Here is a 62,435-nt window from a genome sequence, read left to right on the forward strand (position 1 = left end):
CTTTCCTTTTCTTTCTTTCTTTCGTTCATTTGTTCTTTTCTTTCTTTTCTTTCTTTCTTTGTTTCTTTGTTTCTTTCTTTCGTTCTTTTCTTTCTTCCATCTTTCCTTCCTTCCATCCTTTCTTTCTTTCTTTCTTTCTTCTATTTTTTCTTTCTTTCTTTTTTCTTTCTTTCTTTCTTTCTTTCTTTCTTTCTTTCTTTCTTTCTTTCTTTCTTTTTTTCTTTCTTTCTTTCTTTCTTTTCATCTTGCAATTTCACTCTAGGGTCATTTTATTTCTTCAGCACTACTTGTTTTAAAGAAATTGCTTTAGTGATGCCCTTGGTTATAAATTCTGTTCATTTTGCTGTACTTGAAAATAGACTCCTTTCACTTATTTTTGAAAAGTACAATTTCTGCTTTCAAGAATCCTAGGTTGATAATATTTCCCTTCAATTTTTTTTATTAATTAATTAATTTTTTATGTTATGTTAATCACCATATATTACATCATTAGTTTTTCATGTAGGGTTCCATGATTCATTGTTTGCATATAACACCCAGTGCTCCATTCAGTATGTGCCCTCTTTAATACCTATCACCAGGCTAACCCATCCCCCCACCCTCTCCCCTCTAGAACCCTCAGTTTGTTTCTCAGAGTCTATAGTCTCTCATGGTTCGTCTACTCCTCCAATTTCCCCCCCTTCACTTTTCCCTTCCTGCAATCTTCTTTTTTTTTTTTTTAACATGTAATGTATTATTTCTTTCAGAGGTACAGGTCTGTGATTCAACAGTTTTACACAATTCACAGAGCTCACCATAGCACATACCCTCCCCAATGTCTATACTCCATCAACCCTCGGTTTGTTTCCTGAGATTAAGAATTCCTCATATCAGTGAGATAATATGATACATGTCTTTTCTGATTGACTTATTTCGCTCAGCGTAATACCCACCAGTTCCATTCACGTCGTTACAAATGGCAAGACTTCGGTTTTTTTGAAACCTGCATAATATGCCATTGTATTATATACTACATCTTCTTTATCCATTCATCTATCGATGGACATCTTGGCTCTTTCCATTGTTTGGCTATTGTGGACATTGCTGCTATAAACATCGGGGTGCATGTACCCCTTCGGGTCCCTACATTTGTATCTTTGGGGTAAATATCCAGTAGTCCAATTGCTGGGTCATATGGTAGCTCTATCTTCAACTTTTTGAGGAACCTTCATACTGTTTTCCAGAGTGGCTACATCACCTTGCATTCCCACCAACAGTGTAGGAGGGTTCCCCTTTCTCCGCATCCTCGCCAACAACTGTCGTTTCCTGACTTGTTCATTTTAGCCATTCTGACTGGTGTGAGGTGGTATCTCATTGTGGTTTTTATTTGGATTTCCCTGATGCTGAGCGATGTTGAGCACTTTTTCATGTGTCTGTTGGCCATTTGGATGTCGTCTTTGGAAAATGTCTGTTCATGTCTTCTGACCATTTCTTGATTGAATCATTTGTTCTTTGGGTGTTGAGTTTGATAAGTTCTTTATAGATTTTGGATACCAGCCCTTTATCTGATATGTCATTTGCAAATATCTTCTCTCATTCTGTCGGTTGTCTTTTGGTTTTGTTGACTGTTTCTTTTGCTGTGCAAAAGCTTTTTATCCTGATGAAGCCCCAATAGTTAATTTTTGCCCTTGCTTCCTTTGCCTTTGGCAATATTTCTAGGAAGAAGTTGCTGTGGCTGAGGTCAAAGAGGTTGCTGTCTGTGTTCTCCTTTAGGATTCTGATGGATGTGTATCTCACACTTAGGTCTTTCAACCATTTGGAGTCTATTTTTGTGTGTGGTTAAGGAAATGGTCCAGTTTCATTCATCTGCATGTGGCTGTCCAATTTTCCCAACACCATTTGTGGAAAAGACTGCCTTTTTTCCACTGGACATTTTTTTCTGCTTTGTCGAAGACTAGTTGACCATAGAGTTGAGGGTCCATTTCTTGGCTCTCTATTCTGTTCCGTTGATCTATGTGTCTGTTTTTGTGCTGCTACCATACTCTCTTAATGATGACAGCTTTGTAATAGAGGTTGAAGTCTGGAATTGTGATGCCACCAGCTTTGCTTTTCTTTTTCAACATTCCTCTGGCTATTCGGGGTCTTTTCTGATTCCATACAAATTTTAGGATTATTTGTTCCATTTCTTTGAAAAAGTGGATGGTATTTTGATAGGGATTGCATTGAATGTGTAGATTGCTCTAGGTAGCATTGACATCTTCACAATATTTGTTCTTCCAATCCATGAGCATGGAACGTTTTTCCATTTCTTTCTGTCTTCCTCAATTTCTTTCATGAGTATTTTATAGTTTTCTGAGTACAGGTTCTTTGCCTCTTTGTTTAGATTTATTCCTAGGTATCTTATGGTTTTGGGTGCAATTGTAAATGGCATCAACTCCTTAATTTCTCTTTCTTCCATCTTGTTGTTGCTGTATAGGAATGCCACTGATTTCTGTGCATTGACTTTATATCCTGCCACTTTACTGAATTCCTGTATGAGTTCTAGCGGTTTTGGGGTAGAGTCTTTTGGGGTGTCCACATAAAGTATCATATCATCTGCAAAGAGTGAGCGTTTGACTTCTTCTTTGCTGATTTGGATGCCTTTTATTTCTTTTCATTGTCTGATTGCTGAGGCTAGGACTTCTGGTACATTGTTGAATAGCAGTGGTGATAGTGGATATCCCTGCCGTGTTCCTGACCTTAGGGGGAAAGCTCTCAGGTTTTCCCCATTGAGAATGATATTCACTGTGGGTTTTTCATTGATGGCTTTTATGATATTGAGGTATGTACCCTCTATCCCTATCCTCTGAAGTGTTTTGATCACAAAAGGATGCTGTATTTTGTCAATGTACATTTTCTGCATCTATTGAGAGGATCATATGGTTCTGGTTCTTTCTTTTATTAATGTATTTTAGCAAATTGGTTGATATGCGGATGTTGAACCAACCTTGTAGCCCAGGGATAAATCCCACTTGGTCGTGGTGAATAATCCTTTTAATGTACTGTTGGATCCTATTGACTAGTATTTTGGTGAGAATTTTTGCATCCATGTTCACCAAGTATATTGGTCTGTAGTTCTCCTTTTTGACGGGGTCTTCATCTGGTTTTGGGATCAAGGTAATGGAGGCCTCATAAAATGAGTTTGGAAGTTTTCCTTCCATTTCCATTTTTTGGAACAGTTTCAGAAGAATAGGTATTAATTCTTCTCAAAATGTTTGTTAGAATTCCATTGGGTAGCCATCTGGCCTTGGGCTCTTGTTTGTTGGGCAATTTTTTAGTATATGTGCTGCCGAAGCAAGCACTGTTGGGAGATTTTTGATGACTGCTTCAATTTCCTTAGTGGTTATAGGTCTGTTCAGGTTTTCTATTTCTTCCTGGTTCAGTTTTGGCAATTTATGCATCTCTAGGAATGCATCCATTTCTTCCAGATTATCTAATTTGCTTTTTTTTTATTTTCTAATTTGCTGGCATATAGTTGCTCATAATATGTTCTTATAATTGTTTGTATTTCTTTGGTGTTGGTTGTGCTCTCTCCTCTTTCATTCATGATTTTATTTATTTGAGTCATTTCTCTTTTCTTTTCGATAAGTCTGGCCAGGGGTTTTTCAATCTTATTAATTCTTTCTCAGAACCAGCTCCTAGTTTCATTGATATGTTCTACTGTTCTTTTGGTTTCTATTTCATTGATTTCTGCTCTGGATCTTTATTATTTCTCTTCTCCTGCTGGGTTTAGACTTTATTTGCTGTTCTTTCTCCAGTTCCTTTAGGTGTAGGGTTTGGTTGTGTATTTGAGACCTTTCTTGTTTCTTGAGAAAGGCTTGTTTGCTATATACTTTCCTCTTAGGAATGCCTTTGCTGCATCCCAAAGATTTTGAACAGTTGTGTTGTCATATTCATTTGTTTCCATTAATTTTTTTTAATTCATCTTTAATTTCCTGGTTGACCCATTCATTCTTTAGTAGGATGCTCTTTAGCCTCCATGTATTTGAGTTCTTTCTGACTTTCCTCTTGTCATTGAGTTCTAGTTTCAAAGCATTGTGGTCCAAAATACACAGGGAATAATCCCAATCTTTTGGTACTGGTTGAGACCTGATTTGTGGCCTAGGATGTGATCTATTCTGGAGAATGTTCCATGGGCACTAGAAAAGAATGTGTATTCTTTTGCTTTGGGATAGAATGTTCTGAATATATCTGTGAAGTCCATTTAGTCCCCTCTGTCATTTAAAGTCTTTACTTCCTTGTTCATCTTTTGCTTAGATGATCTGTCCATTTCAGTCAGGGGGGTGTTAAAGTCCCCCACTATTATTGTATTGTTGTCAATGTGTTTCTTTGCTTTTGTTATTAATTGGCTTATATAATTGGCTGCTCCCATGTTAGGGGCATAGATAACTATAATTGTTAGATCCTCTTGTTGGACAGACCCTTTAAGTATGATATAGTGTCCTTCCTCATCTCTTATTATAGTTTTTGGTTTAAAATCTAATTTGTCTGACATAAGGATTGCCACCCCAGCTTTCTTTTGGTGTCCATTATCATGGTAAATGGTTTTCCACTCCTTCACTTTCAGTCTGGAGGTGTCTTTGGGTCTAAGATGAGTCTCTTGCAGACAGCGTATTGATGGGTCTTGTTTTTTTTATCCAATCTGATACCTTGTGTCTTTTGATTGGGGTATTTAGCCCATTTGCATTCAGGGTAAGTATTGAAAGATATGAATTAATGCCACTGAATTGCCTGTAAAGGGACTGTTACTGTATATTGTCTGTGTTCCTTTCTGGTCTATGTAACTTTTAGGCTCTCTGTTTGCTTAGAGGACCCCTCTCAATATTTCTTGTAGGGCTGGTTTTGTGTGTGCAAATTCCTTTAGTTTTTGTTTGTCCTGGAAGCTTTTTATCTCTCCTTCTATTTTCAGTGACAGCCTAGCTGGATATAGTATTCTTGGCTGCATATTTTTCTCATTTAGCGCTGTGAATAATCATGCTAGTCCTTTCTGGCCTGCCAGGTCTCTGTGAATAGGTCTTTTGCCAATCTAATGTTTCTACTGTTGTAGGTTACAGACCTCTTGTCATGAGCTGCTTTCAGGATTTTCTTTTTGTCTCTGAAACTCATAAGTTTTAGTATTAGATGTTGGGGTGTTGACCTATTTTTATTGATTTTGAGGGGAGCTTCTCTCTGCCTCCTGAATTTTGATGCCTGTTTCTTTCCACAAATTAGGGAAGTTCTCTGTTATAATTTGCTCCAATATACCTTCTGCCCCTCTCTCTCTTCTTCTTCTGGGATCCCAATTATTCTAATATCTTTTCGTTTTATGGTATCACTTATCTCTCGAATTCTGCCCTTGTGATCCAGTAGTTGTTTATCTCTCTTTTTCTCAACTTCTTTATTTTCCATCATTTGGTCTTCTATATCACTAATTCTCTCTTCTGCCTCATTTATCCTAGCAGTTAGAGCCTCCGTTTTTTATTGTACCTCATTAATAGCCTTTTTTATTTCGACTTGGTTAGATTTTAGTTCTTTTATTTCTCCAGAAAGGGTTTCTCTAATATCTTGCATGCTTTTTGCAAGCCCTGCTAGTATCTTTAAAATTGTCATTCTGAACACTAGTTCTGACATCTTACTGATGTCCGTATTGATTAGGTCCCTGGCAGTTGGTACTGCCTCTTGTTCTTTTGGTTGAGGTGATTTTTTCTGTCTTGTCATTTTGTCTAAAGAATAGATGAATGAGAGAACAAAATGCTAACAATGTCCCCAGAAAATTATACCCTAAACAAATCAGAAGAGACCTGAAACTGGGGGAAAAGAAAGGGAAAGAAAAAAAAAAGAAAAAAAAAGAAAAAGTTAAAAAAAACAGAATATCATCAAATATGATCAGGCTGGTGCATAGATCAGTGCCACACACTAGATTTTGGGCATATTTTGTTTGTTAGAAGAAAGTGCCTCCCAAAATTCTAAAGAAAGAAAAACGTATATATGTACAAAAATAAGGTTAAATACGATGAAGAGATGGAATATGACTATAAAGATGAAAATTATAAAAGATTTTATAAAAGGAATTGATAAGAAGTTGGTTGAAAAAAAAAAGAAGATTTAAAAAAAAAAAGAGGGAGAGAATGTGATCAGGCTGGAGACTAGAACAAAGCCATACACTAGAGATTTAGAGTATATTTTGGTCAGTTAGAAGAAACTGTATCTCAAAATTTTAAAGAGAGTACAACTTATATATATATATACATATACCAAAAATAAGGGTAACTACTATGACGGGATAGAATATGACTGTAAAAATGAAAAATAAAAAAGATTTTTTAAAAAAAAGATTGATAAGATGTTGGTTGAAAATGTGAAAAAGAAAAATTCAAAAAAAAAGAAAATTAAAAAAATTAACTTTGAAAGACTAAAGAATCATGGGAAAAAAGCCATGGATTCTATGTGCAGTATTCCTCTAGCTCTGGAGTTCTGCCATTCTCATTGATCGGTAAACTTGGTCTTGGCTGGCTGTTCTTGCTGATCTTCTTGGGGAGGGGCCTGTTGCCGTGGTTCCCAGATGGCTTTGTAGGAGGTGGAATTGCCCCATCCTTGCCGGTCCGGGCTAAGTAATCTGCTCGGTTTTGCTCTCGGGAGCTTTTGTTCCCTGCAAGCTTTGGAGGACGAGAATGAAAATGGTGGCCTCCCAATCTCTGCCCCAGAGAACTCGAGGCCCCACTCCTCAGTGAGCCCCCAGAGAAAAGCAGTCAATCACTCCTGTCTTCCCATCTCCAGCTACACTCTGTGCTCACCTGGCCTGTGAATGAACATTTCTATATCTGGCACACGACCCCGTTTGGAGTCTCCAAACCCAGCAGATCCCTGTGGTGTGCTCCCATGCTGCTCCTCCCAGGGGAGGAAGGGGAGTCTCCCTGGATATGCTGCTTATTGGGTCCCTGCTGGAGAAGCAGTGGCCCGACTGTGAAGTGGATCATCGTTTATGGCAACCCCGAGCTGAGAGCCCACTCCTCGGCTCCTTCTCTGCAGCTGGCCTCCCCGCTCCTATACCTGGGAGCTCTGCTACACTCAGGCACTTCTGGTCTTTCCATGACCCTGAGGGTCCTGAGACCACACTGTCCCAGCGAGGGTCCCACACCCCCCTTAGCTACTGGAGTGACGTCCCTCAGCAGAGCCGACTTCTGAAATTTCCAATTTTGTGCTCTGCTCCTCCATCACTTGCCAGTAGCCGCTGATGGAGGTCTCCCCCCCCCCCCCCCGTCTATCTTCCTGAATATTGCCTCGGATTCACTTCTCCTCGTGTCCTACCTTCCAGAAAGTGGTTGCTTTTTTGTTCAGAGAGTTGCTGCTATTCTTTTGATGTCCTGTTGAGTTTGTAGTTCTTCAGAATGGTTTGATCCCTATCTAGGTGAATTCCTGGGACCAGACAAAATTTAGGTCTCCTACTCCTCTGCCATCTTGCTCCCCCCCCATTTCCCTTCAATTTTGTAAAAATGTAATTCCATTTTTTTTTTTTCAGTGTTCTCTGTTGGCATTTGCTCACAGGCAACACTAGCTTTGATATCCACTGCAGGTATTTGGTGAACATCCCTATGTTCTGGCCAGTGTTCTAGGCTTCACTCACTGCTCATTTTCGTCCAGGGTTCCCTTTGGTTGCCCATCACTGGGTCATTCCTCCAGCTTTTATATAACTTAAGCAATGCCATGAAAGATATATTGTAACTTATCTCAGAGGTAGTTGTATTCTAGTGAAAGAATTTTATAAAGAATTCTCTATACTAATAAAGGTAGAAATCCTATTAATTTAATTTGATAATATCCCAAGTATAATATTGTCACCTGCAAATAATCCACTTTAAAACAAAGCAAAATTAGTTATCAACATGAATACTTGACCCGTATTTGAAATAATTATATCAGAATGTTTCAGTGAGACATGATCTCTACACATATAATAATATCCATAGGAAGTCCTAGAATAATCCATTCCTGTCTAAAATTTTATAATGCATTAGCAGGATGCCTGGGCTCAATTGGTTAAGTGTCTGACTCTTGGTTTCTGTTCAGGTCATGATCTCATGGTCATGAGCTCAAGCTTCACGTTGGACTCTGTGCTGGGCCTGGAGCCTGCTTAAGATTCTCTCTCTTCTTCTGCCCACCACCCCTGCATGAATGCATTCTCTTTCTCTCTAAAATAAATAAATAAATATTTAAAAGTGTATTGGCACTTTGAAACAGCATAATGAGGAGTATCTTCATAGCTCAAAATAAAATATAAAACTGGTAATTGGAAACTATAAGCAGCTTGCTTGCCTTGTCTGAAAAAGGATTTTTCTCCCCTATTCAAATCTATCTCAGAATCAGGGTATGGAATCTATGAGGAAATGATAAAAGTGACAGTAAAATAAACTCCCAATAGATTTATTTTATCCTAGATAATTCAAAATTACTTAGCACCCCCTATATTTTAAAGCTTCATTACATCTGGGGTATTGAGGTTGACATTTGTATATGTGTGGGAGGAATGAAAAATGCAGGTAGGTTTGGAAAGAAACATGCTTCGATAACATAGTCCACATGATATTCAGAGCTTTTATTCTTAAAGTCAGATACATTGAGATATAATTCACATATAGAAAAATTCACCCTCAGTTCTATGAATTTGGCACATATATATATGTATATGCACACATATAAATATATATTTATATATACATATATAAATCAAATACAAGTATATGCAATCATGTAACCACCACCCAATAAGAGCAGTTCCATCTTCCCCCCAAAAACCTTGCGGTCCTTTGTTGTCAACCCCTATATCTGGCACATGACCCCGTTTGGAGTCTCCTTAAGACTGTCCTTAACCACAGTCTGTTGCAACCACTGATCTGTTTTCTGTCCCTATAGTTTTACCTTTGTACCTTTTAGCTATTTTAAACATTATTTTTCTATTAGAAATGTTTATTGAACACCTACCACACTAAAGTCATCATTATCTACAAAGTCTGTTAATATTCAACATTCATTTCTAATCAGGTTTGAATGTTGTTCTGAACAAAATAAACATCAATTTATGAAATAGCCACATGCCATATGTAAATTTCTCCCATAATTACTACATTTTTTTGGCTTTAAATGTCTAAAAATGGGGACGGTTATTGGTGGGAAATGAAGTCGAGCTTGGTCCACATTAAGATTTGTTAATCAGTGAGTGATCATAATCAGTTTCTGGAACTCACATTAACTTTCATAAACAATGCTTTTAGAGCTGCTTTGACCCCAGATTTCATCTGCAGTCTGTGCTGGAGGAGTTGAAGATTCTAGCAAATCCCTACTGATTATGCAACCATGCTTCTAGACCTCAGCTGACTGATTTAGGTGAAATTGACTGGAACCGATTCATACAATCCACAGAGGAAAAAAAAAAATAACTCCAGAGTGTTGATGCATATGATACTCCAAGTTAAACCTTTTCAAAATCAGAAGTGAAAATAGGCCAAATTGTTAGGTGTTTCTCTTGAGCTTTCCTTTAGAAAGATTCCAATTTTGCAAATGGCTGTTTATTTTTTGGCACAGAGTTTCTCATCTGAATTTGATGAACTTTTATTTTTGTCAATAAATTACAATAAGCTGGTAGTAGTCTTTCCCCTGCACTTAGGAAATATGAATATAGGCAATTCCTTTCAGTTTTCTCCTTGAATGACAGTTCTTTCTTATTTTAAACTAAGGTTATTCAGAATAAATCAAATAAGAAGAGTTGAAATATGATTAAATTATCCTTATAGTCAAGGAAGTACTCAATCAAATTATTCAAATTCCTTTTGTGTCATTGTACTACCAAATATATTTTCTCATCCACATAAATGTGAATTAATATTCAAACCACTTCTGACTTGAATGTATCTGACTTCACTCTATCCCAAGTAAAGGAAAACAAAGTTTTAAAGCTCTTTTGTCAAGTATCTACATTCTCCTATTGCCAAGCCAAACTATCTATTGTCAAATAGCAACCAATGAATCTAAATAACTCTCAAGCTTTTGAAGTGGATATATGCATAGTTTTCTCATCTCTCCACTTCCATAAAATAACAAATGCTTATCTTTATCTGCCACTGTCCTCAAAGTTATTCCAAGCACATAAGTATCTAATATTAGACAATATTTAATTAAAATTTGCACAGAGACAAGTAGATATCAGGTATTCTAGTTGAAGCCTGGGGGAGGGGAGAAGCTGCATGGAACTGTTGAACTAAGCAACTCATTGACAAATTTATTTTATATATGAAGGCAGCATCTCTTCTAAAAAGCCTTATCTCACTCCCATTCTAGGCTAGTCTCTTATACAAGGTGGTGTAATAATCTTTTAATTTAGCTACTTCATTCACTAAACTGAAAATTCCTTGAGATTATGAATATGTGGTTTAATCATTTTTTGGAGTCCTTCATGTAGAAGCATCTACTAAATGATAAATAATTAAATAAATATATGTTGAAAACATTTTCTTTATACTATAGTATACTGTAAAGAAAGAAGCTACTTAAATATGCAAGATAAGTAAAATATGTGATTCCAGGTATACAAATTAGAAATACTGACTTAAGCTGGGTTCAGGATGTTACTAAGAACTTTGGGCATCAAAAGTGGAGTGTACAGCAAATGTGCTTGGCTTGTCTATAGAGACTAGACTCTAGTGAACTTCTCCCAAATGTTTGGCTTTGTGTCAAACTGTGGAGGTGGCAATAGACAGGTAAGTTTTGTTGGTTGTGCTTTTAGTGTCATATCCATTGAACTGCCAAGTTCAATGCCATGAAGTTTTTCTCCTATGTTGTCTTCTAAAAATTTTATAGTTTTAGCTCTTAAACTTCAAGTTTTTTATCCTTTTTCTGTTAATTTTATTCTGTGAAGCAAAGTATGGGTTCAACTTCATTTTTTGACATGTGGATATCAAGTTTTTCCAACACCATTTGTGGATAAAAACCATGTCCTTTCCCCATTAAATGGTTTTGGCATCCTTGTTAAAAGGCATTTGACCATATATGTGAGGGTTTATTTGTGGGCTTTTTATTCTAGTCCATTCATCCGTATGTCTACTTTATATCAGTATCACACTGTTTTGATTACCATAACTCTGCAGCAAGCTTTGAAATCACAAAGTGAAATCTCCAGCTTTGTTCTTTTTCAAGATCATTTTGCCTCTTTGAAGTCCCTTGAGATTCCATATGAATTTTAGGTGTCTTTCTAAAAAGTCATTACCAAACCCAAGATCGTCTAGATTTTCTCCTGTGTTGTCTTCTAGGAATTTTATAGATTTTTGTTTGTTTGTTTGTTTTAGGAAATAGAAGTGTATAGTTTATTAAATACACCATAAGGGAGCATCGGGCAGGACAGCAGAGAGACTGTCTGCCAGAATTTTATAGTTTTTATTTTTACATTTGGGTCTGTAATCCTTTTGAGGTAATTTTTGTGAAGAATATAAGGTTTGCAACTAGATTCATTTTTTTATATGTTACTGTCCAGTTGTTTCAGTACCATGTGTAGAAAGACTATCTTTTCTTTTTTTTAATTTTATTATGTTTATGTTAATCACCATACATTATATCATTAGTTTTTGATGTAGTGTTCCATGATTCACTGTTTGCGTATAACACCCAGTCTATCTTTTCTTTATTGTAATGAATTGTTCCTTTGTCAATTAATAAGTAATTTTAAGGGGATATTTTTAGACCATAATCCTTGCCCCAACAACTTTTATCTAGTGGTTTTAATATACTTCGTTGATTGTCACCTCCATTAATTTGTTATATTGATGACTACAAAATTAACATGATTTTCATTGCTATTTTCATACATCAAAACTTAATGGAGTAAGTTAACTATAATATTTTTTAGGCTCATTATGTTAAAAATAAATGATGTATCTGTGAAAATTAATAAAAGGAAACCTCACTAAAAGACGTCGGGAGGCCAGAAGGGGGAGCTTTCATGCCATACCATCAATTACAGGAAGGACTGTCAATTATATGCCTCAACAGAATAATCCTCAAAAGGAAAGAATCATCAATTTCAGACCCCAACAGGAAAAGATGTACATTGCGTCTTCTACAAGAAATTGACTACCCCAGCAATTCAGCCTAGAGACCGTCATCACCCTGAGCTCTTCCTATTCTCCAGTGAAATTTCCTTCAAAACAACCCCTCCCAACTTTCTGTTTATTCTCCATAAAATAACATTCTTTTGCTTTATTTGTTGGACTAGCCTATGGTTCTTGCTGTAACTTTCTTGTCCTGAATTGCAATTCCCTGATATTCCTGAATGAACTGTTGTGTTGGTAATATAACTGACTTCTATTTTTAAGATCAGCATATTCAAGTTGGGATATTACAAGAATGTGCAAAGAAATTCTTAAGCCAAGGAATAACTTTAGTCAACATATAAAGATCCACCATAAATTCATTTGTTTTTCATTTTAAAGAAGCATTTAACTACTCATATATTGGTATAAAGGGTCTTATAAATATTTTTCTTTTAATGTCTTACCATGATACAAAATGTCACTTTAGGTTTGCTTGTTGAAAATCATTCATGTATTCAGTCATTAATTAAATAAGCATATTTATTATCTAACCATTTATTTGTTCAGAACCAGGTGAAATATTGGTGGTAGAGAGATAAAAGACATTGCACATGCTCTCAGGAAAATTAAAATTTGGTCTGAAACAGATGATTTTAATATAGCATAAAGGATGTTACCCAGTAATCAACAAGTGCTATAAGAAGCTATTCACTGAGCATGGGTTTTGAATTATTTTTTTCTAATGTAATCAACCTCAGGTAACACACAAATAATTTAATAAACTTCTTAGAAAACATTTGGTAAGAAAAACTTAACAGTGACCAAACTGTTCTTCTAAATACAATTTCTTTATTTAAAAGTGTAAAAATTCTCCAAGAGCATAGGTAGAAACCCAGAGGTCTAGTACCCTACCTAGAGTTATTAGTTTCCTCTCTTATAATTATATAAACATTCTTTTAACTTTTAAAAATTTTAAAAGTAAAATTGTTTTTCTCACTATTTTAAAGGGATATTACTGTGTTCAAAACTAGTAATCTAAACTAAAACTACTACTCAAAGACTTTGTCCTCCTCAAAGTATAATAATTGTGATTTTTAACTCTAAGCATTTCCCTCTACATTCATATATTTATTTACCACCCAGGACTCTAAATTTTTAGTCTGTTCTTTGGCCAACTACTCTGAAGGCTTTCATTTTTGGTGAGGAGGGAGTTGGTATCCTTGTTGACAGAAGCTGCAGCTTCTTTTGGCTTCTGGGAAACAATAATACTGCCTGGCAGTTTGTGATGACAGTTAGATGAGGTAATGCATGTCCAGTGTTTACCACAATACTTAGCATATATAAGGTGATCAATCAGTTCTAGTAATTTTTATAAAATCCAAAGTTTTATCAAAATATTCTAACTTCTAATAACTGGACTCTGCCTGGTCCTCCAACCTTCTCAGTGTTTCCTACCCTTCCTCTCAATACTTAGAGCTCCAACCATAATGAAATTCTTGCAGATAAATATGCTTACCAGTTTAAAAGATGAGCATGTGCAAAATCCCTGTCCTTCCTTCAAGGTTTAAATTTAACATCATTCCCTTGGGAAGCATTCCTAGACTGCTTCTAGGTAGAGTTGGTTGTTATCACCTGTGTGTCTCCAAAATTCACTATATATGCTTGTTACAGCACCTACGTCACTGTGTATGGAAAGCAACTTTTGTGAATCTGATTCCCACTCTCAAGAGCTAGCTCCTTCAGAGAGCAGGAACCATATCTATGGTACTCTGCACAGGATAGTGACTGGTAGATAGCTGGTATTCAAAGAATGTTTGATGAAGTATTTATAAGAGCTTCAAAACATTATATCATGTATACAGATGACCGGCCAAAAAATGGTTATAATGAAGAAGAGTCCTTAGGATACAGTAATTATGGGTGAGGAATAAGAAGCTTGGTGCAAGAAATATTATAAGAAGGAATTTCAGGTTCTACATAAACATTGCCTACTTCGGAAATGAGATTTAGCCTTACGCTTTTTTTGCTTAGGTAAGGGCTAGTGCAGATTTGAATGTTTGTCTCTCCAAAATTCATATGTTAAAATCTTTTTTTTTTATTTTTATTTTTTTTTAAAGATTTTTTTTATTTATTTGAGAGAGAGAGAGAGAGAAACAGTATGAGAGGGGAGAAGGTCAGAGGGAGAAGCAGGCTCCCCGCTGAGCCGGGAGCCTGAGGTGGGACTCGATCCCAGGACTCCGGGATCATGACCCGAGCCGAAGGCAGTTGCTTAACCAACTGAGCCACCCAGGCGCCCCCATATGTTAAAATCTTAATGCCTGATAAGATAGTATTAGAAGGTAGAGCTTTTGAGAGGTAGGTACTTAGCACATGAGGGTAGAGTCCTCATGAGTGAAGTTAGTGTTCTTGTAAAAGGACCTCATAGAGATCCCTTGCCCATTCCACAATGTGAGGACACAGCAAAAATATGCCAACTATCAACGAGGAAAAGGGCCCTCACCCAGCTATGCTGGCACCCCAACTTTGGACTTCCCAGTGTCCAGACTATGAGAAAATAAATTTCTATTGTTTTCTATTGTTTATAAGTTTCCCAACTGTGTCATTTTTGTTATAGCAGTTCAAATTTACGAAGACAGAAACCCCACTCTCAGTACCAAAATCTGTATTAGGGTTGTCCAGAGAAACAGAACCAGAAGGATATATGAGGAGATTTATTATAGGAATTGGCTGACATGGTTATGGAGGCTGAGAAATCCCACAGTCTATGATCTGTAAGCTAGAGAACCAAGAACGCTGGTGGTATAATTCAGTCTGAGCCTGTGGCCTGAGAACCAGGAGCTCCACTATCAGGGCAGAAAAAGGTGGACATCCAACTCAAGAAGAGAGAGAGAGAATTTACCCTTCCTTAGCCTTTTTGTTCTTTTCAGGTTCTCATTGGGTTAGATACTGCTGGCCCACATTGGTGAGAACAAATCTCGTCACTCAGTCTACTGAATCAAATGCTAATCTCTTTCAGACACTCTTTAAGAACACATCCAGAAATAATGTTTTAGCAGATATCTGGGTGTCTCCTAGCCCAGATAAATTAGCACATAAAATTAACCATCATAGCTAGGTTATAAAAATTCACTTTAGACACATTATACTTCTGGTCTCCTAATGGAAACCTTAGAATCAGGTGTGTCTTGTTATCTAAGCATTCTTAGGTCTCAAGGGTTTGAAGAGATTTTTAAATGTCAATTTATTTTTGGTTGAAAAAAATGCAGATTTGTTTATGTCAAGAGTTCACTTTATTATATCAAAAATAATGTGCATTGCCTGTTATACGCAAACAATGAATCATGGAACACTACATCAAAAACTAATGATGTAATATATGGTGATTAACATAAAATAATAAAAAAAATAATGTGCAAATGCAGACACCTTTTTGACTTCCTTTAGCAGACACCTTTTTGACTTCCTTTATAAAGTATAATGAAATAGCATAGTAGCATTTTACTTTAATGCCTGAGTGTAAAATGAATGATTTTGGTAACTTAGGGACAGTGCAAATCATTAGTAAACAACCCATTTCTTGAATAATCTAGCCTATTTGATGACACAGAAAACAGCTCCTCTGATGTTCAGATGTGCGATTACAGTGCAGCTTGAATCCCAAATCTGCTTGCAGCCCATGATACACTCCTGCTGAGTGAGCTGATTGCCTCCTTGAAGACATTTTATTGTTGATCACAATTTAAGTCAATGTATTATTAATTTTGTTGGTAACTTGATTTTGATATGCCTTTATGCCATCCTTTTAAAAAATTCTCTGTAGCATTTACATGAAGGGAGCTAAATGGAGGATGACAAATACATCTTGAGCATTAACTCCACAGGTGGTCGCGTTGAATGACTTTCTTCGGTGTTCTCTGGAGAATTATGTCATTTTCAGTCATTGAAAGTTATTTTTTAAAATTGAGTTATCATTTCCACAACGATAACTGTTATTTCCCACAAATAAGGGCGCATCTGTAAGTGATCTAACTCAGGGTTCCATTCAACCAGTATCAAATGGTACTGTCTTCATAGTCTGAATATCACCCCAAAAGAACCCTACATATTTGTTTTTGGACCCTTGATGTGGTACAAATATTAAGTGATTCTTTATTACTATCGATAGAGGTATTTTTCTTATATATGGAAGCCAAGGGTAACTGCTAAGTTAATTTAATAATCAGTAAGGATTCTCATGTTTCATCTTTAATGAAATCCAGCAATGAAAATGTAATTAAAACATTATTACATTTATCAATATTAATTTTAGGAGTAACTAGTTATAAATAGTTGAATAATATTAAGAAGAAAGTTGAGGTTGTAGTCAGGGTCATTTCTCTTTGTCAATTCCCATTCATCTGTTCTTTCCTCTCATCCTACTTTTATGGACAATAAAAATAATTTCTCCTTAAATACACATTTTCCCCCTGTATCAGTTGATTTGTTAGGAGTTAGTTGGACAGTTAGTCAGGGCCAGGGTCCCCAACAAGGAGATATGGAGTCAGGACAGCTAAGATAAAACGGTACGAACATCCTGCTTTTCAGCTTAGACAGAACCACACTAGCATTCTGTTTTGCAGCCTTTGCAGAAGTGACTTCTGCAAAACATCCTAAAATAAGACAACCACAGAGCATTTGTCACTATCACGGGCAAGGGGCAGTTAAGACTAAGCCCCCAGATATCACTTTTACATGACATTTACAACCAAGTAATATAAAAAGAGGGAAAAAAATCTTCTTAAAGAGTCTATAGTATTAAAAATGAGACCTAGAATGATCTTTAAGGAAGCCATAATTCTGGGACATTAGCTAGTCTCAGAGTCACAGTTTTCTCATTTTTAAGTGGGGATTGTAGTGTCAGTAGTTGTGAAGATTACGATACCCTGAAAGTACTTTATAAGGTAAAATTACTATATAAAAGTGAAATCTTTATTTTACATTTACATTACATGCCTTTACCAACAAATCTCTTTTTTGAAAGACAGTAACTAGCCAGAAATTATGCACTTACTCCCCATTTATGTTTTATCACCTAAACATAAACAGGCCAGCTACTTTCCAGAGAGCCCAGAAATAAGTCCATACAAAAACAGTGAACTGATCTTTGACAAGGGTGTTAGGAATACCCAATGAAGAAAAGACAGTGTCCTCAACAAAAAGAGTTGGAAAAACTGGATATCCATATTGAAAAAAAAGAGATTGGACCCCCATTTTACACTATATCCCAAAATAGACTCAAAATGGATTAAAGATTTAATATAAGACTTGGAACTATAAAATTCCTAGAAGGAACCTTAGAAGAAAATCTTGACAATCGACTTGGCAATGGTTTTTCTGGATCTGACACCAAAAACACAGGAACGGAACAAGGACACAGACAAGGAAACAGATTTTCTCCCAGAATCTCCAGAAAGGGCACAGCCTACTAACATACTGACTTTAGCCCAATGAGACCTGTTTCTAACTTCTGACCTACAGAACTGTAAAATAATAAATCTGTGTTGTTTTAACTTTGTGGTACTTTATTATGGCAGCTATAAAAAATGGATACAACCAAATAGTTTGAAACTCATAGAGAAAAAAAAAAGCAATAACCCTCACAGGAGGTAAATTTTTTCTCTAATGATAAATGATAAATATCTCTAATGATAAATTCTCAATGATAAAAAGTCACTTTCTCATACCTTTCAAATAGTAAAACTAATAATTTATACAGTATAGTAATAACAAAATGGTAATAGAGATAGTTTTGAACACACCTCACAGAGATAGACAAGGAAAGGCACCAAAAGAAGGGTACTTAACCCAGAGCTCGTGGAAAGAAAACATTTCTGGGCTAAGTGGTAATGATATCAAAGCAGTGACTCAAGAGATGATTAAATCTTTGTCACATGGGTAGAGATAGAGTGTTGAAAGGACAAACTACATTTGAAAATACTGGAAATTTAAATAAAGCATGATAATCAAGAAATAAGATAAGTTTAAACTAAGAGGATCCGAAGTGGCAAAATAGGATGCCAATGCAAGGGCTCATTTTAAGAAATACCTATGTCCCTAAATCTTCCATATCACTAGTCCCTGTGGCTTCAAGATTAATCACATATGGGTAAGGTAAATGTGAGGAAAATATTGCTAATTTCCCATCAGTGCCTACTCATGAAGCTATCCAGTTATGAGCAACTCTAACTCCTATCTGTATTTCCAAACAAGTATGCACTAAAGTCCTGTGACATTTTGTCTATTTTAAGAAACTGATGCCACCAAATTCATTTCTTTATAAACAGAATCAAAGCACATAATTACAATTTCAGAGATTTCCATCACATTAGCTATTCTGAACACTTACACTATCATTCTGGAAACACCAGTTGCAACAGAAAAATAGTAACCCATTAAATTTGTAAGTCCCAAAATACCTGAAGCATCTGTCTTTTAAGATGAATTTGGAGAAGAAATTACACAGAAGATAGACTTGGTGACAATCTGTCATCAACAGTAACCCAAACACATTAAGTGTTTTTATATATGCCTTTTAAGTGTCAGTAAAGATGACACATCTTGGGCATAGTATAGCTGCTGCCACCAATGGAAACTGCCTTGTTTTCTCTCTCTCTCTCTCTTATGGTTTACTTTTCACTGACCAGAAGCTGTTACAGCCACAGATATAAGAAACCATTTAGAAAATGTCCCTGAATACTTTATAAATGTTGATTTCACAGAGAATGCTTTGCCATTTTCTGCATGTCCTTTGTGTGTGTGTTTTTTTTTAAAGATTTTATTTATTTATTTCACAGAGAGAGACACAGCGGGAGAGGGAACACAGCAGGGGGAGTGGGAGAGGGAGAAGCAGGCTCCCCACAGAGCAGGGAGCCCGATGCGGGGCTCGATCCCAGGACCCTGGGATCATGACCTGAGCCGAAGGCAGACGCTTAAGGACTGAGCCACGCAGGCCAGGTGCCCCTGTCCCTTGTATTTTTAAACCTGAGTCACCTTATCCATATGTCCACCTATGATAGTCATCTGAGAGTCAAAATTTGTTAGTTAATATCAGATTGATACTTCAAATGAAAACCATAGGAAAAAACAATATAAAGTTACGCTTTTACAAATTTGTGTATCATCCTTGCACAGAGGCCATACTAATCTTCTCTGCATCATTCCAATTTTAATACATGTGCTGTCAAAGCTAGCACTATAAAATGTTTACTTTTAAACCCACTAATCTTATGTTTCAGGAAAATGTAAGTTTGGGGCAAACCGCACTATTATCAGTTGTAAGAAATCTAAAAAATTTGATGTGGCAAAAATTGTACAACCTGACACATGGACACAGATTTTTCTTTAACAACATCTATTTTAGCTACAGTAATTTCTTCCTCTCTCAAGTTTCCAGGACCCTCCTACAACCAGTGAAATGGAAAGTTATGAAGAAGATAGGTTTTCTGGGTACACGATACTTTCTTTTCCAAACCTCCCTTCTTCTTGGTCCTCAGCTCTAGAGAGTAGTAGTTGTGCATTTATTTGTTTGTTTTTCCTTTAGTAAAATATGAAAAAGAGGGGCATCTGGGTGGTTCAGTCAGTTAAATGTCTGCCTTGGGCTCAGGTCATGATCCCAGGGTCCTGGGATGGAGTGCCATGTCAGGCTCCCTGCTCAGGGAGCCTGCTTCTCCCTCTCCCTCTGCTGATCCCCCCTGCTTGTGCCCCCCCAACATAAATAAAATCTTAAAAAAAAAAGAAAAATACAAAAAAGAACAATTCACTCAATTATATATTTCTTCTTTTGTTCTGTTTTGTTTGGCAAAAAAATCTAAGTTTAGTTCTGGTAAATATACTTGCTGTATTGGCCTATCTCTTTTTTTCAGGACAGCAGTTTTCCCTATGAAAACAATTCTTTGATGGATCTAAGAATTGTTGTTTTTCAATTTGTTCAGCATTTTTCTTCTTGTGAGGAGAGGAGTGATTTTTATTTTTTTTTTTAAGATTTTCCTTATTTATTTGACAGAGAGAGAGACACAGCGAGAGAGGGAACACAAGCAGGGGGAGTGGGAGAGGGAGAAGCAGGCTTCCCGCTGAGCAGGGAGCCCGTTGCGGGGTTCGATGCAGGGCTCGATGAGGCGATCGATGAGGGGCTGGGTCCCAGGACCCTGGGATCATGACCGGAGCCAAAGGCAGATGCTTAACGACTGAGCCACCCAGGTGCCCCGAGGACTGATGATTTTTGAACTCTTTACATGTCAGACGGGAAACCAGAAGTCTCTGATGTGCTTTTGATGTTAAAAACCCCTAACATAACATAATAAAGTAAAATAAAATAAAAAAATACAAATTTAAAATTTCAATTAAAGAAAATGAAAAAAAGAAAAGAAAAAAAACCACTATGGATTTCTGTTTGATAGTAGTTTATGTATTTACTTCAATTGCCTAATAAATGAGAATAAAGTACTATATTTAAACTATACTGTATAATTAATTATATACATCATTTTTACAAAGGCCATTACAATTTTTAAGAAGAGTATGTCATATGAAAATGACATGTACTCAATGCATACAGATTTGATCAACACTTTTAATCTCTTGGTTCCCTAATTCCGCTCTGCTCGGTGCCATCCCTTTAGTGAGCTGAAGTGTGCCTATGCTAGGTCTCTTCTAGTTTTCAGGGATTCAGGAGTAATAATAATAATAAAAAAAATCCACCCTTTTTTGGTTTACAACATAAGAAGTTGGAAATATGGATTTATCTTGACTGATTTTATTAGAAGAACATGAACAGCCATCTGACAGTATCATAGAATATAAACTATGTGTTGAATATCTTTTAAAATTAAAAATAGACATACCCTCTGATGTGGCAATTCCACCCTTAAGAATTTATCCTACTAATAATACATTAGCACATACATAAAAGACTTATGCATAAGGATATCTACAAGGATTGGAAACAGCCTCAATATTCATGTAAAAATATTAAAACAATCTATTATTTATTCAGAGAAGACTTGGCAAGAAGTCCATGGCAAACATTATGATTACAACAAAGAAACTGAAGTACTGGGAAATGGGATAAGTGATATATAATTAGTGGTACCTTAGTCACCTACTCATAATCCAGTATATCAGGTTGTGTTCTCTCGAATTAAGTGTTCATTTAGTTCTATTATTTCAGTTTAAGTAAGATTATTTTCTTTTCTCCTTATCTTAATTTCTAAACCTTTTACCACTCTTTCTCCTTCAGTGCCCTTAGGTTATGGTTAATGTATCTGAGAATAAAAAATATGGATTTTTCATCTTCTTCAAACTTCCTTTGAGTCCATCCTAACACTGTAAGAATATATAATTTCTGATTAATAGCATGCATTAAATTTGTTTCCTTAATATAATTTGTGCTTGTAATGTTTAGATTAACATTACTTCACACTTTGGAAAAGTAGCATTTTATTTGACATTTTCAAAAAGCAGACATAGTCCTTTGCCTACTCACCTTTAAAAATATGAAGTGAGGCTTGATGATGTCATTTTGACGAATGTAATCATTTCAGAAATGACCCTTTCTACTTTAATGTACCCTACCTTTAATCTGGACAAAGTGGCATATACTTCGTATTTTTCTAATACAATTTTTTCATAATTTTTCTCAATTGTTTTTTTGTATTGTGTCCTTCACCTGGCACTGTCTCTAACATTTTTTTAAAAGATTTTATTTATTTATTTGACAAAAAGAAAGACACAGGAGAGAGGGAACACAAGCAGGGGGAGTGGGAGAGAGAGAAGCAGGCTTCCCGCAGAGCAGGGAGCCCGATGCGGGGCTCGATCCCAGGACCCTGGGATCACGACCTAAGCCAAAGGCAGATGCTTAATGACTGAGCCACCCAGGTGCCCCTGTCTCTAACATGTTTTAAAGGAGAAGTAATTTCTACCATAGAACATAACCCATTAACATCTTTGAACAATTTTATGTGGCATAGAATGGTTATTTATGATAAGGCTTTATTACAATACACAAAGTCAACAAGTTGTTTAGGTTAAATGATTATAAAATAAAGTAAAATGATAATTCTCATGGGGATTAGCTGGGGCTAATGGAGACAGTCTATTTGTGATTTCTTTTTTTCCTATTCAAGCCAATGTGAATTATAAGCTCACCCTTAAAGCCACTTGGTAGAGTACTACTATCTTTCAAATGAACATTACAAATTAAATATTCCAAACCCAGAAATTTAATATAGTCCCTTTCACTAGACTTTCTATAACACCAGCTTTTGAATGTAACACTCAAATTATTATTAGGCTATAGCAGAGAAAAAGTTAAAGGTCAAGAGATTTGGAAGTTCACAAACCGATAATGTTAATAATAATAGTAATAATAGTAATATTAGTAATATCTCCAAAGAGACACAAGTTCAATGAAAGATTTTAAATGAGTAAATATTTTCATTAATACCACATTCAAACTAAAATAACAAAATGTAGTAGATCGTATTTTCCAAAATGACTACAGCAATATTTCACTTCACAAAATCTCTTTTAGAAACTTGTAACCTCTCATCAAGTGGTAGAGTCTATTTCCCCTCTCCCTAAATATTGGTGGACATTTTAACTGTTCCAATGAATAGAATGTGCTGAAAGGGATAATGCTGTGTGACTTCCAAGACTAAGTCCAAAGGGGACATAAAGATATTTTTTCTCTCTCTCACTCCTGGGGCTGAACACATACTCCATGATCTGAGGAATCCCAGGACATATTGAGAGGCCACAAATAATTTTTCCAGCCAACGGTTCCAGAAAAGTTTCAGTTGACAACCACCTTCAAACATCAGACATGTCAGCCTTCAGATGATTTCAACTCCTAACCTTTGTACCACCTCAGTCGTCAGCAGATGTCAGGTTGATGCACAAAATAAAGTTTGTTATTGTTGTAAGCCACTCAGTTTTGGGGTAATTGTTTATGCAGTCATAGTAACTTAAACATGGAGCATCAGGCATTCTCATTTTTTTTTTCTGCTCCTTCAGAATATAAATAAACCCCATAATGGCAAGAATGAAACTTGTCTTATGTGCCCTGGCACATAGTATGTGTTAAGTAAAAATCAGGTGAATTTAATGAATAGAAATTTGACTGAACTGTTTTAATACTGAAACTTTCAGAAATGTCCTGATGCCTCTCAAAGTCTTTCCTGCCTCAAAGTGCCTTAAATATTTATTAGAAAAGGAATTTCTCTCTTTCTTTCTTTACTGTTACATATTGGATTTTTTTTCTTAGAAGCCCATTAAATTGTTAAGAAACATCGATTAATAGTAGCCATAAAAAAACCCCAAATTAACCCTCTGCCATGTCTTTCCCAGGCTTGGGACACATTGTTTCAGTCATGTATCAGCTTCTTGTGGCAAGGGGGCAAATCAGGAAGCATTAGTATTTTTTACAGATTTTATGTAGTGCCCAATACCCACCCTCCACCCCAGTGGTCACATCCTCTTTTCTATGTAGGAAAAGTGGTTTCTAGCGTATTTATTGCTGAGTCAGTCAATACAGTTGATTGCTTTTCTGTCTTAACCTGCTCATGTAAGTGTTGTCCTTTCCTAGCTTTCATCACTGTTCTTTCATTCCCCTAGTTTTACCCTAACAGCAGGTGCTTTCTCATAGCAGACCTTTCTAAAGGTTAGGGAGCCGCAGAATGCAATTACCACATGGGGCTGGACATAACTCTATATCCAATGGCAGGCATCACTCTTCCTAAAAATGAATCAGCATTTCCCAGAGAAGGTGATTTTTCACTGCCTATTTTTTCTTTTCAGACACGGGTCCCTTGTCAGGTTGCCGGAGCCTCTCCTTTCCCTTGGCTAAGCCCAACCTATACTCTAGTTATCTTGCAGAGCATTTACATTTTCCTTCTCCCAACCATGCACCTAAGTACTGTATCTTCATCTAAAAATCATAAATCATTATTATGGTTCTCTACTCAGTGAGACTAATTTCCTGGGTGGCTGAATACGTGAGCAATACCAAAAAAACTTATAATGGCTTAAAAAATGGTGTATTTTAGAGGAAAGAAGGGGATGGGATCCTTTTTTTTCTAGATAAATTGCAATGATAGTATTCATGAACTATAGACATATATATTCTGCTTCTTTTGTCATTCTATCATGCACTGTCAATATGTTGAGGGCAATATATATCTAAAAAATAATAAATGACTTAAAGAGAAGTATAAGTCTAGAAATCCCATAGGAATTCCATTAAGACTGGTATTTTTGAAGAGTTTCACTGCAGAGAAATTAATGAAAATATTCTCAATCCTTAATATTGTTTATCAGCTAAAATTTGAGAAGGAAACATGGTATTTCAGGAATTTCCCTCAAACTACGTATGTTTGAAGGTGACCTAATTCTGTAGTTACATTTATATAAAAGCATAAAAATGGAATCTGTGTCTTGAGTTTTACAAAAATCTTAATCCTTTCATTAATATTTGCATGTAGGAAATGAGGGCAACACTCAATAACTAGCCTGCCGCTGGGTAACTCTCTTCCCTTTTCCTTAAAACACCAACTTAGAGATCTTCTTTATACATGGATCTAACTTCTGAAATTGCCTGTGGTCATCGGAGAGAGAAATTTTGTGACAAAGTGGGACAGGGGAAAGACCTTGGGTCATAGAAAAGACTACGACATTGTGCAACCCCAAACATACTATTCACCTCATAGCTGTAAGCAGTGAATATGGATTAGCAAGCTTTAAGAGGCTTTTTTTTTTTTTTTTTTTGAGCGGGAGAGGGAGAAGCAGGCCTCCCGCAGAGCAGGGAGCCCAATGCAGGTCTTGATCCCAGGACCCTGAGATCATGACCTGAGCCAAAGGCAGATGCTTAACGACTGAGCTACCCAGGTGCCCCAAGAGGCTTTTTTATAAGAGGTTTTAATAACATATATCTGAACAGGATAATATTACTTGTAAAGTAAAACATTAACAGTCTATCAGTTTTATCTATCACTTCCTTATTCTAGTTAAATGTTACATGGCACAAACCTCTATAATGGAGACTAACTTCTTCATTAATATCCATAAGGTGAACCATACTACTAAATATACATTTATCAGCTTCAGTAGATATTGAAGAGGAAGAAGAAACAAACATGCCTTGTTAAATTTGAATTATAACTTAGTATATTAACATTAAAATCCACAGTCTAAGTATAAAAAGAATTCACACCATGGGAAAGCCTCTTATTTCACTATACAAAGGGAATTAAGAGTGAAATGTCTCAACTCCCTATTCCCACCCATTCATGTTCATGTTTCTATATCTGCACCCACTTCCCTTGTTTTGCTCCATATTAGTGCTGCTTCCTCCTGCAATACTATTTTCTGACCCATGTACCATCCCGGCTTTTTATGTATTTTTAACCTCTTCCTCCCTGTTAACTATCTCTTGACCATGAAATCTAATTCAGAAGTGCCTCATCTTAGTACATCCTTCTAAGCTAATCTTTTGAGAGTGTTTTAGACTTACTGACTTTCTCATACTCGTGTTCATTCTTCAACTCAGAATACTCTTCATTTCTTCTCTCCCAAGTCTACTCAATCCACTGTCATCAGGGTCATCGATCCTTTATACCACTTAATCTTGGTGTGAATGACCCTGTCCTGATCCTAACTGAAATCAGTATTTGGCACTGTGGACCAATTCATTATCAAAACTTTCCCCTCAATGATCTTCCAAAGCAGCACACTCTTCCTTTTCTTTTTCCAATCAGAATACTCCTTCTTTGTTAGTGCTCCCTCTCTCTGTCTCTCTCCCTCCCTTGATGATTTTGCCCACTTCCATTGTCTCAGCAACTATTTATACAGTCATGACACCCACATTTCTGCCTCTAGCTTGGCAGAGCTTGAAATAATAGCATCCAGCTTCATGACTGACCTCTCCATCTGAAAACCCCTTGAATGGAAACTGGCATAAATTGCTTAAGAAGTATGTTGAAAGAAAAAGTGACTCATTTGTTAAAAAGGGAACATTGGAGATTGGGGAACAAATGCATTAGTAGTGACATTTCTAATAGATAGGAACTAATATATCTCTTTTTTTACACAAAATTAATTTTGGGAAAGAAGCAGGAATTTTTCTGTGTTTATACTTTTATTGAACTTTCTGATGAGACTTTCCGCAAGCTTTCTATCATGTTATAAATGCAAAACAGAGCTTTATAGGATAACTTCACTAGGGAGCTTCTGATAAACAGAATGGGTCAAACAGTATGTGAAAGCAATTGGGTGCTTTTTTTTTTTAAAGACTTTATTTATTTATTTGAGAGAGAGAGAGTGAGAAGGAGAGAGAATCTGAAACAGACTCCATGCTGAGCACAGAGCCTGACACGGGGTTCAATCCCACGACCATGAGATTATGACCTGAGCTGAAACCAAGAGTCGGATGTTTAACCAACTGAGCCACCCAGGTGCCCCAACAACTGGGTGCTCTTTAATGTAATTCTTTATTACCTACATTTTGCCTCTCCAAACATAGCCTGATTTTTTAAAATTTTTTATTATGTTTAGGTAGCCAACATATAGTACATCTTTATTTTTGATGTAGTGTTCAACGATTCACTAGTTGCCCATAACATCCAATGCTCATCACAACACATGCCCTCCTTAATACCCATCACCCGGTTACCCCATCCACCCACAGATGGACTTGTAAGCAGGTGCATATATGGAACAGAATCCAAATGAACAGTAGTCAATTAAAAAAATAAAACAAAGATGACCCTAGACATCCAAGCATTTGTTTTGACAAACTAAGATATGTTACAGATATATATGAGTCAAGTGAAAAGAGAGAGTCATGAATTACATCCAGAAATCCAGAATCAAATCCTTGAGGTGGAAAATACTAGAACAACAGAGCCAGAATGGGTCATTTCACAGAGAATAAAATTGAAGATTATGACCTTGTCAGGTCCACATTCACACTGAAGATCACTGGAATTTATATCCCCTGGGTCCCAGTTTATTTTTTAATCTCACTAATTAATTATTGAAAAGCATTTAATTATCCTTTAGCTTACCAAGATAAATACAACCTTATGGGAACCATACTTCTGAAAAATGCCATTAGCAGATTTTATCTTATGTGAAGGAACTATATTGATCCAATTAAGAGATTTCAGAAATTTCTATAGTTATCAAAACAATGAAAACATTGTGAGAGTTGATGCACTTTGCACTTCTGGTTTCACATGCCATCTTTTACTGTATAAGCTAGAATGAATATTTATTCTAGACGAACCAGGAGAGACTATGGACTCTGAGAAACAATCTGAGGGTTCTAGAGGGGAGGGGGGTGGGGGGATGGGTTAGCCTGGTGATGGGTATTAAAGAGGGCACGTTCTGCATGGAGCACTGGGTATTATGCACAAACAATGAATCATGGAACACTACATCAAAAACTAATGATGTAATGTATGGTGATTAACATAACATAATAATAAAAAAAAGATTTTTCTTCAAATTGGACATTGGTGCAAATAAAAATACTTTATCATCTGCTGTACACTGACAGGTGATATATGTAGAGTCTCTTGACAATGAGGTATGGCTCAAAACAGGAACCGTACAGCTGCTTTGAACATCCAATTCTAGGATCTTATACATATTTTCACTTATAATTTGAACTGAATTAAAATATCATTGGCATATATAAAAGAATCTAATGTGATCCCTTTTTCTCTCCTCATAAATTTCACTTCCATATTGGAGACTTTCCTTACTAATCAGAATGAAGTTACAGAGCTATGACATAGCAACAAACATTTCTGACACCCCCAAGTATTATTTCACCATTGATTTTGTCACCTAGTATGTAATATATTTCCATTTTATTTATCAAAGAAAATCCTACATGATTAATATATGGATCCATCTAAATGTTCTTCTCAATTTTATATGATAGTATATAGCATGTTCATTAAATTGTGCAGAACAAGGCAATAGAATTGTCTGTAGTAATGTACAATTCAAGGAGTTTATAACTTGTTAGAATGTGCATACCTTTTTAGGGCTCAGTCGATTCCCAGAAAGAAAGAAAGAAAAAAGTACATGTCAAATCTGTAGGTAATAAAGCAGGTCTGGAAATCATAAAATAAATCACCATAGGAAGATGAATTGTTGAATGAAAGGTGAGAGAACTTTTCCTTGTACAACAATCAGGAACTCACTGAACAAAACAAATTATCCCCTGTCAGCCAATTGAATAGCCCCCTCAGAGAGATGAAAGAGTTTTAAATATAAAAGAAGCCTGTTAAATGTGTATAGGCAACTGCTTTGCACATCAGGTGGCATGACAATAAATTTCGTATTTCTTAAGTTTACTCCAAATAACATTTCATTGCTTTACAAACTTTATTAAAATAAACAACACTAAAGTTTTCTTTTAATATGAGAATAATTCCTTAAATTTGATTTGCTCTTGAATAAATAGATCAACATGGATTTGGAAGAAAGAACTCGTTATGTTGTAAAGATAATGGAAAGATGAAATAACTATGAGCTTCAGCCAACAAAAAGAAGTCTAACTTTTACCGATATGTTTCTTACAGTTAAAATAAATTTGGTTAGATCACCTAAACTCACAGAATGTGAATTTCATAAAAAGCATTGTAGAGATACATTGGTTGGTTACATTTTTTATACATGTAGTGAGATTAGAATTTCTGTAACAGATAAAACATAAAATTGCAAAAACCTTTGTATTAAAACCTCAATGGTCCCATGTCTGTTTCCATTTTTGAATAGTTATTGATGAATACCTTCATTTTAAACCCCATTTTGTTACTTTTGGGGATACTGAAATATTATTTTGTGTTCCATTAAAGGACAAATATAAGCTGCCTTTGGTTCATAAACTAAACTCACTGATCTCACAAACTTCCCAAGGGGTTTGAATGAGCCTGAGCTGTGGCAAGTATTCAGTCACTGTGAAATAGATCTGGGTTTTCTGCCTCAGATTTAGATTGACCTTGACCATGAGTTCTGTAAGACTTTTAAATTGACAAATCAATTACAGTGCTCCAAAATCACCTTGGCTCCCTCCCACACTATCTTCCTTTCCCTCTTGTTTATGCCCAAATATACACAGGCAGCCAGACAGTATACCTTGAGAAGCCAGACAGGATGTCAGACAGCCATGGCTCTTTTGAGCTAACCATTCTAAATGTGAAATAGAGAAGATATATCTCCTGAATACTCTAAGTGTCCTGCCAACAACCTCTTCCATCTTCCTTCTAACCTGAAATCTGTAAAGACGTTTCCCTCTTTAGATTTTCTATAAAATTTCTTGCCAGGCTAATAATTCTCAATATTTGTAATATCATGAAACACATAATATGTATATAGAACAATCGTATAAACAGAGGGCCTCTGACTTTCCTGAGGTTGAAAGATTAATATTTCTTCCAAATTGAAAAGTTCTTACTGAGAAAAATGATGGAACAATATGTTGCATATATTTTAATTATTTCATATATAGTAATTTTGTCTTCCAAAAATGTATTTTTTGAGAGCATCCTCCATATTTTTGCCATTTCCCATTTCCTTCTATATACTACTGGTTCCACAGTAAAAAGGAAGGAAAGAGAAAGAAAGAAAGAAGAAGAAAGAAGGAAAAAGAAAAAAGGAATCAACAAAATCCTTTATTACGGGTTCTGCTTGATGAGAAAGTTATAAAAGTTCATTGCTCCCCACAGTCAATACCTATATATAACTTTAGGAATTGTATTTTTGTGTTTGTTTAATCATCTGACTGGAAAATATAATTTTAATGAACTTCATTTTTGGCTCTCATGTGTTTGAAATCATTATAATTGCACTCTTAAAATGAGGATATAAGGTGCATAGTCTATACTCAAAGAACTTACAAGCTAAGATTATAGCTGACCGGAATTTACCATAAATTGTTTTACCATAAATTGTTACCCTCCTTGTCTCTCCTCTCCCTAGTAAAGCCTCTGATAAATGCCTTCACAGAATGGTCATAAATTTAGACCTTTGATCCTTCTATCAAAACTGATTATATAGTGTCTAATACCTAGAACAATTTCCATCTAATTATTACAATGGCATTTATCAGAATAATGTTCCTTGACATTTACCACAAATTATACTGTTTAGATTTTGTAACTTGGGCCTTTAAAAAAAAATTCAAAGTATTTTCTGTCATGGTACATTTTACATACTGTACATGTACCTTGATTAGTTTTGCAATTTCCTTTTTAAAATTTGATAACTTTTTACAGGAATCTATGCCACTAGATTAGGTAGAATTTTTATTGAAACTGGCATTTCTCTTGATAAGCTTTTCCATTATTTAGAATGTGACCAACTTTCTTATATACATTAATTATAAAATGTCTACGAACTTCTCTTGCAAGTACAAAATAAAGACAAGATGGAACATTAGAATTCTCCTTCAAAGGCTATCAAGGAGAAATAACAAAAACCATTTCAAAAGTCCATACATTCCATGGCATGATTTTAGAGCTTGTGTCATTTGGTTGTGCTGCTGATTTTTAAAATTGGCAATAAAGCTCTGCTTAGTCTTTTTATTACAGCAGTACACACAGTATGGTGGCATTTTGAAAACTTTGTAAACTTATTCTTTGACAATAAAAGAGTTTCTCAAAGAGAATATTAAACACTAAAAATGTTTTCCAGCTAATAATAAACTGCATCAGCAAATGGAAGTCAATGAGACATAGGAGGAAGAGCAATGATCTGAGGTCATGAGATTTTAATCCCAGATACAGGTTTGTTTTACTGAACTCTTGCAATTTTATCTGAAAAATAAGAGTTGGTCACATAGAGTCTATATCCTTTAAAACTGCAAACCTAATGATTACTTTTCTCCAGAGGCCAAAAAAAATGTGATCAAATAATCAAAATGAATCCTATGCATATTCTTGCTGTTTAAAGGAGACATGGAAAAGTAAACGTTTTGTTCCATGGATCTAGGAAGATAATTCAGTTGAAAAAAAATGCTTATTTATAACTTCCTATTCACTTAGTATGGTCAAAGGTCAAAGGCATTATATTGGTCTAAGCTGCTAGTCAAGAGTCCTGGGAAAATTCATAGCTAGACTCTATGGATGATTTCAAATAAAATACTTTTTTTTTTCTGATTTCACTTCTGAATAATAATAGAAACAATATCAGTTTCTAATTTTTCCACAGGAATAATGAGAAAATTTAATACAGTGTTATTGGAAATAAAATGTGAAATGCATATTGAAGCAATTTGAAATATGTTATAAAAAAGTAAACTAAGAACTAAAATTGTAAGTAAACTAAGAACTAAAATTCTCATTATTTTCCCCATAACATTATAGAAAAAATTACAATATTTGGATTTAAAAAAATTAATCAGGGCGCCTGGGTGGCTCAGTTGTTGGGTGTCTGCCTTCAGCTCAGGTCATGATCCCAGGATCCTAGGATCGAGTCCTGCATCAGGTTCCCTACTTCGTGGGAAGCCTGCTTCTCTCTCTCCCATTCCCCCAGCTTGTGTTCCCTCTCTCACTGTGTCTTTCTCTGTCAAATAAATGAATAAAATCTTTAAAAAATATTAATCAAAATCCAAGCTTTCCACTTACCAGCTATATGATCTTTGACAAACTAATTTCTCTGAGCCTCACTTCTTACATCCATAATAAGAGCTAATAAAAATGTATTCATCGAATTGGTAAACATAAAACATTAAAGTGTAAAAAATTACTTGTACTCAGTGAATAGCTAATAAAGTTCCATTCCCTTCTCCCTTGACTTAAAAATTATGTAGAGGTGGATGGACCTCAAGGGTACTATACTAGGTGAAATAAGTCAGACTGAGAAAGACATTTACCATAAGATTTCAGTCATATGTGGAATCTAAAAAAGAAAAAAGAAAAAAAGAAAAAATAAACAAACCAAAAGAAAAATCAGGCTTACAAATACAGAGAACAAAGGGATGGTTGCCAGAGGGGAGGGGGTGGGGGGATGGGCAAAATGGGCGAAGGGCAGTGGGAGCTACAGGCTTCCACTTACAGAATGAAGAAGTCAAGGGAATGAAAGGCACAGCACAGGGAATATACCTTGTATGGTGAGAGATGGTAGCTACACTTGTGGCAAGCACAGCATAATGTATAGAGAAGTGGGATCATCATATCACACATCTGAAACTAATATAACGTGTCTCAACTACACTCAAGAATTTTTTTTTTTTTTTTTACTATATGGGGACATCAAAGGACTTTTCACTCTGTCTCAATTTCAAAGCATTATAAGGCAGGCTATCCCAGACCCATTATAGTTTTAAAGACTTCCAGGGGAAGTTCACACTCGTTCTTTGTCACTTGTTCCAATTTACCAAACCATATAAGTAAGCAGTTCTTTCTTCTGCCTAGAATATATTGAACCTACAATAAGTAAAACATTTTTCTGCACTGCTCTTAGCTTGTCAGATCCCACTTTACCATGACTCTTGTTTATGCACAAAGGATACATCCATACATATAACCTTTTTAGTATATAGTTAGTTCTTGAGGTGATAAAAAGAAGGAGTAATGAGATAATTCAAACATCATCTGTATTCAATTTTGGATTCCATTAGTTTTTGCTTTTCTTCAGATTTACATTCTTAATTATGTTTTGCTCAGACTAATATTCAAATTAGGTTGATTCCCTAAGCATAATTATCAAAGGGAGGGGAAGACAACTTAGAAGAGTGCTGGGTGATTGAAAAATATCTGTATTTTTCACTAATAATGAAAACTTAAAAAAATATAAATACATGTAATTCACACATTGGATCATCTACATGTAGTGAATAAAAGGTGAATAAGTCATCTATCAAAATACTAATAAAATATACATTTCAGCACTTAATTACTGCTCAGAACTCAGAATTAATCTCATGTGATGCCACAGTCTTTCCATTACTATGAAAATTCAAGCCGCCAGAGAAAATCAGTTATTTGTGCCAATAGAAAGTGGTGTTACCACAGATACATGTTTTTCTTATTGCTGTGGTTGTTTTGTGCTGGACAGTCATATTATAGTTGGAAAATTGTAATCAAGCTTTCAACTCACAAGTTGTTGGGCTGCTTCAGGATAAGTATTTTTGTAGGAGACAAGAACTTAAATTCTGAGACACGATAGAAAAATAAAAAAAAGGTAAATGGTTTAAATACTTGACCGATTTTTTACATGGAAAATTTTGGTGTAAAAAATTGGCAATGTGCTAAGTAGGCAGTAACTAAGATTCATATTATTGTCCACTAGAATTTATTCTAATCAGCTTGTGATTTGGCCAATAAGAGCAAACACAATGTAACAAAGAAAACAAAACACATTTTTAATTCCAGAATTCTCACTTAGCTAAAATTCCTCGGCCTAGAGTACAAAATGATAGTGTAGTTCCCCTGTCAATTTTCATTGTTTCTCACTAAATTACTTTGACTTTGATCAATGTCCTTGGGTGCTTATTCTTTGGATTCTTGCTCTTATCTTAATTGTTCTCAAATGCACTGCAATAAATAATCACATTGAGATAGAAGTAGCAAAGAAGTGAGCTCACAGTGATTTAAGTTGATAGCACACACATAAAGGAAAGAAAGGCAATCCTTGTCCTTTGTCTGCCTAAGAGACAAATTGGAATTTTATCCATACCTTGGTCATTTGCATTGGCTATATCGCTAATGGTAGGCAAGGGCTGAGTTGGGATTTCATGATCAGTAAAGTTTAAAAAATCCAAATAGGTAAAATAAAATATAATTTTATTTTTCCATAAAGTGAGCTTAACTCTCTACATTCTCTCCAGGAGCACTTGGTCTACTCACAAGTAAATCCAGTCCAAAGAGGCAGGACTCTCCAATTTCTGTCACAGGTTATAGGTATACCAAAATATGACTCCTTCAGATACTGAGGCCTCTGGAGGAGGTCTGAGGTAATGGAGCTCTGTAATTAACTTATTTCACCTATGTGCAGTCTTCTCCATTCACACTGATAAACTGTCCAACTACTGTCACTTCCTCCTGTGCTTTGATATAATAATATTTTAGAAAGCTCTAGAGTAAGGGTCTTTTTTGTTATTGTTGCTTTTGTTCCAGTGAGATTTAATGTCAAGGCTCACACACCAAAAGGCAGGATAAGATCGGTGCAAGCTTTTGAATTTAGTAATTCACAAGCTCAAATCGGTTAAATTTGTGTTTCATCAGTCACTTACTAGTCACTTAGTTTAAAGAGCAAATTGATCCCAAGCCTCATGATTTCATGTTGCTGTAGCCAACTTTATGAATCTTGGACAAAGTAAAACTATTCTAATCCTCTTTCTCCACAGCTTTGGAGGCTGGGAGTCCAAGATCAAGGTGCCCACATGATTGGTTTCTGATGAGGCTTCTCTCCTTGGCTTTCAGATAATGCCCTCTCACTGTGTCCTCACTTGACTTTTCTCTAGAGAAAATGGAATGACGATATATGTGTGGGTCTATTGCTGGATGCTCAGTTTTGCTTCACTCCCTTATATTTCTATATTCCTCTATATTACTGTCTTGATAACTGAAGTTTTATAATTTAAAACCAGGTAATTCCCGTTTTCCACTTGGTTCTCGTTTTGATTATTCCAATTCCTTTGCCTTATCAAATAAATTTTAGAGTTAGCAGATCAATTTAAAAGGCAATTAAGATTTTGATTGTCATTCCATTAAATTTATGGAAGAATTTGGAGAAAATTGATATCTTACCATTATATTTTCTAAACCTTGTACATGCTATATCTCTTGAATTATTTAGTTTTCTTTCATGTTCCTCAGCAATATTTTGATGTTTTCAATGTATATATCTTGCATATATTCCCATAAATGCATCCCTAGTCCTTTTAAGCTGATAATATAAATAGGATTTATGTATCAAGACTCATTTTATTAATAATACAGAGAACTGTGATTGAGCTTTTTATATTGACAATGTATCCTGACACCTTACTAATTTCACTTCTAAGATTTATCAATGATTTTATAGCCTTCTTAGTGATTTTTACATGTATGATCATGGCATTTACATATAAAGAAATGTTTATTATTTTCTTCCTAATGTGTATAACATTTATTCATTTTCTTGCATTATTCACTGACAAAGACATCCAGTACAGTGTTGCATGAAATGATTAGTCAAGTTTGTGTTGATCCTCATTTTAAATAGAAAGCAGTGTTTGTCCATTGATTATGAGGTTGGTTGTATTTTTTTATAGAAGCTCTTTATCAAATGACAAAAATCTCATTTATTTCTAGTTTCCTGAGGAATTTTATCATTAATGAGTCCTGCTTTTCATCAAAAGTGGGAATTTTTTGCACAATCTAAATTCTTATGTAGCTTTTGATCTTTGCTTCTATTAAAATGGCAAATTCCAAGATTGATATATGGATATAAAACCCCATATTCTTTTTTTTAAAAAATTTTATTTATTTATTTGGCAGAGAGACACAGTGAGAGAGGGAAAACAAGCAGGGGGAGTGGGAGAGGGAGAAGCAAGCTTCCCGCGGAGCAGGGAGCATGATGAGGGGTTCAATCCCAGGACTCTGTGATCATGACCTGAGCCGAAGGCAGATGCTTAACGACTGAGCCACTCAGGCACCCTTAACCCCATATTTTTTTTATGATAAATTCTACTTGGTAATTCTGTTTTATTTTTATACATTGTTCAGTTTGATTTAATAATGTATTTTAAGAATTATTGTATTTATGTGGAGAAATACTAGTTTATAGTTTTTTCCTTAGGATTGGTGTATATGTTTTGGGGATCAGGGTAACATAAAGATCTTGACATTACCTTACTTTTTAATGTTTGTAAGATTTGTAGTGATGTTTTTAAGCATATGTACACTTATTTTGTAATCGAAGATGGAAATATATGATTATGTCAGAGCAAAAGATGTTTTAATGTTTTCCATTTATCAAGGCATTATCATGATAAGACATCTGTAAATTATCTGTATATACAGTGCTACGCTCAATGTAGTACAAAGTAGATGAGATAATCTTTCCTCTTTAACAGTTATTATAAAACATATACAGATATTATTATTATTGTTATTTTGTGGTAAAAACACTGGACAGAAGATCTACGCTCTTAGCAATTCTATGTGTACAATACAATATTTTAAGCTATAGGCACTATATTGTATATTGGATCTCCAGAAAGATATGAGGAGTAGTAGGTTTTACTATCTTTTGGTTTTAACAAGTGACTGTATTTCTTCATGTTACTACATATAGTGAAAAAAGTTGCTAATAGAGCTATAAGCTCAACCAAGGAAGAGAGGGTGGAAGGAAAGGAGGGAGGAGGGGAGGGAGAGGAAAGAAGAAAGAAGAGAGAGAAAAGTTTCAGGAAAGCAAAGTACCCCTTTTTATGTCAAATCTCTTCCTTTATCCCTTTACAACACAATTTCTGGAAGAATTGTCTATAAATTACTATGTCTATGTCTTCATCTCCCATTTGTTTTTCAACTTACTCCAGTAGAGACCCTACTCATCACTCTAATAAGTTTGGCCTATGGTACTAGAAACTTGCATCTGTCCAAATCTAGAGGTATGGTTTCTATCTTTGCTGCATTCTCTCGCTCAGCAGCATTTTGTACAATTGTCTACACCCTTCTAAAGATAGTCCTTTTGGGATTTCCTTATGCTCATACTCTAGTTACATTTCCCTTTTCAACAGCCACTCCTTTTCTGCTTTTTTACAATTTCTTTTTCTGCTGGACTAGTAATTATTGGAATGTCCTAAGGCTTATCTCCAGTTCTATATTCTTATGTGTCCATATTTCCTCTTGTGAGAATTTACAAATACTGCTTATTTCCTGCCTAGGTCTCTGTCCCGTGCTCTATACTCTCTTATAAATGCCATCTCTTTAGAGAGGTTTTTCCTGGCCACCTAATCTGAATATTTTCTTCAGTCTTTCTCATATATCATTTCACTATTTTATTATTTTTAATGGCATTTAACTCTATCTAAAGATACCTTGTTCTTTATTTGTTCTTATAATGTCTTGTCTCCTTTCTTCCTAACACCCCACCATCAGTCTTCCACTAAACATAAGCTCCAGAATAACTGTAACTTTAGCCATCTCCTTCACAACTGAATCCTTAGGGCTAAAGTAATACAAAGAACATAATGGATATTTAATGAACTGAACATACAAGTCTAGTATTAATCAACATTTATACCTATTTGTTAAGCAAAAATTTATTATCTGTGGAGACAAGAAATTACAGGGATTGAGACTGCAAAATTTTTATCTGCTATGTTCTAATTTTCCAGAATTGACAACTTTTCCAATTAATACCATGGTATAGTTACTATGTCATAAGTCTCAGTACAAAAAAATCTTTCCAGTGTCTGAACTATATCTCTTAGGTTGTGAATTTTGCTATTTTCAATAGGAATGGAGAAATAGTTATTGTAATAAATGGAAAAAGAATTTAACTTTGGAGTGAGATACATGTAGGTTTATTTTTTGCTTAATGAGTTAGTAATCTTTGACTTTATTAGTTCTTAACCTGAACTCTGAGCATCAGTTCTTTCCATATGCACATATAACATATGCCCATATAGTTATTGTATTCAAGTGCTATAGTGAGAGTATGTGTATGATTTTGCAGGAACCCAGTAGTGAGTGGACAACTCTGGCCTGAAGAGAGGCTTCACAGAGTAGTTTACTTTTCAGCAGAATCTTGAACTCTGAGTGGAAATTTGGGAGGAGATTGAGAGAATTCAGAATTCAGAAAATGATACAAAGTATCCAAACATATAAAGTGGCATAAAAAAGGAAAGCTTGTTCTGGGGACACAGTATTATTCTCTGTAGCTAGAACACATGTTTATACAGTTACAGACTTGAGTAATATAATTTGTCATTCCAAGATTTGGGATTTATTGGTGTAATAAAGGAAAACACAACATTAATTTGCCTGAAATAGTCATCATAATTTGCTCTTAGTTGGAGGTGCACCACTTATTCAGATGTTTTCAGCTAATAGAAAGAGTAAATAGAAGTGGGAATACTGTCTGTTCCACAATATTCATTATCTCATTATTTCTTTAACATTACAATTCGTTAAAATCAGCTGAACACATCACTACCTACATAAAACTATATAACCTCCAAATTCTTGAGGTTAGATGTAATCATGTGGCTAAGTGTTGGGCAAAACGATGTTGCCAGGTTAAAAAAAAAGTGTCACTTCTGGACATGCTATTAGAAGTAAGGGACATGTCATACATTTGCCCATTTTATCCTTCTGCAGTATGAGGGTATGGATATGCAGGTGGCTGGTGAAGCAAGCATCTTAGGATTCAAGATGGAAGCCACCTGTTTCAAGATTGTAAAATAAGGAGATAGAATTAGACTCTGGCCCACCTCATGGAACAGAGTTTTCATGCCAGTCCTGGACTAAGTAGCTGAGACTGTGATATGACAGAGAAATAAAACTCCATCTTTTTAAAACAAATCTTTTGGGGGAGGGGTGGTTGCAGCAGCTTAGATTGCATCATAAGGAATACAGAAGGAACAATAAAAAAAATATAACAAAAGTAGCAGGTTATTAAACTATACTTTCCTTTTGCTCCAGAACGGAACACCATGACCTAACTTTTGGAGACAACAGCAAATACACCTAAATGGCGGAAGCTCTCTAACAATTGGAGTTAAATGCTTCCTTTACAGTTTACCAGGAGGTAACTAAACTGGCCCTACTACCACCACCTACCAGAGTGCTCCAATGAATCTTCTGTAAGATTGTAAGCAAAACTGAGAGGTGAAGAGAGAGTCCAACTTTGTCAGTGTTGTTTGTGATAGGACTATTTCTGCCTTCCCCAACAGACTATTCTCCCTGAAGCCAAGGGAAGATGAAGAGTCCAAGAGAATAACTTCTATGGTTCAGGCGAGTCCACAATAAAAGTGAACATATTGCTTGCTGTTGGAATCTACAAAAAGGAGGAGAACTGGTCAATTATGTTTAATCTGTTTGAGCTGTGATACAGGTCAACAAACCAGTTATTATAATATTCACATAAAGGAGCATTTTAACCTAAAAACATGTTTGTGACTCATTGTAGATAGTCCTAACCATTTGATACCTACCAGATGACAAATTCATACAGTAAATGCAATGCATGCATTTTAAAGTTGTTTTAAAAACTGAAAATCATTTTGACTTTATCACCTTTCCATATTTTCAAATAAGCCACAAATTAAAATGTTAAATGACTCAACATTATACTGATGAAGTTCAAAGATCTATGTAATGTCTTGCTTGGTACTTTATATAGAAATAGAGAATGATTTATGCTAAAATTATTAGAGGAAGCTTGGTAAGCAAGGTCAATTTGAAATGTTATTTTATTTTAAGAAAATACAAAGGCTTACATCTTTTAAATATTAGAGTAAATTAGCAAGTATGTTTATTTTCTGGGCATCTTGAATTGTTTTTATGGCAATGTCACTTTGAATAGAGAGATAAAAAAAGTGCAAAAATTTTGCCCACATCAGAATAAATTGCCTTGATTAATTTATTTGATAATTTATTGGTTGGATTATATTTATAACTTTAACCTTATCATCTTTTCAAAACATTATAACAATTTGCTAAGATTTTAAATATTCTGCAAAATTCAGAGGTCATCCAAATGTAAGCATCTACTAGGAAGAGAAAACATTATTAACTGGCATACATTTGGGAAAATAAAATGCTGCAAAGAATAAATATGAGCAATTGAAAGACACATTAAAATATTTTACTTATTTCTGTAACACAAATGAACTATATTTAATATATTAATTTCTTACATTTGAAGTTTAATAGTCATTTTGAGCAAAGAGAAAGACTAGAATTTTCTTAACAATTTCAATAGATAAGTGAGCATTTCTTAAAACAATGAAAATTTTATTTAACATAATGGTTGGTACACACTGGTACATTTCCATAGTTTCCTAGTTCTAGACTAAGGTAATACAGGAGATAGAATTAGAAAGAAAGAAAAGAAAAAAGAAAGAAAAAAGCTGCTGAAATATCTCTTTCACAGTGATCTGATTTTTTTCTGAAATTTTTATGTTTTAAGTCCCCAATGATTTAGGAACAAAAATAAAAAAAAATCATATTTTATATTTCCACATAAGTTCATCAAAGTCTCTGATTTACCAAAGCATCAGTAATGGTATTTTTTTAATGGAAACAATGATGACATGCAAAGATTAACATTAGAACCTGGTATGAATGAAATATGCCAGTAGAGATGCAAATTGGAGTACTGAATAAAGAATTTAAGGTTTAAAGTCTTAGCAAAATGCCTAGTATATCTTTTTTTTTTTTAAGATTTTATTTATTTATTTGACAGAGAGAGACAGCAAGAGCAGGAACACAAGCAGGGGGAGTTGGAGAGGGAGAAGCAGGCTTCCAGCTGAGCAGGGAGCCCGATGTGGGACTCGATCCCAGGACTCTGGGATCATGACCTGAGCCGAAGGCAGACACTTAACGACTGAGCCACACAGGCGCCCCTAGTATATCTTTGATTCTCAGTAAATGTCTGTCATAATAACAGAGAATGCAATAATAATGATCATGTCTATATATAAACTTAATCTGATCCAAAGAAACATTAGCTATATTTGGAATAAACTATTTGGCCTAGCACCCATGATACCAGCTCATTCAATCAGGAAACTCATCATTTCACTTACAAATATTTGTAGCTATTTCTTTTCATTACTAATTACATGCTTTGATAACATTCTTAAGAGATCTTTTCAAAATTAACCTTCATGAATACCCAACAGAAGACTGAGAAATTTTTATTTTTATTTGTTACCTTTTTCATTCAGAAATGTATATACTTTTTAATGTCCCCAAAGGAAGAAAGCATACACTAATTTATTGAATCTGATTTTGATACCTAGAAATCAATTCCTATTTTATGACATGACTCTCATATTCCAGGTTCACAATAAACACTGAAAATGAGTCAATAACTTTACTTAAAATCTGCAGTAGGTAAAATAGGGCATTGAATACAAACAATTGAAACCATTGGATATTTAAATAATTACTATAGTTAACTAGTACAATATGGGCATTAATTAGTTGAAACTCACTACTCTATTCATTTGCCTTATTGCTTCCATTACTACAGGCATAAGTGCTGATGTTCCATAAATTGAAGAATTTATTTGCTTAAGAATGAAAATGATGGTTGTGACTGGTTTTCATTCATCAATTCCCATTTTCATTATGTTTGAATTTCAGATAAATTTGATTCAAGATCAGTAGCCTATGACAATTCACTGATATGAAGGAAGACGAGAATAGAAAGATGAAAAATTGAACTGACAGGGCTGCGTGGAAAGTTGTGACATAAGTCAGTAGACCTGTAGTTGGCTGGATTTCATAAACAGCTCACCTAGGAGGTACACAAGAGAAGCAACATTGATTTATTAAATGATTATTTAACTTGTACTTTATAATGTAACATTTGAATGCCTAAATTGTGACATCACTTCAGAATAATTTTTAGTATAGATTTGTACTGAAGAGGATACACCATTCCTAAACTATTATGTCAGAAGTGAAAAGTTGCATCTGGAAAGGACAATAATTAGAATTCATAAGATGTCAAGATAACATAAATTAAGTTAGGAAAGTTGTGTGTGTGTGTGTGTGTGTGTGTGTTTGTGTGTGTATAATCACTTAAAGAAGTTTTTTTTTTAAGATTTTATTTATTTATTTGACAGAGAGAGACACAGCGAGAGAGGGAACACAAGCAGGGGGAGCGGGAGAGGGAGAAGCAGGCTTCCTGCAGAGCAGGGAGCCCGATGTGGGGCTCGATCCCAGGACCCTGGGATCATGACCTGAGCCGAAGGCAGACGCTTAATGACTGAGCCATCCAGGCGCCCCTCACTTAAGGAAGTTTTCAAGATAATAACATATAAACAAGTAAATATAGTTTAATCATTTATTTATTCATCCACTCAATATTTAAGGAACGCTTAGGGCATGAAAATACTTGTATACTTGAACAAAGCTGATATTGCCCTTTTCTCATTGAGATCACAGTCCAATGAGAGTTACAGAAAATAAACTATCAATTATGACCTAGTAGAAAGGAGATTATGAGGTGTTAGAAGAGCCTTATTACCTGCATATGATTGCAGGGAGACATTCCCTGAAGAAAGCGATTTCTAAACTGAGATTTGAATATGATAAACTTTAACTAGACAAAGTGGATCAAGTGTTTCAGGCAGAGAGAAAAACTTGCAGAGCCAAAGGCATAGGTAACAGAAAGCTTGCCAAGTAGAAAAAAAAATGAACCATGCCCTTTTTCTAAAGGATAGGAGACAACAGTAAGAGGCTGGAGAATTAAAATTGAACCAGATCATGCAGACCTAATAAGCTACATTTGTTACTTTTTTATTTTAATTAGGGAGCACATCCATCAAAATGTTAAAAACTGAGACATGGGAATATTCTATTAAAATTATTTTGACGGGGTTTAGGAAAGGTGGTCTATTCTGATGTCAGGGAGATTGGTTGAAAGGCTGTGAAAATTTAAAAAATGACAGTTATTTGACTTTGGAAGAAAAATGAATAAATTTAAATAACAAACAGGCATTAAAATAGACAAGACATGGTGATATGGTAGTGTATGGATTGGAAGACTATAGGGAGAGCATAGGGAGACTATAGCCAGGTTTCCTTGCTAAAACAACCATGGAGATTGTCTTTCTGATAATGAATTCTGGAGAAAAGTGGACTGGGCTGGGGTGAGAAGATGAATTGATTTTTGTTCATATTTTAAAAGGGCCTATTTTGTGCATGTTCTTCCTGGGGCCTAATTGCTGCATGTATTATCCAGGACTGTCAGTTACTAGCTGTGGATTCTGGGTCTGTTACTGAACCTGTCTGTGTCTTGTTTGTCAAGGAGGGATATTGATAGGTACAAGTCATAGGGTTACTGGATTGTTGCAGGAGATAATAGAGTAAGGCATTTAGATTAGTGCCAGGTGCAGGTGCATAAGTACTCAATAAATTTTAGATATTGTATCATTTTTAGCTATCTATAAAATACACAAGAAGACAGTCTCAGGAGGAGAGTGGACACACATCTTAGGTGGACAGTCTTTGCCTTGGAGATATAGATTCAAGGACTATCAGAACATAGTTGTTATTTGATATTATGAAAGAGCAGGGAAGAATATACAAAGTAATAATAAAGGTGTGCCTAGAGTAACACTTTGAGAAGCACTAAATATGGAAGGGCAGGAGAGAAATGAAAATTTGTTGAAAGATTGGAAATAAGCAATTAGAAATTTACGAAAAATATGGAATAACAGAGTGAAATGAAGAAATCTATTAAGAAAGGTATGTTTCAAAGGTAGAATCCTAGTTTTGCTGAATAAATATGGCTTGGAAGGAAAAAGTGTCAAGGTAGACTTCACGATATTATATAACCTAGTAAATGGTGATGCTAATTTCTAAGGTTTAATAGGAGATGAGGTTTGAGGTGAAGCCTCAACAAAAGCTCCTAGGCAGTGAGTGTAGATACAGGAGAAAAGAGTTCTGAGGACTGAATCACTTCAGCATTTAAAAGTATAGACAAGAAAAGCTATTAATTTTTTTTTTAAGATTTTATTTATTTATTAGAGAGAGGGGGAGCGCAAGCAGGGGAAGCAGCAGACAGACAGGGAGGCAGGTTCCCCGCTGAGCAGGGAACCAGATGCAGGACTCGATTCCAGGACCCTGGGATCATGACCTGAGCCGAAGGCAGATGCTTAGCAGATTGAGCCACCCAGGTGTCCCAGGAAATGCCACTAATTTTTTATATTGATTTTCTATCTTGCAGCTTTACTAAAGTTGTCAATTCTAGTAGATTTGTTGTTGTTGAGGCTTTAGGTTTTGCTGCATATGTGATCATGTCATCTGCAAACAGATAATTTCTTTTCTTTTCCCCCCACGGTGGATACATTTTATTTCTCTTTCTTGTCTAATTGTTCTAAATAGTGCTTTTAGCACTATATTGAATAGAGGTGGTAAGAATGAGCATCCTTGCCTTGTACTGGGTCCTTGAGAAAAAGTTTTCAGTTTTTCCACATTGCCTATAATGTTAGCTTTAGGTTTTACATATATGGACTTTATTGCATTTAGTTAGGTTCTTTCTATACATATTTTTTGGGACTTTTTATCATGAATGGATGTTGAATTTTGTCAAATGCTTTGTCTGCCTCTATTGAATTGATTATGTAGTTTTTATCTTACATTTCTGTCAATGTGGTATGTCACATTGATTTGCATACCAAAATCAGTGGCATTTCTATGCACTAACAAAGAACTATTTGAAAAGAATATTAAGAAAATCCCATTTACAATAGCAACAAAAAAGAATAGAATATTTATGAAAAACCTGAAACAAAGAGATGATAGATTTGCACACTAAAAATTATAAAACATTGAAGAAGGAAATTCAAAAAGACAGATCAATGGAAAGACATCCCATGTTCATGGATTGGAAGAATTAATATTGTTAAAATGCCCAATTTACCCATACAATGTGATCTATAGATTCAATGCAAACTGGATCAAAACCCCAAAGGCATTCTATACAGAAATAGAAAAAAAAAATTCTAAAATTTGAATGAAGCCACAAAAGTCCCTGAAGTGCCAAAGCAATCTTGAGAAAGAATAAATCTGAACGCCTCATACTTCCTGATTTCAAATTATGCTACAAAGCTATAGTTATTAAAACAGAAATATAGACAAATAGAACAGAATAGAGAGTACAGAAATAAAAATATTCATTGACAGCCAATTGATCTTTAACAAGGGTGCCAAAAACACCCAATGGGGAAAGAATAGTCTTTTCAATAAATGATGTTGGGAAAACCATATATCCACAAACAAAATAATGAATTTGGACCCATATCTTACAGCATACATACAAATCACCTCAAAATGAATTAAAGACTTAAATGTAAGACCTGAAACCATAGAGAAAAATTAGACATAGGGCTTCTCAATTTTTCAATGTCTTCTTGACATTGGTCTTCTCAATTTTTGTTGACACCAAATGCACAGGAAACAAAACAAAATTAAATAAGTGGGAGTACAGCAAACTAAAGAGCTTCTACACAGAAAACAATCAAAAGAAATTAAAAGACAACCTATGTAATGGGAGACAATATTTGTAAACCACACATCTGATAAGGAATTAATATCCAAAATATATAAGAAACTCATAGAGATCAATAGCCCCCCTCAAAAAAATAATGAAAAATGGGCAAAGGACCTGAATAGACATTTCTCCAAAGGAGACAGAGATATGGCCAACCGGTATATGAATAGGTGCTCCACATCAGTAATCATCTGAAAAATGCAAATCAAAATGATATTATCTCATGCCTGTTAGTATTTTCAAAATGTCAAAAGGTAACAAATGTTGAGGATGTAGAGAAAAGGGAATCCTTGTACAAGTTCAATGGGAATGTAAATTTGTACAGCTATCATGGAATACAGTATGGAGATTCCTCAAAAAATGAAAAACAGAACTATCATATGATCCAAGAATCCCTCTTCTGGGTATATATCAAAAGAAATAGAAATCAGGATCTCAAAAAGGTATCTGTATTCTGATATTCATTTCAGCGTTATTCACAATAGCCAAGAAATGTCCAACTTAAATGTCCATTGACAGATGAAGAAAATGTTATCAATCTATCTATACACACACAATAGACTATTATATATATATATATATATACACACACACACAATAGACTATTATTCAGACTTAAAAATAAGGAAATTTTGCCATTTTTGACAATATGGATGAATAAAGAGGACATTATGCTAAGTGAAATTAAGCAGGCAAAGAAAGACAAATACTGCATAATCTCATATATCTATATGGAATCTAAAATAGTCAAACTCGTAGAAGCAAAGAGTAGAATGGTGGTTGCCAGGGTCTGCAAGGATATCATTCCCAGGCTTTATTGTCCAACTTATTATCTATAGATCCAATTTTTATCACCTTTTGAACTTTTCAGAAGTGAAAAGATGACTGTTTTGTGTTTTTGCTCTTCTGAAAAACATTATTGACTAAGATACTAGTCTTATGCATCCTTACTTTTGAGTAGTCAGTCCACCAATTTTCAGCTAAATTGATTTTAGTCTATCTCCTGGTATAACACAATATTGCAGATCATGCAGTTTTCTCAATTAGACATGCTGTGCCTCTCTGTCCTACTGTTTTCACCTCACTTGTACACAGTTGAAAGATAATTATTAATCAAAACACAATTATTTTCTTGCTTTTCATAACAAATAATAAATGAGGCTAAGTGGTTGTGATTTTTCTTCAACTAGAGTGGGAAAAAATGGGTATGTACCAAAACTAAAATATAATCTGTACTAATGACCACATCTGTTTCCCTTATAAAATAAAAGATATTAGTAATTTAGAGACCATAAATTTTTTTAATGTTTCCTATTTCTGTATGTTTATGATGAAGGGCACTTACGATGTATGAGAATAAACCCATGAAAACAGATTATTAAGCACATTTTATTCTATATACTTATAACACATTATATCTATATACTACACAATTAATGCAGTGCAGTTTTATTCTATAGCTATTACATTAGGAGATTATTAAAATTAATGTAGGATGATTATATATAATTTTTAAAATTTTTTCCTCCAATGGAAAATGGATTATTCTTCTAAATGTTCTATGGATTATTCTTCTAAATATTCTATAAAACTTATTCTAGTATATTTTCTTATTCATCATTAATACACAGTTATTAACCTACTTGTTATACTAAAAAGAAAAGGTTAGTTCACCTCAAAAATCTCAGAATCCATAATCTGGCCACTTCTAATCTATCAGTCCCAAACTTAATTTCCAATAAATAGGAGCAATATCCACCCTGTTTCGTGCCAGAATCCCTTTTATTCCCAGCTCTCAAAACAAATCTATATGGATTTATTTGATCTTACCACACGAATATTCCTTGAACCTATTCAATCTTCTCTAGGTCTACAATCAAGTCCAAGTTTCTGTCTGCATACTCCCAATTGACCTTTTATCTGTTCTTGTCTTTTCCCAAACTGTTTGATACAGTGCAGTGAAAGTTGTCTTTTAAAAATGCAGATTTAATCACGCTATTTCCAGTACTCTTAGCCTATAAGGATTCATATCTCTGCTGGCTTCCATGACCCTACATAGTTGGGTTTCTTACTCTCTGGGTTCTGCTAGCATTGGTTCTCTTTCAGTTCCTTCAATTACCCAAGTTTCTCACTATTACAATGCATTTGCCTTCTGCTTACAACATTACTCATGCTTTACTCACTCACTCTTCCTCTCTCTTCTCATACACACTACAAAATCATCTTCTCCCACTATCCTTTTGTTATTTCACCAGCAAGTGTGACATAATTGCCTTCAGTAATTATTTATCACACATGGTAAAGATATATGAAATCTTCGATTAATGCCTTCTGCCATCATCCCTACTGAACCTTAAGCTTCAGTAGGACATGGTTCATCAATGGAAAGTTTTGTGACATGTTAAAATATTGTCAGAAACCTTGGTCATATAGAAATATAATCAAACCCAATGAAAAGTGAATTGATCTTATTTTTTGTTCAATTTGTAATCATCAAATTATTTTATGATTTCAAATGCATCTTATGCTGTTTCTAACACTACTTCCTTGAATTAAAAATTTCTTCAGGTTTCTTGCAAAGAAGCCCCATAAATTTCTTGAAAGAGAGTGTTTATTCCCTTGGGAGTATAAAACATATAATTCTATCACTTAAAATTATTTATACATGTTTATTCAGCTACATTTCCAAAAACAGTGGCATTATTTTCATTATAGAATGAATAACTATTATTACTTCAATAAAATTGTCTTAGAAATGAGAACATTAGATTTACTGAAGTTTCAACTGAAGCTAATCCTGCTTTCTCCTTTGTATTGGAAGAAAATATTCAAACCAAACACATATAACTATTGGGTTTGTATGTAGATTTCTTTATTTTTCTTAATATCAGTGTAAAATTAATTGTGAGTTTATTAGCTTGACTTTTCTTTATGGACAGACAGCATATATTACAAATATAATCATTTTATTATTGTGATCAATTTACACACTTGGAAAACATGTCAAAAGAAGATAAATATACAGATCCCTCATGACCCCATGAGCCCATAGTCTGGAAATATTAACTCTTCTTCTTCTTCTTCTTTTTTAAGTAATCCCTAACCCAGTGTGGGGCTTGAACTCACAACACTGAGATCAAGAGTTGCATGCCCTACCGACTGAGCCAGCCAGGTATGCCCCTGGAAATATTTACTCTTGAAATTTAGTTTGATTTCTTTCCAGATTTTTTAAAAAAGCTTTTTTTACACTTTTATTATATTGTGGTATAATCACAATAGAGCACATGTAAGACACTTTGAACACTTAAAATTACAAAGTGAATTATAAAATAAATATTTCTCATGTCATTTTATAGATTCAAATTCCATGTGCTATAATATTTCACAGCCCTAATATGTTACTTAGGAACAGAACGATGAATATGCTGCATTTATGTATTTCACTGGCAAATGAATATTTAAAAATTTCTAAAGTTTTACTGTTTTAGATATTGATATGGTGAATATATCTGTATGTGCATTTTGACCACATATCTATTTTCAGATATTTCAAAATTTATCTATTCATTTTAGTTATAATAGTTAATTTAGTTAATATGTTGAATCTCATGGAAGATTATGAAATTTTATTATAATCATAATTGGGTCATAGTATTATCAAGGTAAGCTTTTTTAAACATTTAAATTCAATTAATGAATATATAATGTGTTATTTGTTTCAGGGGTAGAGGTCTGTGATTCATCAGTCTTATATAAAACCCAGTGCTCATTACAACACATTCCCTCCCCAGTGTCCATCACCCAGTTACCCCATTGCTCCACCCTCCTCCCCTCCAGCAACCCTCAGTTTGCTTCCTATGATTAAGAGTCTCTTATGGTTTGTCTCCCTCTCTGGTTTCGCCTTCTTTCATTTCTTTGTCTCTTCCCCTATTATCCTTTGCCTTGTTTCTTAAAGGTAAGCTTTTAAGGTGATGACTGGTTGAATAAAAACTATATTTCTTTTTTTATATTTATTGTTTTCTATTTTAATTCCAGTATAGTTAACATACAGTGTTATATTTGTTTCAGATGTAAATAAAATACAGTGATTCAACAATTCTAAACATTACTCAGTGCTCAGCGTAAGTGTACTCTTTAATCCTCGTCATCGATTTTACCCATCCCCCCACCCACCTCCACTCTGGAAATGATCGGTTTGTTCTCTATAGTTAAGTGTTTGTTTCTTGGTTTGTCTCTCTCTCTTCCTCTTTTTTCTTTTGTTCCTTTGTTTTGTTTTGTTTTAAAGATTTTATTTATTTGACAGAGAGAAACACAGCGAGAGAGGGAACACAAGCAGAGGGGGAGGGAGGAGCAGAGGGAGAAGCAGGCTTCTCCCGAGCGGTAAGGTGGGAGGTGCTCCAGATGTATTCAGACAGCTCTCTCAACAGGAGAAGCAGAATAAGGATGGGAAAAAAAAGCCCTGCCCTTCATTGGCAAGCACAAACCTACGGCCAAGAAGAAAATTCAGACTAGGCATATAACCCCATCTCTCCTTTAATTGTAAAGGCCAACCAACTAGGCTCTTTCCCCTTCTCCCATTTCACTAATTCTTACTCCTTTCCATAGCAACAGTACGCAACCCAGCTGGTGTGGGAGAGGATGGCACTGTTTTTTGAACTGCTATTGCGGGGGCTGCTGTGCTGTCTCAGCATTTTCAGTTTCCCCAGAAGTAAAACACATTGGTACTGTGCTCGGTGGTGGAAATGTAGACTTAACCTCCCTAACTTGGGTGAAGCAGGCTGAAAGGCCAGCTCCTTATCAGTCTGTTTCTGTTTAGTTTACACAGAACAGATGGGATTCAGTGTCTGCAGACACTTGGAGATTTTGTTTCCTGGTTACTTCAACTTCCTATCTTCCTCTCTTAAACAGCTTTCAAAATCCTAATGGAAAGTGGATGTTTCAGTAAGATTTAATATATTTTTTTTTTAACTAAGTAGCAATAGAAAAACATCCATAGTTTACTGAGGTACCTTGTTAAGGCCAAGAAAAGCCTTTTGCAAAAAAGGCAGCAGATCTCTATCTAGGCTAAGGTAGATAACACAAACTTTGCCCAATCACAACCTGTAGGCTCTCATCCCTAGTGTGCTAGCCAGTAGCAACGAGACAGAATCCCAGTAAGTCCATTCATCTGAGTCCACTTCAGGCACTGCTGAAGAAATCTCACTTTTCACCCAGAATACTGGTTCTGGTCCATATGGATCACAAGTCCATTTGGGGAAACTCGTATCCTGAGATTTTAGCTTCCCATCAAAACTGCACTTCGTGTGGCCATGAGTACCTAAAAGCTCCTTGATGTATCCCCTGTGGCCCTACTTTGTTTTCAGTTCCACTGGTTTAAACCACAACACATCCTCTCTGTTGAAGAACATGTAATGTACCACTGCCATCTTAGTAAAAATTTTGAAAGGATGACCACTCAAAATAACTCTCTTGACGGCCGTTTGATCTGGATCCACTGACAATTGATGCCTGTGGTAATAAAGCTGTGCCTCCCATTGCTATTTTGTTTGAAAAGTAGCATAGATGCAGGAGGAAAAGTGATTGGCCATATATTGTTACCACCAAGGCCATGTCAGCAGACAGGAAATCTCTGAAATTTATTTATCTGCTGCAGTGTGCTGAGAGACTAGAGGTGAGGCTCAGAAGAGCCTGAACCCACAGTGGAAGATCAGCCCTTCTAACTTTCACAGGCTCTGTGTTGCCAGGGTCCCACCATATTCAGTACTGACATCTTCTGTTCATCAGGTAGTAATGAAAATGCAATCAATGGTGTGCTCCTTGCTTGAAGCACTCAATCCCTGAGACAGGGACTTCAGATATGAAGTGTGACATATCAGCCAACCTCAGTTCCTTCAACCTCGTTTTTTCCCTCAGTTTCTTTAAAAATGAAATTCCTAGTATTAGTAAAGTTCTGAAACTGAAAGATCAGAGCATAATCTTGAGGAAGGTTTTTCTTAGGGTCCCATGAAGACGTGCAGAAGCTCTGGAGGCCTCTGTATTTTTGAAATCAAATACTTGCAGGCATGTCACAGGGGGGTCTCTACTTCATCTGGAAGTGGCTCTTCCAGTCTTTTTTATTTGTATTTCTCCAACATTGTTTTCCTTAGCCTTTTCACCCATTTTCTCATCATACAGATCATCACAACTCTCCTATAGTCGGTTTCACATTCCTCCCCCTGCTCCTCTTCACTACCCTCACCCCAAGATTCCTCTGCAATAAAATCCTCATGTTCCATACCATCACATTCATCTTCCCCATCACTTTCACCATCCTCATCCCAAATCTATTCAGCATGGTAATTTGATACCCCTTTGGGAACTTTCTTTACCAACTTGGAACTTTCCTTCAAGAAGTGATTTTGCCTTGTTCAGCTCCTCTTCAGTTGGGCCAGGTTTGGTCTTCTTCCTTCAGATCTGGGATAAATTCTGTTTACAAAGATTCTTGTCTATCAGGGTCTGCCTTCATTGGGACCTTAAGGTCTTCCTCCATACCAGCTTCAGCATCCATAGCACAAATCTCCGTTGCCACAGCTGGTCCTTTTGGGATTTGACCACTCTAGGATTTAAAGGGAAAGGGTCCTAGGAGCATTTATCTGTTTCACCTGTAAATCACCTTGTCCAACGATATGCAGCAAGCTATTCACATTCAGAGCCGGCTCACGAACACAGCCTGAGATTTTCAAGGTGCCCACCAAGTTCATCTCTTCACTAGGCACAAAGTCAGCAGCATGTGCAATCAGGTAGGCCTGTCAATCTGGAAAGGCAAGATGTCCTTGCTTTTGATTAGCCAGCTGCCTGAGTAACATCTTTACCTCCTGTCGAGTGTCTACAGGAAAAGTTTGTCCTCAGGAAAGCACTTCTCTATTGCTTTACTTAGCTTCTTTCTGGCATCTCTTTGTTTCGTCAGTGGGAAGCCAGAAACCCCTCAGGCAGCTAGTGTACAGGTGGGAAGGCCCTGAGCAGGAAAGATAGTGATCCCCAATGCTGTCCCCCACCTTCTAGAAGATCAAGGAGGAAAAGGATGGTATCTGTCACTTTAGCCATGTCTAACATAGTGTGCAGATCCCTAGGCCTTGTAGATGTGAAACACCACTGATGTTTTAAGGGGAGAGGTACCTAACATCATAAAGCTAGTGGTGTTTCCCCATTCAGTCAAGTGTACTGTTCCAGTGTCCTTATCCTGAAGCAGCAAAAGTCCTCTGGCAGGGAAATCCTGTTGTGCAGGGGAACCACCAGTACCTGATGAGGAGGGCCATCTTTGCTGCCCAGCCATCTCTTCTCTGCTAGAACTACCTCCTTCTTACGCTTTCAGAGCTGGTTGGAATGATGCCGCTGGTCTACTTTGTTGAGCTCTTTTCTCACCTTCTTGCTTAGGATTTTCAGTGCTAGACAGCCTTTGCCATCCTGCTGCGATGCTACCTGCCTTTATGAACTTTATCCTGCTGCTTGAATGGGCCAGAACAGTGGGTTACCATGCCGCCACTCAGGTGTATCCAGTCAGCCTGTGTCAGGCTGTTTTAATCAGAGATTCCAAGCCAGAAAGAAACCTTATGGGATTATGGGTACTGATGAAGTCCACATAAGTATGTAACCCATGCATCTGCTGCTGTCTCTGAAGTCTCACAATGTCCACAGTTTGGAAAGAAAATGGATATGACATGAAGTGAGGAAAGAGTAATGGCAAATTGGAATGTGCAAAAGGGGGCTGGAACCTTGAGGTAAAACTGCCAATGTTGATGATTTAGACAACCAGCAAAAATGCTGATGCACTTGACCATAAAACTTTACAAAAACCACTCCCAGGATTTGGAGAACCTGAAAGAAGATATCTGACAGGAGGTAAAACATCTGCAACTTAACTGCTTCCCCAGATCCACAAGGCATGTCAACACAATCTTGACATACCTGATATGTGGCAAGAGCACCTAACCTTACTTGCTAAGCATTAACACGCTGCTGTTTCACTGTGCCTTCTGAATCTTCTGCAAATTTCTCTAGGTTAGGCCAACCTCATTCCCAGAACTATGAAGGGACAGGAATTTGGAGGGAGACAGTTCTAACTAAGCTAAATCAACATAATTTAAAGTCCCCATAATCAATTTCTTGTCACCTTGGCCAATATATACACTACTTTAAACTATACAAAACTTCCAAGTAAAGGTAATGGCAAAGTGATGCTTCATCTTTAATGATGCAATTATCCCTGATAACAATAAAAAACATGCTGATCTTTTCCCAAAGAGGATACAAATCATTTTAACCATTTTGGTGTAAAATATATTCCTCTCCTAGCTGAACCACATTCCCCTTGATTTCTTAAAACTCAAATTTTGAGATATGAGGTCAGCTTCTATTTACACTTCTTGTGTTTGACAGGAGGAGAGTGGGAGAGGGAAAGAAGTAAATATTTTATACATAACCAAATATGCTTATATTGATATAAGGAAGAAATACAAATAACTATTGTAGACCTTGTTTCTGCAACTATTCATGTGGCCATAGCCAATATTTATAATTATCTTCTTTTCCTATCCGTTCATGATTCTGCCCTCAGTTACCACATTGGCTGGTTGTGTTTTCCTGTCTGATGCGGATGATCAAACCTTCATTCCTGAAGGTTATGGGCCATTAGCAGTCCTACTGAATTTGGGTTGTTACAGTTCCAAATTAATTTTAAGTACAGGATATAGGAATACCAAAACACTCCAGGGTATCACTTATGTCCCAAACAAAATCTTCCTTACACAACTGTAAAGTAGCAACATAATTTCCTAAGAATACAGTAACCCTTAATCTAAACATCTCACCTGGTAGGGTAAGATTCTTTAATTTTTGATTCACTGTCATTAGGAACCTAAAGTGGCCAGGTGGCAAATTCAAATTGCAATGTATTGGAACCCTTGTTGAGTCCTCTGGTGAAAGTATTCTCCCATGGAAACTAATAAGTGTGTTGCAGAGCCCAAAGTTCTGTGCACTTAAGGACAGAAAGTAAAAATTTCACTAGTGTATCACAAGGGAAAATAGGAATGACTCTCATTTCCAACCTTGGTAAAAGAGTTGGCTTAGCAAGTTCAAATGATGGATTTGTTGCCTACTAAATCCAAAACTCTCAATAAACATCATGCTTCTTTCTCAGTAGTAGGAGGGGCCAGATGCAGCAACTTATCTTTAGGAGGTACCCCAGAATGCTAACACTAGAAAGCAAGACCAAACCAGCCAATGTCTTTTATTTATTTATTTGTTTCTTTGTTTGTTTATTTTTATTTATTTATTTTCATTTGTGGTTAAGATTTATTATAGTGATGCAGTCAGGATGCACAACTAGACCATAAAAGAACAACACACAGGTGGCATCTGGATGAATCCCTGTGTGGGCTTCCTTACGCTCTTTTCTGCCTGTGAGGGGTCACACAGAGTACACTCTTCTCCCATCGACAGAACTGAAACAACATATGAAATATTGTCTACTATTAATACACATTAGAGACTCAGGGCCCAAGACTTTTACTGGGGACTAATCACATAAGCACTCTCTTTTTGGCGCATACCAAAATCCCAGACTCTCAGAAGGAAAACATATTTAAGAGTAAGTCGCATTGCTTGCACAAATGGTCTAGGCACTGTGAGCCACCCTAATCAATTAATTGTTGACTGGAACTACTTCAAAAACCAAGTTACCAGATGCCAGACAAGGACCAACCTTCTAAGCAGGCTTTTTCCAAGAACAGCAGTCTCAGGTCGACAACATTAACTCTTCTCTGCACAGTACATATCTGCTGTGCCTCAACTGACATTAATACCAGAGTATTCCCAGGCCAGATGTCTTTCAGGACAGGATTCTTCTGCCACCTCTCTGATATTTGTGGGCAAGCACCATGGCTTTTATAACTTTAACTCAATTTCTTCTTTTTTAAGGCAGTTAAGCAATAACTCATCTAGATTTGTACATTTTAAGTGTATCCACAATAACTTAAATATAAAACTATGAAATATTCTGAAATTCTGAAAAATAGTGATAAAGTATTTCTATAATTGTTCAAAATATATTGCTCTGAAGGGTTCTCAGTGAATCCTCAGTGCATGACTCACTTAGGAAATGAATATAAATCTCCACTTTCTGTTTCAGCAGTTCACAGAATACATTTTCTTCATTCTTTCAACACATTTATAGTTTGACTCCTGGATGCCTTGCACACTGTGCAGAGTTTACAGTAGCAATCAGAATAGGCAAAGTCCTCATTGTAAAGTAACTTCTTTTTTTCTGGAAGGTAAGGGGGGATAGGGAAAAACAAGCAATAAACAAGAAAATTTCAGATAATGTGCTGTGAAGAAAAGGAAACACTAGTAACATAAGAGAGTGATTCTATCCAAAGGAAAGCACTTTGGATAGATAAGATTATTAGGGGTTTCTGTGAGGGTGTGATTTTTGAACTGGAAACTAAGTGACAAAAAGGCCATAGGAAACCTGAGATGAGAGCTCCATGAAGACAATGAGGAAGAGCAAGCTTCACATGTTGGGGACTAAGAAACCAGTGTGAATGGAGCATAATGAGAAAAAGGGAAGAGTGGTACTGGATGAGATCAGAAAAATAAGCTGGACCCAGAATATGTAGGGCTTTATAGATACATAATCAACATTTATTATATAAACCTGATATGTCAATTGTTTTAGGCATGAGATTTGCCTAATGTAGTTCACATTTTGGAAACTCTCTTCTGTGACTAGATTGGACCCTCCAAAAGTGATGGAAGGTAGAGATAAACTAGTCAAGAGGACATAATAGTAGCCAAGATAAAACATAATGATACTTTAACAGGATGTTACTCTTTGAGAAGGAAAGAAGTGGCTGCAGGGTATGTTGGAAATAGAACAGAAAATAGGGCATGTTATACATACTGAATTTAGAGGTATATGAGTGGAAACCAAATCAAGAATCTCTCCTTGGTTTTGATTCTGTGCAACCGTGTGAAATGTTTTGCCACTTACTGAGATGAAAGGCCTGGGTTAGATGTAGTTTTGACAAGGAGTTAAAGAGGTGGGAAGTCACGGGTTATGTTTGGACACATTAAATACGAGTTTACTATATAACATCCAAGTGAAGATATTGATTAGTTTGAACCATATAAAATTCTCTCTCTCTCTCTCTCTCTTTTTTTTTTGTAAGCTAAAACTATCTAATGCCATCAATTGCATGTGGTTTTACCACCTAATAGTATATAGTTGTATACATGAGTCTGGAGTTCAAGGGAAAGCTCAGATTTAGAGAGAAATTTGGGAAGAATTGGCATATTGATGTTATCTGAAGCCATGAAGCTAGATGAAATCATATAGGAACAACATATAAGTAAAAAATGGGCCCATAGGTAAGCTAGGAACACAATAATATTTATAGATCAAGAATAGATGGGAAATACAAGAAAACTGAGGAAAAGCAACTGAAATGAATACTTTTTTTTTTTGTATTTCCTTGAACAAAATAGCAAAACATATTTTTCGGTCTGATCTTTTGGCATTTCTGTTTTCCATTTCCTGTCATGTTAGAAAGATAAATACAATTTTCTGAGCCACTGTGAGTCTGAGAAGTTGGCTCTTGATCCAACAAAGAACCATAGTAAGTCTTTTCAAATTTTTACAGCCCTAGTATTTACCTACCTGCAATATTTCAATGTTTTATATGCTGCTGCAACTTCCAGCAACTATTCTATAAAGTATTGATGGTTTAGAGTGGACTAAAAAAATACACAATCATAATGTCTTCCAATGTTATATCATAAAATTAATTTGACAGAGAATTTTCAAACCCATATTTACTTCATAAATGGTGGAATGTAAACTGAACATTTAAACTTTCTCTTTTCTTCACTGTATTGTTGACTTTTTCATGTTTATATTCAGAAGCTTGTTCTAGGGCAAACGTATACTTGTTATCAAATTTAGAGGGCATCTCTCAAATTCCTTACAGTTTGTTGTAAAAACAGAAATGTAACATGAGAGAATGAAATCATTTGGGATAATATAAAACTGACCTAGGATGAATTTGGATAACCAGACTGAAAAAATGAACAATAACAAGGGAATTGGTTAGCAGACAACATGCTACTGAAATAAACTGATAGACGCCACTCTGGGCATTTCAGCACTGTAAACTCAATTCTGCCACCTCTCGCAAATGCCACCATTGAAACCTTGACTCTGTCAACTTGAATAACTTCTAACGTCTCTTGAAATTTGTGATTCTCTCTTAATATTCAATGCCTAAGTAAGGAAGGCCTGATGCAACAACCCAAGCTCAAACACCTAGGACCTATTAGAGTGTGGGTGTAGGATGGGGCCTTGCCTCCCACCAGATACACCATGAAACTAGGGAGTACTTCTAAATTTAAGAGGTGTTTAAATTATAGCTAATCAACAAGTGGCAATTATCTACTATAATGAACTTTTTTCCTCCACCATCTGCCTGTATTCCTCTATTTATACTTGTAGAATAATTTATTCCATGTAGCATAATACAAGTGTTTCTTACACCACTGAAACAAATTCCATTTCCAAAGGAAGATGACCTAAAATTGATTAATTTTGCATCCGGTTTTAAGTAGACTCTTTAGGAAATCCTTATTCCTTTCTGTGGAAGAAAGTTGGCTACAATATAGAAATAAATACAAAAACTAACAAGGAATTAAAAATGGATAAAGGTTATAGTCTTTGGTGTTTAAAACTAAACATGAGGCTACAGTACATATTTACAAATTGCCTCCTCAATCACCCATTTCAGATTCTTCTGACTTTGAGGCAGCACCTCAATTTGTCAAGCTTTTGTACCCACTGGTATGATCTATACTTTTATTAATGAGAATCTGTGATTTTGATAATCCTGCCTGTAGAAACTGCAATAACATTTGGTACTCCATGTAGTTGTACTAGTGGGCACTTTAGAGGATCATCTGAGTTCTATTCATATTCTGTATTCCATTATGTAATACTTATTTCTCTGATAATGAGAATTAATCATGCCAGTCAACATAAATACCCCTTTTTGCCTTTTGACCTAATTGCATGAGAAGCTGCATTGGCTAAGAGGCAATCTCAGCTTCTAAACTAATGCAATAACAATCAATCAATGCAATTCAACGAGTATTTTTGAAGCACTCCTTGGAATGCAAACTTCTAGATCAGTAGAGCCCAGAATCATGGAAGTACACATTTTTCCCTTAGGTATATATATTTATGTGTAATTCAACTTCTGTTCTTTGTTTCCTATTGTACTCTACTTATGGGAGCAAATTTTTAAATATTTTTTAGTTAAAAAGTTTTTCTAGATGAACAAGGATATGTAATAGTAATACAGTTTTTTTTCTTCTCCTTTTAAAATGAAGAATTGACACACAATATTGTATTCATTTCAGGTATATAACATAGTGATTTGATATTTATATACATTATGAAATGGTTACCACAATAAGTCTAGTAACCATCTGTCACCATACAAATTTACAATATTATTGATTATATTCCCTATGCTGTACATTACATCCCAGTGTGTTATTTATTTTATATAATTGGAAGATTGTACCTACCTCTGAGTTTCATTCCCTACCCCCAGGAATCATCAGTTTGTTCTCTGTATCTATGAATCTGTTTCTGTTTTGTTTTGTTTGTTCGTTTCTTTCATTTTGTAGATTTCACATATATGTGAAAACATATGGTATTTGTCTTTGTCAGATATATTTCACTTAACATAATCCCTCTAGGTCCATCCATGTAGTCACAAATGGCAAGATTTCATTATTTTTATGGCTGAGTAGTATCGCACTGTGTGTGTGTGTGTGTGTGTGTGTGTATGTGTGTATGTGTCTGTATATATACACACAGGCTACTGAAATAAACTGTATGTATATATACATACAGACACATACATTTTCTTTATCCATTCATCTATCACTGAACATTTATTTAGGTTACTTCTGTATTCCAGTGATTGTAAACAATGCTGCAATGAACACAGGAGTACGTATGTCTTTTCAAAATAGTGTTTTCATTTTTTCACATAAATACATAGAAATGGAAATGCTGGAAGGTATGGTATTTCTAATTTTTAATTTTTTTTGATAAACCTCCATACTGTTTTCCATGGTGGCTGGACCAATTTATATTCCCACCAACAGTGTATGAGAGTTTCCTATTCTCCACATCCTTTCCAACACTTGGTATTTCTTATCTTTTTGACCCTAGTTTGATATTTCCTATCTTTTTGACCCTAGTAGGTGTGCAGTGGTGTCATTTTGGTTTTGATTTGTATTTTCCTGATGGTTAATTACGTTGAGCATCTTTTCATGTGTCTGTTGGACATCTGTATGCTTTCTTTGGGAAAATGTCTATTATGGTCCTCTGCCCATTTTTTAATGAAATTGCTTGTTTTTTTGATATTAAATTCTGAGTTTTTTATATATTTTAGATGTTAACTCCTTATCAGATATATCATTTGTGAATGTCTTCTTCAATTCAGTAGGTTGCTTTTTCATCTTGTGATGGTTTCCTTTGCTGTGAAAAAGCTTTTTAGTTTGAAGTAGTCCCATCTGTTTATTTCTGCTTTTGTTGTCCTTGTCCGAGGAGACAAATGCAAAAAAATGTTGCTAAGACCTATGTCAAAGAGCTTACTGCCTAATGTTGCCTCTAGGAGTTTCATGGTTTCAGGTCTTACATTCAAGTCTTTAATCCATTTTGGGTTTATTTTTGTAGATGGTGTAAGAAAGTAGTCCAGTTTCATTCTTTTGTATATATCAAATTTTTCCAATATCGTTTATTGAAAAGACTGTCTTCACCATTGTACATTCTTGCTCTTTTGTTATAGATTTACTGGCCACATAAATATGGGTTTCTTTTTGGACTCTTTATTCTGTTCCATTGATCTATGTGTCTGTTTTTGTGCCAGTACCATACTGTTTTGATTACCAAACCTTGCAGTATAGTTTGAAATCCAGGAGTATGATGCCTCCAGCTTTCTTCTTTCTCAGGATTGCTTTGCTTATCTTCTGGCTATTTGGTTGAAAATTTCCCAGATTTTGATTGTTAATTTTAAAAACATTTTACATCCTATAGGACAGTATTATAACTTTTCAAGGTTCTATTTCACATGTGACTTCATACTGAATCTTCAGAATCCATATGTGTTTATAAAGGTATTCACTTCTAAGATATATGAGAGTACTGAATGTCATAGACACAAGTTGATGTTTGTTTTGCTATAAGGGTAATTATTTGGTCAGGTACCTATTTTAGAGAACTTAAAGAAGGCCTAATACATGCATATGCATACGCATATAATTAGTGGTGCTGGATGAATGATGATGGGCAAAACAAGCAAATATAAATTTCTATACTCAAAGACTGGCATGGGAACACCTATTTGGGATGTTTAAATCTGAGGTGTGGGCCCTAGCTATAGTGGAATGAGATATGGGAAATAAAACATGGGGACCTTTGTATCGTACTTAGAAATTCTCTCTTGGTTGGGAGAGGGAGAGATATTAAATATCTAGAACTACTCAAATTGAATAGCATTATGTATTCGCCCTGGTTGCTTTGGATAACAGATGGAACAGAGGCTCTGGAAATAATAGGTGATCAAAGGAAGAGTAATAAAATAATGCATGCTACACTTGGTTTTAAAAAAATGGCCTTTAAGCTGGTATATTAGACTATGGCTCTGATGGTCTAATTGGAGAGTACTTTTAAGGTATTTATTTTAGTTCTCATACATCAAGTAATATGTACTTAATCTGATCATCTGTGTAGTTGCCTACCTCTGAGATGACCTCCAGTGACCCCCCCCACTTCCCTGTATTCATACCACTGTGTATTCCCCTCCCAGCTTGTCCTAGAGTTGATATGTGTAACCAATAGAATATGAGAGACTGATGGTATTTTGCTTTTGAAGTTAGTTTATGAGAGGTATTGTGGTTTCCATCTTGGTCTGTCTCTTTTGCATCACTCACTTAGGGAGAAGCCAGTTGCCATGTAGCATAGCTCGATGCTGGAACACGGGTGATAAACAACTGAGTCCTTTGACCACTGACCATATGAGTGAGCTATCATGAGAGCAGATGCTCTAATCTCTGTCAGACTTTCATCTGATTCCAGTCCCAGCTGACAGCTTGACAGAAATCTTATAAAAGAGCCTCCTGAATCAGGATCAGCTTTTAAACCACTATTGTTGGATTCCTGATCTCTATGTGAGCTAATAAATTTCAAAGTTTTAAACTGCTGAATTTTGGGGCAGTTTTACACAGCAGTAGAAAATTAATTAAATTTGTTTGATAGATTATCCAGAAAACTTTATAGAGCTATATTGATAACTATTGCTAGAGGTTCATAGTCCTGCTTATGATTTTTGACCATTGGCCTAGAATCCTAGCAATATCAGGCTTAATGAAGATGATTAATTTTCAGCAATAAACTAAAGAAAGTGGGATAGATCTTGTGATAGAAGTTTTAGTATGTGACAGCAAGAAAAAATTAAAGCAAAATTAATGTCTGTCAGTGTTAAAAGAGGCTTTAGAAAACACAGTGAAATCACTTGTTTGATAAAAAGATAATTGATTAAAAATTGAGCTTTTGGTTCACACCATGATTGGCTTAGATACTTAATCGAGGCCTTGTTGGTCTTACCTAATTGCTGAATTATATCTAAGAAGATGGTTTAACTCATGGATTATTTAATTCTGATATGATTTTTTAAAATTCCCTATTAGTTGAATTTTTTCCAAGGTGAATCTTAATATTTGTAGTCAATGCAACATGGTTTTCTCTATATTTTTTACTTTTAGTAGTGAGCACACAGATAGGTACCTCTATTATAGGTGTATATGCTTGTGAGTAGGGGAATATATATATCTATGGTATTTACCATTTGATGAAGTTTTGCAAATTATACCAATTTTTTTAGTATTTTAATCTAATTAGGCCCACTGTAAATACTTTTTTTTTAAATTTTTTATTGTTATGTTAATCACCATATATTACATCATTAGTTTTTGATGCAGTGTTCCATGATTCAT

The 62,435-nt window shown here is 35.4% G+C and overlaps 1 non-coding gene and 1 pseudogene across 1 annotated transcript; both read right to left on the reverse strand.

Moving 5' to 3' along the window:
• Positions 1-19,198: 19,198 nt before the first annotated feature.
• On the reverse strand, positions 19,199-19,306 carry LOC112823787 (U6 spliceosomal RNA). The gene has a single exon (XR_003208143.1). It is a non-coding gene; the product is annotated as a U6 spliceosomal RNA (small nuclear RNA).
• A 31,128-nt stretch (positions 19,307-50,434) lies between these two features.
• On the reverse strand, positions 50,435-52,855 carry LOC112822978 (pre-rRNA-processing protein TSR1 homolog pseudogene; annotated as a pseudogene).
• Between the last annotated feature and the right edge of the window lie 9,580 nt (positions 52,856-62,435).

The sequence above is a fragment of the Callorhinus ursinus genome, unplaced genomic scaffold (assembly GCF_003265705.2).
Source record: "Callorhinus ursinus isolate GAN/ISIS: 27379988/994484 unplaced genomic scaffold, GSC_fseal_2.0 scaffold5, whole genome shotgun sequence".
Taxonomy (NCBI): domain Eukaryota; kingdom Metazoa; phylum Chordata; class Mammalia; order Carnivora; family Otariidae; genus Callorhinus; species Callorhinus ursinus.